This window comes from Pongo abelii, chromosome 8 (assembly GCF_028885655.2).
Source record: "Pongo abelii isolate AG06213 chromosome 8, NHGRI_mPonAbe1-v2.0_pri, whole genome shotgun sequence".
Taxonomy (NCBI): Eukaryota; Metazoa; Chordata; class Mammalia; order Primates; family Hominidae; genus Pongo; species Pongo abelii.
In genome coordinates this window covers 52,053,675-52,121,704 of record NC_071993.2, presented here as the reverse complement: position 1 = coordinate 52,121,704, position 68,030 = coordinate 52,053,675, and the positions used below count along the sequence as shown (strand labels likewise).

Here is a 68,030-nt window from a genome sequence, read left to right as displayed (position 1 = left end):
TCCCCTGACAGCATGAGACTTCTGTAACCCTGTCCTAGGGACCCTGTGAAGGATAGGGGCAGGGAGCAGGGCTGAGGCTGGACAGGAGAGATCTGGACATGCCTCTTCCTTGAGGCAGAGGGCCTGAGTGCCAGCACCCCTGAGACTCAAGCTTCCCAAGCCTGGGCACTGATATGTACCCGGAGACAAGACCTAGGATTCCAAGTCTGCTGCTCAAGGTCCCCAGTGTGGCCCAGTCAGGGGTTTGGGGGTTCTATGGGCCTGGAGACCTGGGCAGTCCTTTGGGTCACAAACACAAGTGGAGTGAGGGTGACTGCCCTCCTCATTCCCGGAGACCCTGGCGCTGCAGAGCAGTTTGTGGCCTCCATGGGACGGGGGGGTGTTCAGGGTGGTGCCTTGACCGAGGCAGAGCGGGGCATAGCACTGAGCAGAAGCATAGTCACCTGGCTGCACTCAGCTGATGCTCACTCACCCAAGAGGCTCTGTGAGGCCAGCGGTGCCCTCCTATCCCCTGGCAGTCCTGGAGGAGTAGACAGAGGCCTCCACCACCACTCAGGGAGATGCTTCTGGCTCCAGCTAGAATCCCCTAGAAAGCAGCTTCCCTGGCTCCTGGCGCATCACATGAGGAGTGGCAGGGCTGCTCCCTAGTTACTCATGATGGACAGACATGCCTCAAGCCACCTGCCACATGCTGCTTCCCTTAGTCACCAGCCCAACCTGAGCCTCCGTTTCCTCATCTGTGAACTGGGGATAGCGTGTCTTCCCGGCTGTGTCCCTAATCGTCCCTGAGACAAAGCATGCAAGCTCCTGGTAAACACCTGTTCCCTCCACTCATCACTGAGGTGCTGGGAGGTGCGGTTTGGCAGTGAGCTCTGACCAACCAGTGGGGTGGGCCAAGGAGTGACTGGGACATGAGGCTGCCTTGGAGCCAGAGGGCTGGGGAACTTCCGTTGGCCAGGAGCCAAGGAGAGGTCTTCCCATGCTCCTACTTCTGGGGTGCAGGCCTGGGGCAGGGGTCTGAGGCCCTCTCCCCAATGCAGGCTCCGGAGGTGCTCTCCGGGGTGTGTCGGGGCCTGATTAGTTTACTGGACTGTGGGCCCTTCCAGCCTGGGACTCGGGAGCTGAGACCCTCTTGCATTCCTGCATGGTGTTTGGGGGCTCCAGGGCTATGGCCAGTCCCCCCAGGGTGGGCAGTGGGTACCATGGGCAGCAGGACCTCTGGGTCTCAAGGCCACGGCCCCACACATGCCATTGCTATCTCCTTTGGGCAGGGGTTAATCGGGGCTTCAACAATTTAGAGGGGTCCTCTTTATGAAAAAGAATACAATAATATGATTCTTGCACATTTTTCATTTATATACGTATGAACCTGTGGACCCAGAAGGGGCTGTGAAAGTGGGGGGCCTGGAGTTCAGGCGGGTCCAGATGACCCTGTCCTCCTCTTGTAACAGCCAGAGTCCAGGATGTTTTGCCCAGGGCATTAAGCTGGCACTGCAGAGGGTTGGGTGCTGGGGGAGGGACACCTGGGACATGGCTGGTTGGAATTGAGCTAAGAAACCTCAGGGATGCTCCCTGGATCTGTCAAAGCCCCTTCCCTGTTTCTTTTGAGGCTCCATGTCCCCCACCCCCACAGGGGTCCTCTCTATGCCTGTTCCCCTGACAAGTGTCATCTGCCTGCTCTAGAATGGCTTCCAGACCCCACGGACTCCCTCCTCATGAGCTCCCACCCTAGGGTACTCTGCACCAGTCCCCTCTCTCAGGAGCTCACCAGCCCCAGACAGCCTGTTGTCAGAGCTCAGCCACACAGCAGGACACTGGCCCACTGCCCAGCCCAGAGCCAGGCCCACCACAGCCTCTGGGGACAACTGCCCTTCCCTTCACCCCCTCCACATGGTCCCCTGCCCATGAGACCCTGCCCTGCTTTAATGCACTGCCTTGGTGTGAGCACTGTGATTCTAATGACAACACACCATGGCCTTCTGGGTCCAGACACAGATCCCAAATGCCTGCTGGGCAGAAGGCAAGAGGCCTGGGGAGGCCCAGGACCAGACATGGGCCCCAGGCCCTGGTGCCTTCCCACTTGGCCTTCTAGCTGCTGCTGTGACCAGATCCCCGTCCACCCAGCCCAGGCCATGGGCCCCAGTAGGCCCTCTGTGCCCCACCTCTGGGGCAGACCCCTAAGAGCGGGACCCCTTTCTAGCCAAAGAACCTGAGACAGCCCAAAATCCTCCTTACCATAATGGATCCTAATCTGAGGGACTGGGCTCAGGTGACTCCTGCAGGGAACTTCACCTGCCTGGATGAGGTCAAGGGTGAATCAGGTGGGGCCTGCCCTCCACCACCCCATCATGGAAGAGGTCCAGCCCACAATGGGCCCAAGAGGGACGCCCTTGGACCTAGGGACCCAAGTCAAAATATCCTGAGTCAGAAGGTCAAGTCCAGCCTCCCCTCAAGCAGGGAGAATCTGGCTTTGACAGGAGCAGATAAATTCTCAAGGTGGAATTTGCCCAACAAACTAGTTTGGCAAGGGACTAGCTGGCTGAATCATTGAGTCAAGGAGAGCCAATGTTTCCAATAGCAATTTGCCAACTTAGCAATTACCAGTTCTGAAAAACAACTTGTTTATTTGAAATACTTAAATACTTAGGCTGTCTCATGTCTGAAGCATGATGATGCCTTGCGTGATTTAAAGGACAGATGTCACGAATGCCAAGAGTTTTGTGGCACTCCATCCTGCCAGTGTCTTCTCCCACTTTTGTTCTGTGGATTTGAGCTCACAGTTTGTGCTGTGCCCACCGCCTGCCCACCTAACGAGACTCCTGGAGACTTGGCTGGCCAGTCACCAGAGGAAGAGGGGCCCAGCAGCACGCCAGCATTCACCCACCTGTGGGTATCAGTCAGGCTCCTGGTGGAAGCCAGAGGACATATTCGAATGGGTACTTGAGGAAAGGGGCTGTTCACAGAAGTGTGGACAGAGTTAAGGGAACCAATAAGAGATGAGGAATGCCCTGGACCAGCAAGAGTGGGAGCTGTTATCTCCCTGGGTCTAGAGGGACAGGAAAGGTGTCCACAGATCCCAAAGAGAGCTGTGGCTGCAGAGGAGGATCATCAGGAGCTGCAGCCATCAGTAGAAAGATGTGGCCACTGCCAAACCAGCAAGGAAGAATCTGAGCGAATAACCACCTCTCCTCTCTCTCTCCCACCTCCTATGACATCCTCCACTGTCTGAATTCCACTAGGGACAGACAGTGAGGCACCCTGGTGATGCAGTCCAAGAGGGAGCGGGCAGAGAGGAGCCAGTGGGTATGGAGGGGAAACGAGAAACAGAGAATTCCAGCTCACTCTGCGGGATTTCTGGGTCTGATAGAAACATGGCAGCAGCTTTCTTCTTCTCCTTCTTCTTCTTCTTCTTCCTCTTCCTCTTCCTCTTCTTCTTCTTCTTCTTTCTTCTTCTTTCTTCTTGTTCTTCTTTTCTTCTTTCTTCCTTCTTCTTCTTCTTCTTTCTTCTTGTCTTCTTCTTCTTCTTCTTCCTTCTTCTCCTTCCTTCTTCTTCTTCCTTCTTCTTCTTCTTCTTTTCTTCTTTCTTCTTCTTCTTCTTCTTCTTCCTTTCTTCTTCTTCTTCTTCTTCTTCTTCTTCTTCTTCTTCTCTTCTTCTCCTTCTTCTTCTTCTTCTTTTCTTCTTCTTCTTCTTCATCATTATTATTATTATTATTATTATTATTATTAAGATGGAGTTTCACTCTTGTTACCCAGGCTGAAGTGCAGTAGCATGAACTCAGCTCACTGCAACTTCTGCCTCCAAGGTTCAAGAGATCCTCCTGCCTCAGCCTCCCGAGTAGCTGGGATTACTGGCACATGCCACCACACCTTGCTAATTTTTGTATTTTTGGTAGAGATGGGGTTTCACCATGTTGGCCAGGCTGGTCTCAAACTCCTGACCTCAGGTGATCCACTCGCCTCGGCCTCACAAAGGGCTGGGATTACAGGCGTGAGCCACTGTGCCTGGCCTGCAGCAGCTTAATTTTACAGTGTCCCTTTTCTCCTTCTGGAAACTATATGGAGCAACAACAAGAGTGAGGAGGGGGAGGAGGAGGAGGAAGAAAAAGCCCATCATCAACACACACATCAAACTCAACTTCAGAGAAATTAGGAAGCTGGGAAGCCATGTAAACCAAAAAGCAGGTGACACCAGCAGAACCAATGCAGGAAGCCAGAGAGGTGCAGAAGAACAGGGCATGGGGGGCCACCCGGGGGGAATCTTCACTGTTGCCAGCAACACACACTCCCAAGAGAGGACCCTCAGAGTGAGAATGCAGAGCTGGAGAAGTGAAGAATGAAGGAGCAGGTGGTGCCCGGGGAAGTGCAGGGGTGTGGGATCTGAGAGCACCCCTTCCCAAGAAAGGAGGGAACACTTGGGAAGGCAGGGCTGAGTCCCTGGAGGCTGTATCCAGGAAAGGAGGCTGGCAGTAGAACCTTCCTGAAGCCGAGTGGGTTCTGAGAGGCAGAGGGGCAGTGGTACAGGTGAGGCCGACGCGTCTGTGCAGGAAGGGCAGGCTCCTGAGGAAGGGAACCGCTGAATGCTCTCCACTAGATTCCCAGGGAGCTGCACTCCCTCCACAGGGACCTCGCGCTGACATCTGGGAAATGCCATTCATACTGGAACCTCTGACACACTGCCATGAATGTGAGGGTTTCGTGACTGATGGGGTAGGTTTCTCTCTTCCAACTCAATAGTATAATTTCCATTTATTCCTCCCCCCAGCCTCCCTGAACGTTCACCTCTTAGATAGCCACAGTACGGTGATCAGAACCAGGAAATCCACATTCTCATATTTAACTATGTTAAAATTATTTCACAAAATAACCAATTTTGTTAATTTAAATATATTTAAATGACGTTTAAATATATTTAAATTATTTAACTATTTTAAAATGAACATATTAGCTAAACTAAAGACCTTATTGGAGTTTTGCCACTTTTTCCACTAATGTCCTTTTTCTGTTCCCAAATTCCACCCAGGATCACACTGCATTTAGTTATTTCTTAGTCTCTCGCCGTTTTGTAGGACTGCAATAACGGTTCCTCAGTCTTTCCTTATCTTTCATAACCATGATACTTTGAACCAGTACTGATAAGTATTTGTCAAATGTTCCTCGATTTGGGTTTGTCTGATGTATTTCCATGATTGGACTGAAGTTACGCACTTTTGGCAATCACAGCACAAAAGTGATGTGGAATCCTTCCCAGTGCATTCCATCAAAGTTATGGCATTGATAGTTCTTCTTACTGATGATGTTGAACTTGTTCATTTGGTTCAGGTTTCTGCTGGGTTTCTCCATCGTAAAGTTACTATCTTTCCCCCTCATGGGGGAAAGATCTTAGGAGAAATACTTGGAGACTATGAAAATTTTGCATTTTCTCAAACTTTAAAATTTTTTTTCAGGCCGGGCACACTGGCTCACGCCTATAATCCTAGCACTCTGGGAAGCTGAGGTGGGTGGATCACCTGAGGTCAGGAGTTCAAACCCAGCCTGATCAATATGGAGAAACCCCATCCCTACTAAAAATACAAAATTAGCCAGGTGTGGTGGTGTATGCCTGTAATCCCAGCTACTCAGGAGGCTGAGGCAGGAGAATCATTTGAACCCAGGAGGAGAGGCTGCAGTGAGCTGAAATCATGCCATTGCACTCCAGCCTGGGCAACAAGAGTGAAACTCCATCACAAAAAAAAAAAAAAAAAAGGCCAGGTGCGGTGGCTCACGCCTGTAATCCCAGCACTTTGGGAGGCCGAGGCGGGTGGATCACCTGAGGTCAGGAGTTGGAGACCAGCCTGGCCAACATGGAGAAACCCCATCTCTACTAAAATAAAATACAAAATCAGCTGGGCATGGTGGTTCATGCCTGTAATCCCAGCTACTCGGGAGGCTGAGGCAGTAGAATTGCTTGAATGCGGGAGGTAGAAGTTGCCGTGAGCCGAGATCATGCCATTGCACTCCAGCCTGGCCAACAAAAGTGAAACTCCGTCTCAAAAAAAAAACAAAAAAAAAAAACAAAAAACAAAACTCTATTTTGACAGCCGGGCACAGTGGCTCACACCTGTAATCCCAGCACTTTGGGAGGCCAAGGCATGTGGATCACCTGAGGTTAGGAGTTTGAGACCAGCCTGGCGAACATGGTGAAATCCTGTCTCTACTAAACATACAAAAATTAGTTGGGCATGGTGGCATGTGCCTGTAAGTTCCAGCTACTTGGGAGGTTGAGGCAGGAGAATCGCTTGAACCCAGAAGGCGGAGGTTGCAGTGAGCCGAGATGGCGCCATTGTACTCCAGCCTGGGAACAGAGTGAGGGATCTCAAAAAATTATAATAAAAATAATAATAATAATTCTATTTTGAATTGTGGTAAAATATACATAAAATATACTACCTTAACCACTTTTAAGTGACAGTTGGAACAGGGGTCAAGGAGAGCCCTTGGGTTGGGTAACGTAGAGTATATTCACACTGCCATGCAACCAATCTCCAGAACTTTTTCATCTGACAAAACTGAAACCCTATATCCACTAAGCAACTTCCCATTTTCTCCCTTCCCCATGTCCCTGGCAACCCCTGTTCTACTTTCTGTTTCTATTAGTTTGCTTACTCAGTCTAGACGCTTCACATAAGTGAAAGAACACAGTATTTGTCTTTTTCTAACTGGCTTATTTCACTTAGCATAATGTCCTCAATGTTCATCGCTGTTGTAGCATGTGTTAGAATTCCCTTCCTTGTTGAGGCTGAAGAATATTTTATTGTACGTATACACCACATTTTATCAATTCATCTGCCTATGGACAATTAGGCTGCATCCATCTTTTGACGAGTGTGAATACCACTGCTATAAGTATCAGTGCACAAATATTTCTATGAGACCTTGCTTTCAATTATTTTGGCTATATACCCAGAAGTGGTATTGCTGGATCATTTGGTAATTCTATTTTTAATTTTTTGAGAAACTGCCTGTTCTGTGCTGAGCAGGTCTATATAAACCTACCCCCAAAGGCCAAGGAACCTAAGATACCAAAGAAAGAGGTGACAAATCCAGTTTCTCAGAAAGAAACATTTAATAGGCATTTATGAACAGAAGCCAAGTCAGGGATGGCACCAAGATAAGATAGTGGATCCTTGTGCCATTACCCCCACCTCCCCGACCCAGAGCTTATATAGCATAGGGAAAGGGTAATGAGTGCTTCAGTAGGGATGTGTATGGCCAGGCACGGTGGCTCACGCCTGTAATCCCAGCACTCTGGGAGGCCGAAGTAGGCAGATCACCTGAGGTTAGGAGTTCGAGGCCAGCCTGGCCAACACGGTAAAACCTCGTCTCTACTAAAAATACAAAAATTAGCCAGGCATGGTGGCAGGTGCCTGTAATCCCAGTTTCTAGGGAAGCTGAGGCAGGAGAATCACTTGAACCCAGGAGGTGGAGTTTGCAGTGAGCTGAGATTATGCTGCTGCAGTCCAACCTAGGAGACAGAGTGAAACTCCTTCTCAAAAAATAAAAAATAAAAAAAATTTTTTTAAAAAGATAAAATAGAAATCATAGATGAATTCTTGGAACTGGGATTAATCAGAACAAGGCAGATTAGCATCCAAGATGGAATTGCTTTATTCTCATTCAAGGTTTCCCTCATTCTTCACTCTCACCATGCTGGTCACCTTGCTCTTCATTCCTCAAACACACATGAAATACGTTTCTGTCTGTTTTGGCAGTCATCCTGCTACCTGTAATGTCAGCACTGCTTTCTGTTGTCCCTTCAGTCAGGTCACTGTTCAAATAGCTCTCTAGATAGGCTCTTCCTTATCATTCTACTTAAAATAGCGCCCAATCACTCTGTGTCCCTTTAGCCTGCTTCATCTTCCTGCTATTTCATACTACCTGAAAAAATACTTAAGTTTGAACTTCCTAGAACATAAGCTCATAAAAGCAAGAACTGTGCTCCATCTCTCCTCTCCTCTATCCCAGCACTTGGAAGAGCAACAGAGTCAGCATCCAGTGAGTGTTCACGAATCAAGTCACTGCTTGGCAGCATTCAGCACTGTGACCACAGCCTCGCCTATCTTCAACTCTTTCTCCTTTTGTTAAACTCTTCTGCTTTTCCTCCTCCCACTCTAGTAGCCACTCCTCTGGGGGCTTGTCCCTTAAATGATTAGTCCTTACCAACCTATTTTCTGTCCACTTTATCTGTTTTTGAGACAGGGTCTCACTCTGTTGCCCAGGCTGGAGTGCAGTGGCATGAATACGGGTCACTGCAGCCTCCACCTCCTGGGCTCAAGTGATCTTCCTGCCTCAGCCTGCCATGCCATGTAACTGGGGCCACAAGCATGTGCCACCGTGTCCAGCTAATTTCTTGATTTTTTTTTTTTGGTAGAAATGGGTCTCACTTTATTGCCCAGTCTGGTCTTGAACTCCTACACTCGAGCAATCCTCTCAACTTGGCCTCCCAAAGTGCTGGGATTACAGGCATGAGATACTGTACCTGGTCTTATTTTTTCTTTTCTTAAGATACAGGGTCTCACCATCTGGCCCAGGCTGGACTCAAACTGCTGAGCTCAAGTAATTCCCCTACCTCAGCCTCCCAAGTAGCTAGGACTAAAGGCATGAAACCACCATGCCTGGCTCATCCAATTTCATTCTACACACTTTCTTGGTATTTAAACAGCTGCTGTTGCTCTTCATTCTGTAGCTCTACATCAGATTCATGCTCTAGTCCTTTATATCCAAATGATGACTAGAGGCTGCTGGCTCTGCTCTTTCAAAGGCACAATGAGCGTAGCCCATCTACAAAACTCTCCCTTTTCCAATCCAGCTTTCCCTCCTGCATCAGCTATCTCTATACATCTGGAACCATTAGAGCTGCCTTCATAAGGAACCTCAGTCTGGCATTCAGAAAACCACCCTGTCTTGCCAGAGCCGCTTGGTCTTGGGTAGCAAAAGCTGTATGCAATCTAAATCAAGCTTTCAATCATGAGAAATCACATTCCTTCTTTTCCCTTTTTAATATACTCCAGTGTGGTTTTTTTTTTCCTTTCTCAATAAGCAAATTGTACCACCATCTTATTCTGAGATGTTCCTTTTTAAAAGCTGTAGATCACATTAATGGAAGTGTTTACTGCTGGGAATATTTTCCATGTGCAATGATCCACAACCCTCTTTTTCTTTTCTTTTCTTTTTTTTTGAGATGGAATCTCGCTCTGTTGCTCAGGCTGGAGTGCGGTGGCACAATCTCTGCTCACTGCAAGCTTTACCTCCCGAGTTCATGCCATTCTCCTGCCTCAGCCTCCCAAGTAGCTGGGACTACAGGTGCCCACCACCACCAAGCCCAGCTAATTTTTTTTTTTGAGATGGAGTCTCGCTCGGTCGCCCAGGCTGGAGTGCGGTGGCACAATCTCGGCTCACTGCAAGCTCCACCTCCTGGGTTCATACCAGTCTCCTGCCTCAGCCTCCTGAGTAGCTGGGACTACAGGTGCCCACCACCATGCCTGGCTAATTTTTTTTTTTTTTTGTATTTTTAGTAGAGACGGGGTTTCACCATGTTAGCCAGGATGGTCTTGATCTCCTGACCTCCTGATCCACCTGCCTCAGCCTCCCAAAGTGCTGGGATTACAGGTGTGAGCTACCACGCCCAGCTAATTTTTTGTATTTTTTAGTAGAGATGGGGTTTCATCATGTTAGCCAGAATGGTCTCAATCTCCTGACCTGGTGATCAGCCCGCCTAGGCCTCTCAAAGTGCTAGGATTACAGGTGTGAGCCGCTGGGCCCAGCCAATCTGTAACCCTCTTATCTCAATTAACTGACATTATTAGTTCACATGCAGTTCAATTTATAAATTAAGAGAGGTGCCATGGGCCGGGCACGGTGGCTTATGCCTGTAATCCCAGCACTTTGGGAGGTGAAGGCAGGTGGGTCACGAGGTCAGGAGTTCGAGACCATCCTGGCTAACATGGTGAAACCACGTCTCTACTAAAAATACAAAAAATTAGCCGGGTGTGGTGGCAGGCACCTGTAGTCCCAGCTACTTGAGAGGCTGAGGCAGGAGAATGGCATGAATCTGGGAGGCAGAGCTTGCAGTGAGCCGATATCACGCCACTGCACTCCAGCCTGGGTAACAGAATGAAACACCATAAAAAAAAAAAAGAGTTGCCATGTGTACAAAAATCAATGGATATTTATGAACTTTTTTCAAATATATTTTCACACATCTTATCTAAATACATAATACAGAAGCCTGTGTGACTTGGGCAATGTGGCCCAGGAGGGCCTAAGACTAACACATCCACCTCAGCAAAACGACATAAAATATCTCTTACGGTCAGAAAAATCAACATTTTGTGTATTTACTTAGTTTATGAAAAGTATTGAAAATGCTATTATTAGCTGAATTTGTGATTTCCTTTTGAAATTCTGAGTTATTCTTATTTTTCCCATTTTGTTTTTGCACCAAGGAGACTGTAGTCAAATAAAACAGATACTACACACACTCGTCGGGGCAGCCGTACTGCAGCAGCACGTCGATGCACTCCTGGCTGGAGGCCTGCCGGGTGTAGGCCAGTGCTGTGTTCCCGTGGGCATCTCGGGCCATGACGTCCACCCCGTACCAGATCAGGAGCTGCGCCAGGACCACATTCCCCTTGCGGCAGGCCAGATGGAGTGCCGTGAAGCCATCTCCCTCCCCACAGGTCTCGTTCACCTCCTCCCGGGAGCCATGTGCCAGTAGCAGGATGACTGTCCACAGGTCCTCATCAGCAGTGACCCACAGCAGGTGCTGGCCCAGGGACAGCTCCGTGCAGGGTAGTGGGGCCAGAAAGAGCTTCTGCTCATATTTGGAACAGATCCACCATTCCTTCTCTTCCCTTGTGGACTCTACTGAGGGTTTCGTCCGCCCCTGGCTGCTTCCTTCCCAGATGCTGTTGGCTAGGTCATTGCCAATAGATAACATAACCTTCATGAGCTCAACTGGCCAGTCATCCAGGTCCAGAGATCACACTCGGGAAAGGTGGGTGCCAAGATTCTGGTGGATCCCTGAGCATTCAATACACATGAGGACTCCCAAGTTCAAACTGGCCCACTTAGGATTCTGGGTCTCACAGTCCACACAGTGGGAGTTCCCACACATGTTTTGGTTCGACTGCAGGGCCACGGCCTCGCTCTGGCTTGTCAGCTGGGACTTGCTCTTACTGCTCTCGCATGACTGCAGGCTGGCCAGGATCTGGCTCTCGATAGCTTGGTCCCAGGCATCCCGCTCCTCATACGTTGTGGCTTCAAAGTGCCACGTTTGGCCAGTGACGGACACAATGATAAAGTTTTCTTCTTGTTCCTCAGCAGTGCTGGATAGGCCATCATCTTTTAAGTTGTTGGTGCTTTTCTTCTTTAGGTGTTTCTTTTTATTGGCATGAGGAGAGGGGGGCGGGTGGAGCTTGGGGCTGGTGGTGCTGGAGATACTGGGGCTGAAGCATATGGAGTCACCCAGCCCGGTGTCTGAATTGGCTGAGATACGTAGACTGTTCATGTCCTTGGATAGGCCATTGCTTTTAGAGCTGGAGATGGGTGTGCAGGCTGATGTGGTTAGGGGTAGCCACTTTCCTGAGACTTTGATGGTAGATGTCTGAAGGTCAATCTCTTTTTCTGTTGGGGATTATACTATATAAATAATAACAGATTTTACTGTTATATGCTTTTCTACCCATAAAACCTTTCATCCCATGTGATTTATTTTACGTATTTATTTATTTTTTGACCCAGAGTCTGTCTCTGTTGCTCAGACTGGACTGCAGTGGTGCGATCTTGACTCCCCGCAACCTCCACCACCCAGGTTCAAGCAATTCTCATGCCTCAGCCTCCCAAGAAGCTGGGACTACAAGTTTGTGCCACTATGCCCAGGTAATTGTTTTTTTTGGGGGGGATGGAGTTTCACTCTTGTTGCCCAGGCTGGAGTGCAATGGTGCGATCTTGGCTCACCACAACCTCTGCCTCCCAGGTTCAAGAGATTCTCCTGCCTCAGCCTCCCAAGTGGCTGGGATTACAGGCATGTGCCACCACGCCCAGCTAATTTTGTAGAGTGAGGCTCAAAACAACTGAGGGAAGGGAAATCTCAATTTTAGTAATAGGTCTACACAATATTAGCACTTTTTAAAAAGCCTGCAACATTAGCATGTAAGATGAATATGTATATAGTGCTTCAAGTAGTTTTCATCTCTGAAATAATTTTAAAATCACAGAATTTAAAGTTACATGCTGGAAAGGACCAACGACATTTAATGTGACATTTAATTCAACACTCATTTTACAGATCAGGGAAACAAACCTTAAAACTGACTTGCCCAAGGTCCCACCAAATAGGAGCAGTTTCTTGTCCTAAACTCAAATTAAGCAGTGGCTCTCACACTTTGCTGCACATTAAAATCATCTGAGAAGCTTTAATATCTGCCTCATCTTCAACGTGAGACATTTTAATTTAATTAGTATTGGGTATGACTTTGGGCATCAAGGTTGTCGGTAAAAGTTTCCCAGGTGATTTCAATGTGCAGCAAAGTTTGGAATGATTGAGCTGGGGTGAAAATCAGAATCTTCTGGGATGCTTTTCTTCACAGAAAGATGCCTCACATCCATCCCAATTTTCCTAAAAGGTTTCTCAGTGCCTAGAGATAGAGGGAAAGTGGAGATGGGAAGATACATGTGTTTGAAGACCTGTATTTTGAAAAATACCTTGCATAAGTGATCTCAGTGAGTTCCACCTATCCCACTGACAACAGTGCACTACTGATTCATGATAAAACATTTTTCAAAATATTTTCTTGAAGCCAATTTGCCCTATTAATTTGCTCAATAAACCTTTATTTCACCAATAGTGAATACACCAAATGATTATTTCTCAAATTTGCTGATGGCAAATTAAAACTTACTTTACTTTCAAAAGTAGACTTCTAAAAAGTAGAATAATGAGGAAAAAAAGCACAAAATTTGTTTGAGCAAAATTAATCTTCAAAGCTGCTTTTGAATTGTATGCTAACATATCAAAATCTTTGAAACTCAAAAGAAGCCAGGGACTCTAGTCAAAGTAGTTTTTGTGTATGTGTGCTCAAAGATTTAAGGGACTTGGCTGACTACAGACATTTAGTGATTACTCAATAGGTCCCAAAGCTCAGGACTTGAGACAGAGTTTGAGTCCAGTTTTTGTTTGAAACACAATTTCCTCTCAATTATTGTTAAAAGGGAGGGAGGAAAGTGACATTATGTGTAAACTTGCCACTTTTAATTGAAGTAAAAGTTATTGACAATTGAATTAGCTAAAAAGGCTAATGCATTTGAAACAAAATTGTTTATAAGCTAGTTATGTTTACAGAATGAAAAGTAAAATTAAAGATAAAGACATTAACATTCTAAATTAGCACTTTCCAAACTGTGTTCTAAAAATCAAGACTAATAACCCAAGGAGATGAGAATAATGTACACTGGACAGCCCCTATGGAGCTGGTGGTGGTGTTGGCTGTTGTTCCTTTTAAAATAAATTTCATCTCAGTGTGCTCTCAAAGCCCATCTTTGTGGCCCATGAGGTGCTCATGCACAATGGGAGAGAAATTCAAATGCAGATACACTGTGGTGCCAGAAGAAGAAAACCTGTTCCTTCTTCCAAGGCTAATGTCCAAAGTAGTGCACGCTGATTTAGGCCTATAATGCACTGAAAAACTAAGTTTTCACAAAAAACATTCAATAAAGGGAACCTATCCTTCTCACTGTGTTCAACATTGTCTTAAGGCATAAAGGCATCAAAAAAATACACTGTTTCTGGGATTGCTTCTTTGCTGATTTTTCCTTCCACTACGATGTCTAAGATTAAAAGAGAAACTGATACTTAATATGTAGAATCTGGATATCAATATATGGTTGACTCCAGTTTCTTAAACTGATCACTGAAGAGGACAACCAAATGGCTGAAATAATTTTAGAATAAAGGAATCTGTCCCTCGGCAGTATACTTGTACTCACGATATTATTGTCATTGTAAGATAAGGCTGGCTGGCTGTGCTGTCATCAAGGAATATTTTTGAACATGAGCTGTATTGTTGACTGAAACACTCAGTAGATACCTGAAAGGGAAGGGAAGTATAAGTCAAACTTATCAAAGTGTATTTTTTTCTCAGTTAAAATGTCAAATGACAAAGCACTAAGATATGTCTTACACTCCATGAACTGCCTGAGTGGTATCATGTGCACTCTATAGAAAACCTATTGGAGGCTCTCAACTTCCAGAGATGATGTTTAAGATATGGGTTATAAAATGCTGCCCTTAATATGTTACCTGTCATCAAACCTAACAAGGATTTTATGAATTACCGTTAAAAATGAGAAAAGTCGGCTTCGCCGGGCGCGGTGGCTCACACCTGTAATCCCAGCACTTTGGGAGGCCGAGGTGGGTGGATCACGAGGTCAGGAGATCGAGACCATCCTGGCTAACATGCTGAAACCCCGTCTCTACTAAAAATACAAAAAATTAGCTGGGCATGGTAGCAGGCCCCTGTAGTCCCAGCTACTCGGGAGGCTGAAACAGGAGAATGGGGTGAACCCAGGAGGAGGAGCTTGCAGTGAGCCGAGTTTGCGCCACTGCACTCCAGCCCAGGTGACAAAGTGAGACTCCGTCTCAAAAAAAAGAAGAAAAGTTTAAAATAAGATTTCATTTTTTTCTACAGTTATATAAAGCAGCCGAGGATTTCTATTATTTTATTTATTTATTTATTTATTTATTTATATTTATTTATGAGACGGAGTCTCGCTCTGTATCCCAGGCTGGAGTGCAGTGTCATGATCTGGGCTCACTGCAAGCTCCGCCTCCCGGGTTCACGCCATTCTCCTAACTCAGCCTCCTGAGTAGCTGGGACTACAGGCGCCTGCCACCACACTTAGCTAATTTTTTGTATTTTTAATAGAGATGGAGTTTCATCGTGTTATCCAGGACGGTCTCGAGCCTCGGTCTCCCAAAGTACTGGGATTACAGGCGTGAGCCACCGTGCCCGGCCCTTCTATTATTTATTTACTATGATAAAATGTAATGTATTAAATAATACTGGTACAAGAGCATTTTATTGCAGTGAATACAAGACTAATGCATTTACTAAATTGCTAATCCTAAATGTATTATTTCAGGTGATATTGTTACAAAAGAAGTGTTTCGGATTCAGAGACTCTGTGTGCCAGGGCTGCTAGGCCACCAACAAGTGAGGAAGCCATAGGTTTCTCTAGTCCTAGTTTCTTATGTGGAGGATAAAAAGAGTATCACTTAAATATTCTCTCACACCCTGAAAACAAATAACAACTTAAACAATCTAACTTTCACTTCATGTTTAAATAAGACTGCAAAGACATGACTCAAATGAGACTCTCAGAGAATACTTTGCATTCATTTCAAAACTTGATCAATTTCATTCTATAAATCATCTGACCTGCACCTAGCCATTTTCCTGCTCTACCCCTGCTCTCTGCCTAGAATACTGCTTTTCTCTTTCCTTGCTTCAGCGAGCTCAACTCCATCTACCCTCTTGGATCTCTTGGTCAGCAGCCACACCAAAAAATGTATTTTTGTACACTAATTAGTTGAATTCACCACTGCTTACGAGATGCTAATTCTTGCAGAGTATTCCCCTCATGAGAAAGCATTCCTCACCATAAGAGTAAGGGAGGGCCCTTACTCTTCCTACCTCCAGCTGCTGAGCATAGAATTTTGAGTAAATCCAAAACTTCGACAAGTGTTTGACAATTCAGTTATCATTTGGAAGATAAGTCTTACTATATTTAATTACAGCAAAAACACTACTAACAGTTTACTGTTTATAGGTATTATTTAAGGTAGTCACAAAATAGAAACAAATAATCTAACGTCAGTCAGCGTAAATCAGAGTATGAAATTTTACTATATTTAACAAGAAATGGAAGGGGTTACTTAGTAGTTTTAAGGTTTAATGACAAAAACTAGAAAATAATCATACCTAGTAATTTAGTAAGTCAAAACCAAAGCCTTACCATCAAAGGTCTGGTACCCGTTGGACGCCGATGCCCACCCACTGACTTCTTCTGCTGTACCTGCTGCCTCTCATTTTAACCCATTAAAAATACTAAAGTTGTTTTCCTTGTAGAGGTCTTTCACCTCCTTGGTTAGGTCTATTCCTAAGTATTTTATTTTAGTTTAGTTTATTTTTGCAGCTATCAAAAAAAGGGGTTGAGTTCTTGGTTTGATTCTAAGCTTGGTCGCTGTTGGGGTATAACAGAGCTACTGATTTGTGTACATTAATTTTGTCTCCTGAAACTTTGCTGAATTCATTTATCAGTTCTAGGAGCTTTTTGGAGGAGTCTTTAGGGTTTCCTAGGTATATGATCATATCATCATCAAACAGCAACAGTTTGACTTCCTCTTTACTGATCTGGATGCCTTTTATTGCTTTCTCTTGTGTGATTGCTCTGGCTAGGCCTTCCAGTAGTATGTTGAATACAAGTGGTGAGAGTGGGCATCCTTGTCTTGTTCCAGTTCTCAGGGGGAATGCTTTCAACTTTTCCCCCTTTCAGTATTAGGTTGGCTGTGGGTTTGTCATAGATGGCTTTTATTACATTGAGCTATGACCCTTGTATGCCGATTTTGCTGAGGGTTTTAATCATAAAAGGATGCTGCATTTTGTCAAATGCTTTTTCTGCATCTGTTAAGATGATCATGTGATTTTTTTGTTTTTAATTCTGTTTATGTGGTGTATCACATTTATTGACTTGTGTATGTTAATCCATCCCTGCATCCCTGGTATGAAACCCATTTGATCAGGGTGGATTATCTTTTTTTTTTTTTTTTTTGAGATGGAGTCTCGCTCTGTTGCCCAGGCTGGAGTATGCAGTGGGGTGATCTTGGCTCACTACAACCTCCGCCTCCCAGGTTCAAGCGATTCTCCTGCCTCAGCCTCCTGAGTAGATGGGATTACAGATGAGTGCCACCACGCCCGGCTAACTTTTGTATTTTTAGTAGAGATGGGGTTTCACCATGTTGGCCAGGCTGGTCTCAAACTCCTGACCTCATGATCCACTTGCCTCAGCCTCCCAAAGTGCTGGGATTACAGGTGTGAGCCACTGCACCTGGCCAGATTATCTTTTTGATATGCCATTGGGAACTACAAAACATTGCTGAATGAAGTCATGGACACAAACAAATGGAAAGACATCCCATGCTCATGAATGGGTAGAATGAATATTGTGAAAATGACCATACTGCCAAAAGCAATCTACAAATTCAATGCAACTCCCATCCAAATACCACCATCCCTCTTCGCAGAACTAGAAAAAACAATCCTAAAATTTATATGGACCAAACAAGAACCCGCATAGCCAAAACAAAACTAAGCAAAAACAACAAATCTGGAGGCATGACATTACCTGATTTCAAACTATACTATAAGGCCATAGTCACCAAAATAGCATCGTACTGGTATAAAAACAGGCACAGACACCAATGGAACAGAATAGAGAACCCAGAAATAAACTCTACCTATAGCCAACTGATTTTCAACAAAGCCAGCTAAAACATAAAGTGAAGAAAGTAAACCCTATTCAACAAATGGTGCTGGGATAATTGGGCAAGTCACATGCAGGAGAATGAAACTGGATCCTCAACTCTCACCTTACACAAAAATCAACTCAAGATGGATCAAGGACATAAATCTATGACCTGAAACCATAAAAGTTCTAGAAGATAACATTGGAAAAACCCATCTAGACACTGGCTTAGGCAAAGACTTCATGACCAAGAACACAAAAGCAAATGGGACAGAAACAAACAGGTGAGACTTAACTAAAGAGCTTCTGCACAGGAAAAGGAACAATCAGCAGAGAAAACAGACAACCACAGAGTGAGAGGAAATCTTCACAGTCTATACATCTGACAAAGGGCTATTACCCAGAATCTATGAGGAACTCGAACAAATTACAATTACAAAAATACAGAACCAGCCCAAATGCCCATCAATCAATGAGTGGATAAAGAAACTGTGATAGGGGGAGGAGCCAAGATGGCCGAATAGGAACACCTCCAGTCTACAGCTCCCAGCGTGAGCGATGCAGAAGATGGGTGATTTCTGCATTTCCATCTGAGGTACCATGTTCATCTCACTAGGGAGTGCCAGACAGTGGGCGCAGGTCAGTGGGTGAGCGCACCGTGTGCCAGCCGAAGCAGGGGCGAGGAATTGCCTCACTCGGGAAGTGCAAGGGGTCAGGGAGTTCCCTTTCCAGAGGTGACAGATGGCACCTGGAAAATCGGGCCACTCCCACCCGAATACTGTGCTTTTCCGATGGGCTTAGGAAATGGTGCACCAGGAGATTATAGCCCGCACCTGGCTCAGAGGGTCCTACGCCCATGGAGTCTCACTGATTGCTAGCACAGCAGTCTGAGATCAAACAGCAAGGTGGCCGTGAGGCTGGGAGAGGGGCGCCCGCCATTGCCCAGGCTCGCTTAGGTAAACAAAGTAGCCGGGAAGCTTGAACTGGGTGGAGCCCACCACAGCTCAAGGAGGCCTGCCTGCCTCTGTAGGCTCCACCTCTGGGGGCAGGGCACAGACAAACAAAAAGACAGCAGAAACCTCTGCAGACTTAAATGTCCCTGTCTGACAGCTTTGAGGAGAGCAGTGGTTCTCCCAGCACGCAGCTGGAGATCTGAGAATGGGCAGACTGCCTCCTCAAGTGGGTCCCTGACCCCTGACCCCCCGAGCAGCCTAACTGGGTGGCACCCCCCAGCAGGGGCAGACTGACACCTCACACGGCCGGCCAGGTACTCCAACAGACCTGCAGCTGAGGGTCCTGTCTGTTAGAAGGAAAACTAACACACAGAAAGGACATCCACACCAAAAACCCATCTATACATCACCATCATCAAAGACCAAAAGTAGATAAAACCACAAAGATGGGGAAAAAGCAGAGCAGAAAAACTGGAAACTCTAAAAAGCAGAGTGCCTCTCCTCCTCCAAAGGAATGCAGTTCCTCACCAGCAATGGAACAAAGCTGGATGGAGAATGACTTTGACGAGCTGAGAGAAGAAGGCTTCAGACGATCAAATTACTCTGAGCTACAGGAGGATATTCAAACCAAAGGCAAAGAAGTTGAAAACTTTGAAAAAAATTTAGAAGAATGTATAACTAGAATAACCAATACAGAGAAGTGCGTAAAGGAGCTGATGGAGCTGAAAACCAAGGCTCGAGAACTATGTGAAGAATGCAGAAGCCTCAGGAGCCGATGCGATCAAATGGAAGAAAGGGTATCAGCCATGGAAGATGAAATGAATGAAATGAAGCGAGAAGGGAAGTTTAGAGAAAAAAGAATAAAAACAAATGAGCAAAGCCTCCATGAAATGTGGGACTATGTGAAAAGACCAAATCTACGTCTGATTGGTGTACCTGAAAGTGACGGGGAGAATGGAAACAAGTTGGAAAACACTCTGCAGGATATTATCCAGGAGAACTTCCCCAATCTAGCAAGGCAGGCCAACATTCAGATTCAGGAAATACAGAGAATGCCACAAAGATACTCCTCGAGAAGAGCAACTCCAAGACACGTAATTGTCAGATTCACCAAAGTTGAAATGAAGGAAAAAATGTTAAGGGCAGCCAGACAGAAAGATCGGTTTACCCTCAAAGGGAAGCCCATCAGACTAACAGCGGATCTCTCGGCAGAAACCCTACAAGCCAGAAGAGAGTGGGGGGCCAATATTCAACATTCTTAAAGAAAACAATTTTCAACCCAGAATTTCATATCCAGCCAAACTAAGCTTCATAAGTGAAGGAGAAATAAAATACTTTACAGACAAGCAAATGCTGACAGATTTTGTCACCACCAGGCCTGCCCTAAAAGAGCTCCTGAAGGAAGCACTAAACATGGAAAGGCACAACTGGTACCAGCCACTGCAAAATCATGCCAAAATGTAAAGACCATCGAGACTAGGAAGAGACCGCATCAACTAACGAGCAAAATAACCAGCTAACATCATTATGACAGGATCAAATTCACACATAACAATATTAACTTTAAATGTAAATGGACTAAATGCTCCAATTAAAAGACACAGACTGGCAAATTGGATAAAGACTCAAGACCCATCAGTGTGCTGTATTCAGGAAACACATCTCACATGCAGAGACACACATAGGCTCAAAATAAAAGGATGGAGGAAGATCTACCAAGCAAATGGAAAACAAAAAAAGGCAGGGGTTGCAATCCTAGTCTCGGATAAAACAGACTTTAAACCAACAAAGATCAAAAGAGACAAAGAAGGCCATTACATAATGGTAAAGGGATTAATTCAACAAGAAGAGCTAACTATCCTAAATATATATGCACCCAATACAGGAGCAGCCAGATTCATAAAGCAAGTCCTGAGTGACCTACAAAGAGACCTAGACTCCCACACATTAATAATGGGAGACTTTAACACCCCACTGTCAACATTAGATAGATAATGAGACAGAAAGTCAACAAGGATACCCAGGAATTGAACTCAGCTCTGCACCAAGCGGACCTAATAGACATCTACAGAACTCTCCACCCCAAATCAACAGAATATACATTTTTTTCAGCACCACACCACACCTATTCCAAAATTGACCACATACTTGGAAGTAAAGCTCTCCTCAGTAAATGTAAAAGAACAGAAATTATAACAAACTATCTCTCAGATCACAGTGCAATCAAGGTAGAACTCAGGATTAAGAATCTCACTCAAAACCGCTCAACTACATGGAAACTGAACAACCTGCTCCTGAATGACTATTGGGTACATAACGAAATGAAGGCAGAGATAAAGATGTTCTTTGAAACCAACGAGAACCAAGACACAACATACCAGAATCTCTGGGACGCATTCAAAGCAGTGTGTAGAGGGAACTTTATAGCACTAAATGCCCATAAGAGAAAGCAAGAAAGATCCAAAATTGACACCCTAACATCACAATTAAAAGAACTAGAAAAGCAAGAGCAAACACATTCAAAAGCTAGCAGAAGGCAAGAAATAACCAAAATCAGAGCAGAACTGAAGGAAATAGAGACACAAAAAACCCTTCAAAAAATTAATGAATCCAGGAGCTGGTTTTTTGAAAGGATCAACAAAATTGATAGACTGCTAGCAAGATTAATAAAGAAAAAAAGAGAGAAGAATCAAATAGATGCAATAAAAAATGATAAAGGGGATATCACCACCAATCCCACAGAAATACAAACTACCATCAGAGAATACTACAAACACCTCTATGCAAATAAACTAGAAAATCTAGAAGAAATGGATAATTCCTGGACACATACACCCTCCCAAGACTAAACCAGGAAGAAGTTGAATCTCTGAATAGACCAATAACAGGAGCTGAAATTGTGGCAATAATCAATAGCTTACCAACCAAAAAAAGTCCAGGACCAGATGGGTTCACAGCCGAATTCTACCAGAGGTACAAGGAGGAACTGGTACCATTCCTTCTGAAACTATTCCAATCAATAGAAAAAGAGGGAATCCTCCCTAACTCATTTTATGAGGCCAGCATCATCCTGATACCAAAGCCGGGCAGAAACACAACCAAAAAAGGAATTTTAGACCAATATCCTTGATGAACATTGATGCAAAAATCCTCAATAAAATACTGGCAAACTGAATCCAGCAGCACATCAAAAAGCTTATCCACCATAATCAAGTGGGCTTCATCCCTGGGATGCAAGGCTGGTTCAATATAAACAAATCAATAAATGTAATCCAGCATATAAACAGAACCAAAGACAAAAACCACATGATTATCTCAATAGATGCAGAAAAGGCCTTTGACAAAATTCAACAACCCTTCATGCTAAAAACTCTCAATAAATTAGGTATTGATTGGACGTATCTCAAAATAATAAGAGCTATCTATGACAAACCCACAGCCAATATCATACTGAATGTGCAAAAACTGGAAACATTCCCTTTGAACACTGGCACAAGACAGGGATGCCCTCTCTCACCACTTCTATTCAACATAGTGTTGGAAGTTCTGGCCAGGGCAATCAGGCAGGAGAAGGAAATAAAGGGTATTCAATTAGGAAAAGAGGAAGTCAAATTGTCCCTGTTTGCAGAGGACATGATTGTGTATCTAGAAAACCCCATTGTCTCAGCCCAAAATCTCCTTAACCTGATAAGCAACTTCAGCACAGTCTCAGGATACAAAATCAATGTACAAAAATCACAAGCATTCTTATACACCAGTAACAGACAAACAGAGAGCCAAATCATGAGTGAAGTCCCATTCACAATTGCTTCAAAGAGAATAAAATACCTAGGAATCCAACTTACAAGGGATGTGAAGGACCTCTTCAAGGAGAACTACAAACCACTACTCAAGGAAATAAAAGAGGATACAAACAAATGGAAGAACATTCCATGCTCATGGGTAGGAAGAATCAATATCGTGAAAATGGCCATACTGCCCAAGGTAATTTACAGATTCAATGCCATCCCCATCAAGCTACCAATGACTTTCTTCACAGAATTGGAAAAAACTACTTTAAAGTTCATATGGAACCAAAAAAGAGCCCACATCACCAAGTCAATCCTAAGCCAAAAGAGCAAAGCTGGAGGCATCACGCTACCTGACTTCAAACTATACTACAAGGCTACAGTAACCAAAACAGCATGGTACTGGTACCAAAACAGAGATATAGATCAATGGAACAGAACAGAGCCCTCAGAAATAATGCCGCATATCTACAACTATCTGATCTTTGACAAACCTGAGAAAAACAAGAAATGGGGAAAGGATTCCCTATTTAATAAATGGTGCTGGGAAAACTGGCTAGCCATATGTAGAAAGCTGAAACTGGATCCCTTCCTTACACCTTATACAAAAATTAATTCAAGATGGATTAAAGACTTAAACGTTGGACCTAAAACCATAAAAACCCTAGAAGAAAACCTAGGCATTACCATTCAGGACATAGGCATGGGCAAGGACTTCATGTCTAAAACACCAAAAGCAATGGCAACAAAAGCCAAAATTGACAAATGGGATCTAATTAAACTAAAGAGCTTCTGCACAGAAAAGAAACCACCATCAGAGTGAACAGGCAACCTACAAAATGGGAGAAAATTTTTGTAACCTACTCATCTGACAAAGGGCTAATATCCAGAATCTACAATGAACTCCAACAAATGTTCAAGAAAAAAACAAACAACCCCATCAAAAAGTGGGCAAAGGACATGAACAGACACTTCTCAAAAGAAGACATTTATGCAGCCAAAAAACACATGAAAAAATGCTCACCATCACTGGCCATCAGAGAAATGCAAATCAAAACCACAATGAGATACCATCTCACACCAGTTAGAATGGCAATCATTAAAAAGTCAGGAAACAACAGGTGCTGGAGAGGATGTGGAGAAATAGGAACACTTTTACACTGTTGGTGGGACTGTAAACTAGTTCAACCCTGTGGAAGTCAGCATGGCGATTCCTCAGGGATCTAGAGGTGGAAATACCATTTGACCCAGCCATCCCATTACTGGGTATATACCCAAAGGACTATAAATCATGCTGCTATAAAGACACATGCACATGTATGTTTATTGTGGCATTATTGACAATAGCAAAGACTTGGAAACAACCCAAATGTCCAACAACGATAGACTGGATTAAGAAAATGTGGCACATATACACCATGGAATACTATGCAGCCATAAAAATTGATGAGTTCATATCCTTTGTAGGGACATGGATGAAATTGGAAATCATCATTCTCAGTAAACTATCACAAGAACAAAAAACCAAACACTGCATATTCTCACTCATAGGTGGGAATTGAACAATGAGAACACATGGACACAGGAAGGGGAACATCACACTCTGGGGACTGTTGTGGGGTGGGGGGAGGGGGGAGGGATAGCACTGGGAGATATACCTAATGCTAGATGACAAGTTAGTGGGTGCAGCACACCAGCATGGCACATGTATACATATGTAACTAACCTGCACATTGTGCACATGTACCATAAAACCTAAAGTATAGTAATAATAATAATAATAATAATAATAAAAATAAAAAAAGAATAAATATAATATTGTATTTAAATTTTATAAAGCAGTTGCAGAAATAGTAGACTAATTTGTAGCAATATGATAGACTAGAAAGCCTGAATTCCTCCCTCCACCAAACATGTAAAGTACTAGATTCTGTATAATATATATCCTTTAACATGAACGGATGAGCCCATTAAGAAAATAAGGGAAACTTTCTGGGGCTAGAAACAAAACGAGTATAATATATGCTGTGAGATAAGCAGGTGCTGAAGTCATTGAATACTTTGGGGGCATCCATGGATTTCTGTTGGCATTGAAGCTTTGTGTAAGGAGCAGGATGAGGACTAGAGAAAAAGATCCCTGGGTCCCATATAAAGGTAAGAAGCCTGATCAGAGACCATCTTGCAAAGATATTCAGTTCTGGGTAGACTTAAAATATTCCCTAATAATTCTTGGTTATCAGCTCACATTCACTTGAATTTGGGGCCTTAATTTACACAATTTTTATAGTTTCTAAAACTCCACAAGTGGAGGATTTTAATTTAAATTGGACCTCAGTCTGTAATACTCTCAGGTACCTTGTAAGAACGATAAAAAATCCTCCATGGAGGAATGTACGATCAATGAAAAAAAAAAAAAAAAGAAACTGTGATATACATACACATATATATGAAGAATACCACTCAGCCACAATAAGGAATAAATTCACGGTATTCCCAGCAACCTGGATGGAAGTAAGACTATTGTTCTAAGTGAAGTAACTCAGCATGGAAAACCAAATATCATGTTCTCTTTCATACGTGAGAGCTAAGCTATGAGGATGCAAAGCCATAAGAATGATATAATGGACTTTGGGGACTTGGGGGAAAGGCTGGGAGGAGGGTGAGGGATAAAAGACTACAAATCATGTTCAGTGGATACTGCTCAGGTGATGGGAGCACCAAAATCTCACAAATCCTCACTAAAGAACTTAGTCATGTAACCAAATACCACCTGTTCCTCCGAAAACCTACGGAAATAATAAATAAATAAATAAAGTACAGCATTTTTCTCAGCAAACATAAATAAAATAAAACAAAGACTAAAGTTTACATTTTTCACTCTCCTTTTGGGCAGGACAAATTTTAGATATGTTTTTAAAGAATTAGTAACTTTTTTCCTTTTTCCGAGACAGGGTCTCCCTTTGTTGCCCAGGCTGGAGTGCAGTGGTGCAATTATTGTTAACTGCAGCCTCAAACTCTTGAGCTCAAGCGATCCTCTGCCTCAGCCTCCCGAGTAGGTAAAATGAAAGGCGCATGCCACCAGGCCTGGCTAATTTGTTATTTAACCTTTTTGTAGACATGAGGTCTTGCTATGTTGACCAGGCTAAAAATGAACAAATCTTAATTAACTTAAATATTTCTAACACTTTGGGCATTCATGAAAACAGCTCCATCTATGTTGTGAAGTAATGGGAAGTATATGGCAGTGGATAAAGTTTGAATGAAAATATTAAACAAGGCCTTAGGAGAAAAGTGTAATGTGCTTATTATAGATACATTAATTTAAAAAATTCTCTGGCTTAATATCATTAATTATACTCAAATTAGACTTTGATTTAAACATAGGTCCTAAATTTGGATTAAATATAATAGATTGACCACAAATTTATTTCCTCTCTCTCCGGAAGTCTCATTAGTCATAAAATAAAGGTTACACACATGAGCAGCAGAGAAGGTTGACAGAGGTAATTTTTAATAAATGCTGAGACATAAAAGGTAGATAAAGGAGTGGTAAATAACACGGAAGCACAACTTTGGTGCTTACAGAAAGTGACTGGAACAGAAGCGAGTCAGTTTGTCTTGCAGAACTAAAGGCAGGTTGTGAACTTACAGGCAAATGGCACTTTGGAAAGTAGGGTAAAATGTAAAAAAAAAAAAAAAGCCAGCAAGGTCAGTTGAAAATCTCTAACTAGAGCCCCAAGTCCACCTGTCCTTCCATCTGACAAGAAACTTAGATGTGCATTCTCTGCGTATATCAAACCTGAGAATTTCTGGCTCAGAGATACCATGGCTTAAACCTGAGATATAAAGGAAACTGTAACACCAAAAATGGAACTCCAAATTTCTTTGCTAACTCTGCTTTTGTATAGCAAGTGGCCATGCTTTTACTTTCCAGGCAGAAAATTGGGAGATCCTTCTCAGAAGAAACTGAAATGTCTTGAGTAAAGATCCCCAGATAATACACTGAGGTCCCCCAAGTGAAAAGCTAGTTAGGCTTCTAAGGCCTCACACTGAGTGCTATCAGTTAACAGAAATCCTGCTTCCAAATTAAGCAGGCCAGAGACCACCACACATTGGAGGGAAGCCTCCAAGAAAAGAGATCAAAACAATAGAAGAAAGGAATTCATGGAACCAGTCAAAATCAGGAGAAAAACTTAAAAAAAAAATCTTAAAACACTCTCAAAAATATAAAATTCAATAGGAATAGTAGAGGATAAAATCACAGAATATCCCAGAAGCAGAATAAAAACACAAACTGAAAAAAATAGAGGGGAAAAATTAAAAATCAATGCAGGTATACTGGTCTAAGCAGCCTAGCATCTGAATAACAAGACTATCAGTAAAAAAGTAACAGAGAAAATAAAAAAAATATTCTCAAGAAGAGATAGTCTGCAGGTTTAGTAGCCTCAATAAAATGAAAAGATCCCCAACAAGCTGTTATAAATTTTCAGAACCTCAGAGAGAGAGATCCTAAAAAGCTTCCGCAGATACCTAAAACCTGATTGTAAATAATGTATCACACACTGGCAGTAGATTCAAGAACAACACTGTAATGAGAGCACAACTGCAAAATGTCTTCAGAACCATAAAATTTAGATTCAACCTAGAGTTGTACTCTCTATCAAAGAGGAGGGATTTTAAGACTGGCCCGCTCTCTAAACATCTCCACTCAGGAAAATGTGTTCAAGTACAACTAGACAGGATAACAGGACAGAAGGAAACACAGAATCTAGGACTCAGGTGATCCCACACAAGACAGCAGTTATGTGAGATCCCAAAAGACTTTAAGGAGACAGCACAGAAAAGCAGACATTGGGCATATCTAGGGAAACCCATGCTATATTGAACTAGGATGACAAAAGGCCAAAGAAAGTTGCCCCACCACACACACATAAAAAGGAACAGATGTGTTTTCGCAGATGGAAAATATCTTTGAAAGGCATGTGATAAATGCTACAATACTTGGGGGGAAAACAGCTATTAGAAAATAGGCAAACGAATATAGTCAGAAAATTAGCTTCATGCCAAAAAATAATGGATGTAAAAGCAAACAGACCACCCAGAGGCTACTTATGATATTTGGATGGATAAACTAATGTAGGCTAGGAAAAAGAGAAGATCCAGGAGAATTGCAGAAGTGCTCAGATTTCAGAACTGTTTCAGAGACAGGATGAAGGATATGTAATGTAGAGGCACAGTGAAAACACCATATGACTTAGCAGTGAATAATATTTGCAGAGTCATAATCATGTAAATATTACTGATTTAATTAAAAAATATGCTACAATTGGAAGAAACAGAGGGAGAAACATAAGATCATGTTGTAGCAAGGAAGGTATGCTTTCACCTGCTGTGATAGAAAGTCAATAGACGGTGCTGGCAATTAACTTAGCTACTCTATTTTTGTTCTTTCATTAAAAATAAGATTAAATATTTAAGGCACTTTTTTTTTTTTTTTTTTTTTTGAGACAGAGTTTCACCCTGTCACCCAGGCTGGAGTGCAATGGTGCGATCTCAGCTCACTGCAACCTCCGCCTCCCGGGTTCAAGTGATTCTCCTGCCTCAGCCTCCTGAGTAGCTGAGATTGCAGGCATGTGCCACCATGCCCGGCTAATTTTGTATTTTTAGTAGAGACAGAATTTCACCATGTTGGTCAGGGTTGTCTCACACTCCTGACCTCAGATGATCTGCCCGCCTCGGCCTCCTAAAGTGCTGTGATTACAGATGTTAGCCACCATGCCCAGCCTTAAGGCAGATCTTTTGAACCAGACTATTGAAATTTAACTTAAATGTCAGAAATCTTTAAAAGGTGGACACACTAAGCTAAAGACTTTTCTGGATAAATTTAATACTTAGGAAAATAGAAGAGATTTAGCAAATCCACAAAAAGAGGTCCATGCTACCACCACTAGGTCTATATTGTAATTTAAAGAAATCAAGAGAGACATCCTTTCATGTCAAACTATCAATTTCTTAACTATTTGAGTGTTTACTTACATGGTTTGTACAGTTGCTTCTTATTTCTACAACTAAGAATAAAAAAAAAAAACTGGTCACTTCTGATACAAATACCATAAAACAAAAGTAGTTGTTAACATCTTACTGATTACTCCTATGTAAAATGAGACAAAATTCCATTTAAAAAAAAATTTTCAATAATTTATAGTTTAAATTATCTGGCATGATTAATTTCATAAAGTCAAATCTAAAAACTTAGATTTTCATTTAGTTTACTTTTTGTTTCTATTACATACAAATGAAAGAATCCTCATGTACAAAAGAAAAGAGCAAAAAAATTAGGCCAGATAAAAAATGTAGCTAATGAAACATTTAACTGTTGCATATATGAGCCATGATCCATTAGTATTCTCTCATTCTGCATTTACACATAGCTTACTTTAATTATCAGACTCTAACAGCTAACAGCTCTAAGAACTACTTCCTGACCAGGCACCTATCTCTAGATGCAACAGAATCCCTGTAAGCATCTTGAACCACACTTAGTGGTTATCTACTAATATGTCACTAAAAACAAAACAAAATTAAAAAACGGTCTTTACAGAACTGGAAAGTAACCTATCTTAAATTTTTTTTTTTTTTTTTTTGAGATGGAGTCTCACTCTGTCACCTAGGCTCGAGTGCAGTGGCAGGATCTCAGCTCACTGCAACCTCTGCCTCCCAGGTTCAAGCGATTCTCCAGCCTTAGCCTCCTGACTAGCTGGGACTACAGGCATGTGCCACCATGCCTAGCTAATTTTTTTTGTATTTTTAGTAGAGATGGGGTTACACTGTGTTAGCCAGTATGGTCTTGATCTCCTAACCTCGTGATCCACCCACCTCAGCCTCCCAAAGAGCTGGGATTACAGGTGTAAGCCACAGAGCCTGGCCTAAATTTTAATGTTAAAATGAGTATACAAACCTAATTGGACATGGTGTCTGCAGCACAAAAAATCATTTTTTTTTCCTAAAAAAAGGCCAGAATAATAAAAGCCCCAAGAGGGACTTGGGCCATGCTTTGTTTCCTACACTGCCTCTGCCTTTGATGCTGGAAGGGCCTTGTAGGCAAAAGTTCCTACCACTGAAGAGTGAGGGACATGGAATAACTTTTCTTTTACTGCTTCCATGCTCTCCAGGTGTGAGAAGCCCATGGCTCCGAAAGGAACTGGGAAATACAATTCTGATATGTTTTGGATATGTTGCCCCTCCAAGTCTCATGTTAACATGTGACCCTTAATGTTGGAGATAGGGCCTAGTGGGAGGTGTTTGGGTAATGGCATTGGATTCCTTATGAATGGCTTGGTCCCATCCCCATGGTAATAAGCAAATTCTCATTATGGTAATTTAAAAGACTGTGGTACTGGCCAGATGTGGTGGTGCAAACCTGTAATCCCAGCACTTTGGGAGGCTGAAGTGGGCAGATCACTTGAGGTCAGGAGTTTCAGACCAGCCTGGTCAACATGGTGAAACCCCATCTCTACCAAAAATACAAAAACTAGCCAGGTGTTATGGTGCCCACCTATAGTCCCAACTACTCAGGAGGCTGAGGCAGGAGAGTTGCTTGAACCTGGGAGGCGGAGGTTGTAGTGAGCCGAGATCGTGCCATTGTACTCCAGCCTGGGCAACAGAGTGAGACTCCATTTCAACAAAAAGAAAAAAAAAGAGTGTGGTACCTTCCCCCTTCCCCTCTCTCCTCCCTCTTTCACCATGTGGAATCACCTGCTTCCCCTTTGCCTTCTATCATGATTGTAAGCTTGCTGAGGCCCTCACCAGAAGCAGATGTTGAAGTCATGTTTGTACAGCCTGAAAATCTTTAAGCCAATTAAACCTCTTTTTGTTATAAATTACCCAGCCTTAGGTATCTCTTCAGAGTAATGTAAAAAATGAAAACAAATTCTAACCAGAAATAACTGACTCAAGATGGGCAAAGTCTACTCAAACTATAAAAACAAAGGACAAAGGTTACAAACTCTCGTGTTTTACTGTGCTGCTTTACTTCGCATATTATCATAGAACCCTCACTTGTATTCTTGCTGTTTAAGTCAACTGGAAAACTTGGCTCTGTATGGCTTTTTGGCAAATAAATGAGGATTTAACATAACATTAAGGGAAATAAGCAGGAGTAGGGCATGTTTAAATTTACATTACATCAAATGAAAAGGTTAATAAACTAAAAGTTTTGAGTAGCATAAACTTGGATGTGGTAAATGAATGTGGTCAGAGGACTGTGTAAGAGGAGGCCCAAATCACAGATTCAATCCCTGATAATAAACAACTATGTTTTTTAATTTGTTTAAATGAAAACGAAGCTGAAGCCTAAGTTCTATCATTCATCTTTAAAATGTACTCTTTGGAGCATGGGAAAAGGGATTATAAATAGAGATGAATCCATTAATTATAAATAAAGATAAATCCAAGAATTATAAAGAGAAATCCATGACTCCTCCATCACATGACAAATTAATTGTGTCGATAAAAAGATGGCAAAATCTATAAACAAAAAGGTTACATGTTTTCATTAACATCATAACAACTAAAGGAAAGTATATCACACATTAAAATAAGACAAGTGAACATGTGAAAAGGTGAAAAATTTAAACCAATATGAGTTTTTCTAAATACTTTCTATAACCTGATCAAACAAGAGTTTTTATTCTTTCTCTTGGCAGAAAAAACAATGTTGTCTCACCATCTGTTTGAGAGTTCCTCTGGAATACTGTGATTGCCTCTGGATTGGCAGAAGGGTTAAACTCCAAAGCTATATGCATAGAGGAAGAAAAGAAAAAAAGATGTAATCATTGATAAAAATTTATCAACTCATTTATTTGACTGCTGCATTTAGGCTATTTTACTATCTCTACTTTTATTCTTATCCATTGAAATGAATGTATAGACATAAGATAGAGCCAGGCAAGATGGCACATGCTTGTAGTCCCAGCTACTCAGGAGGCTGAGATGGAAAAATCACTTGAACCCAGGTCAGGAATTTGAGGCCAGCATGAGTAACATAATGACACCCTCCTTTATTAAAAAAAAATAAAATGAAGAGGTAAATGTTGGCTTTGAGTTGTGTAAAATCAACTTTGCATAAAATAAATCAAGATGGCCATAAGTTTTAAAAGACAGGTCTATTTTATAGGCAAAATATAAGATGTATTCTAGAGTTTTTAAAATTTTTAAGAAGTAAATTCAGCATATCTGTCACTTCCATGTCATTCTGAGGACATAGAACCTTAGTTCTCTTGAGTAGCTGTCTTCCATAGTCATCTGATATCTCTAAGTCTTCATTTCTTCATTAGCAATACATAGGGAGAACATACACAGGCCTTATTTGTATTGGAAAGGGCCAAGTGAGACATACAGAAACTGTGTTGTAATCCTAAAGAATGACAATAAAGAGCCATTTTTGGGCTGTCATCCAACACTACCCATCTACTAACTGGTGCGTAACATCAATCAGGCTTTCCTAACATCACCAAGCAGAGTACAAGTTTACACAAGTACTTACATGCTTTGTGTATAAAGGTATAATCAATTAATTCACATAATATATTGGTTTATTCTAAAGCAATCCTTAAATATCTTGAAAAGTGAGGATAGTACGTCCAAGTTACAAAACCACACTCATAATGAGTCTTAATTATCCTACCTCTTTAAAAATTAAGAGCTCAACCAAAGTTTAAATAGAAGAGCTATAAGACATTCCCTCTACAGTAATGAAATCTCTGGCATTTAAATGAAACCAGTAAGCCAACTGGATTTAATATGTTTATGATGCAATGTTTTCTATTTTGAAAATTTTAGTTTTTATTCAAGAACCATATTATTACCCAGAATTACTTTTACTTAGATTCATCTCTTTGCAAAATTTTAGAGGCAAACCAACTAATTGTTTCTCTTTTCTACTGCCTCCCATCCCTCACCTCTCCCAGCAGTGTAGAGACTAAAAAACTCCAACTTCCTTTCCTTTTTTTTTTTTTTTTTTTGTGAGATGGAGTCTCGCTCTGTCGCCCAGGCTGGAGTGCATTGGTGCGATCTCTGCTCACTGCAACCTCCACCTCTCAGGTTCAAGCAATTCTCCTGCCACAGCCTTGTGAGTAGCTAGAACTACAGGCATGCGCCACCACACCCAGCTAATTTTTGTATTTTTTTTTTTTTAGTAGAGACAGCTTTTCACCATGTTGGCCAGGCTGGTCTCAAACTTCTGATCTCAGGTGATCTGCCCGCCTCAGCCTCCCAAAGTGCTGGGATTACAGGCGTGAGTCACCAAGCCCGGCCAAAACTCTAACTTTCTTATCTTTGAACAAGATGCTATTGTCAGGAGGGGAAAGGACAAACGGGGAGCCATGGCAACAAACACTCTTACAGGGAAGGTCTGATATTTTAACCTGAAATCTTTATGTTACACATTAAAAGTCTACATTGACGTTTCATGTCTTTTGAAAGTTTTGACCATGAACCAATTCCCACCTCTCTTTTAGAACAAGGAGGTAAATAAAGTCTGTTAAGTCACCAGAATAAATCTGGAGCACATTTTCTGTTAAAGTAAGAATTTTAAAGTAATCAGAGCCTCATAGGTAAACTCCTTTGAGAAACCCCAAACACACACACACAACCATTTTTCTGCAACCCTGACTGTGACATTTCACACCTTTCACAATTATTTTAAGCACTCTCCTTTTTTCTTTTCCCTTCTGTGTTCAAATCAGTTAGAAGAAACTAAGCAGCTTCTATCAAGGTGACTTAAAGCAGCCCATTAAGAATACCATATAGCCTCTCCCACGGCAACCTCCGTTCTGATTTTAAATAAGAAATCTCCAAATATTTGAATATGAACTGTCCTTAGATTTAGCTACTTTAACAAAGGAAACAATTAGGCACTTACCTGGTTCCTTCACTTAGGTACCATCTGGATAGGTACAAAGAAAAAATAAGATGGGTACTGAAAAGTTGGGATATTTGAGTTTTTATTGAGAAAAGGAAGAGAATAGTCCAAAGAAGCCTTAACAAAGTCCCACGGGATAATAAATAGAGCTACAGATAATGTTGTCTCACCATTTGTTTGAGAGTTCCTCTGGATTGGCAGAAAGGTTAAACTCCAAAGCTATATGTATAGAGAGAGAAAAGAAAAAAGATGTAATCATTTATAAAAATTTATCAACTCATTTATTCAACTGCTGCTTATTCGACAAGAGCCATAAATAAATGGTCCCATGCCAGCCTGGGAGAATGAGATGAGAGAGCAAGAACTGAGCGATTGGGAGGGGAGGTGAAAAGAAACTGACTGGACTCAGTGGGGAAAGACTAAGGGGTAGGAATGCAAGGCGGAGCCAGCTTTTCTTCCTGGCCAGCCCCTGGGAAAGCTGGCTACAGGCAAAAAGGAGCTCGAAGTGGGGGATGCCTCAAAGGGAACCTTGGGGACAGCAGCAGGAAGAGGCAAGCCGAGGGCAGATGGCACCCGTCACCTCCTTACCTTCAGGTGTCTCCCGGTCACAGATGTGGTGCATGTGAAGGTCCTCACCAACTTCAATAGTCACCTCAGTAGGCTGTACAGCAGCAGCCATGGGCTAGCCTGCCATCCTGTCCCCAGCTCCTGCCTCATAGATTTCAGATTCAGATGGACACACCGACCCCTGTTGCTATTCAAACTCGGGGCTGACCCTGGGGTGCACACAACAGGTCAGTATGTTCCCCATGGGGCGCCTCTACTGTCTGCCACCACCTGTGCCTCTGCTCACAGCTTTGGCCATGCACTCCCGCTGTCCTAGGCCAAGGCTGTGCTGCACTTGCAGAGATGGTCTTCCTGCTCCTCGCCTGCCCACCTCACAGCCCGGCCCCGGGCACCGGCCCTGGCCCTGGCCCTGGCCCTGGCTAGGGCTGCGGGCCAAGGCCTGCACCCTGCTGCCTCCCCTGAGTTGACTTGTCTGGGAGGGTGAAGACCAGCCGGCTTATTTAATAGGTTGTGAACCCAACAAGCGCTGAGAGACACAACAACTGCCTGAAGAGAGAACAGACGGAGCTCCTCCTCCTTCTGTAGTCACCTACAGACTGAAGCCCACTGGCCCAGTTGGGAGCCCAGGCTTGTGGCTCACAATGCCCCGCCCCACACTTCACAATGCCCTCCCCGACAGCTCACAGTGCCCCACCCTGGCTGCCACCCCTCCCCCACAGCTCAGAATGTCCCTGCCTGGACTGCCCCACCCTGTGGCTTATGATGCTGCTGCTCTCCTGGCCCCTGCAGGCCCACTGCAGTGCCAGTGGGACTAAGGTTTTCACTTATCACCAGCTTCCTGAGCTTTTTAGTCCTAAGAAAAGCACAGGGTAGTTCGTTACTTGAAGCCATCTTCCTCTATGAGTTCTATACAAAGCCTCAGTAGAGTGGGTCCCATTAGCAACCAAGTTGAACAACTTTTATTTTCTGACTGAATGTAGATACACTTGAATTGTTGACTGCTTTTGTAACTAAACACTCCTCTCCTGTCTTCCAATGAGTGGTCGTTTTTGTCTGCAACTTGACCACAGCAATCCCTGGGGCCCTAGCTCTACTTTCAATAAAGAGTTATGGCTGTGTGTCTTGAATGACACCTTAGGACCCATCCTGCCTCCACCTCCTTCTCCATAAAATAGAAACCTAACTTGTCCCTCCAAGCTCTGAAATGCTGAAACTTACCAACTCCCTTTTCTCCCCACTATTTCTTCCTTCCATGGCAGGGACTTTCAGATTTTCTTTCTTTCACTAACAAGGCACTAAGCATGATTTCGTCATACAAAATCGAGAGCCATAAAGTGGGTTATCACACTCCTATTTCAGTAAAGATGAACACTCGACATCTGGCAAGTAGTGTGTGCCTGACAGTGTCCCCACTGTGCTATGGTCATGAAACCCTCAGAAACAATCTGATGTTACAGATTTTACAGAAGTTGTCGAGACGGAGAAGGTAAGTTACCTCCCCAAGGTCACATGGCTGCTAAGGGTGGGGCCACACTTTGATCCCAGGTAGTCTGAATTCCCCAATTCCTGAAGCATGATTATCAGAAAGTATAGTAGTCTGTTTTCACACTGATATAAAGAAATACCTGAGGTTGGGTAATTTTTAAAGGAAAGAAGTTTAATTGACTCAGAGTTTCACATGGCTGGGGAGGCCTCAGGAAACTTACAATCATGGCAGAAGGGGAAGTCCTTCAGGAAACTTACAATCGTGGCAGAAGGGCAGGTCCGACTTACATGGTGGCCGCACAGAGAGTGGGAACACGTGAAGGAGCAACTGTCAAACATGTATAAAACCATCAGATCTCAGCTGGGCACGGTGGCTCACACTTGTAACCCTAGTACTTTGGGAGGCCAAGGCAGGTGGATCAACTGAGGTCAGGAGTTTGAGACCAGCCTAGCTAATGTAGTGAAATCCTGTCTCTACCAAAAATACAAAAATTAGCTGGGTGTGGTGGTGCATGCCTGTAATCCCAGCTACTCAGGAGGCTGAGGCAAGAGAATCACTGGAACACAGGAGGCAGAGGCTGCAGTGAGCCAAGATCATGCCATGGCCCTCCTGCCTGGACAACAGAGCAAGACTCCATCCCAAAAAACAAAACAAAACAAAACAAAACAAAACAAAACAAAACAAAACAAAACTCTATAAGATCTCATGAGGACTTACTGAATATCACAATAACAGCATGAGGAAAACTGCCTCTATGATCCAATCACCTCCCCCTAGGCCCCTCCCTCCACACATCAGGATTATGGGGATTATAATTCATGATGAGATTTGGGGGCGGACATGGCAAAACCATATCAGAAAGTAAAGGTAGAAGTCAAGCTTGGACGGCAAATGACATTGTAGATTATTATTATTATTAGTATTTTGAGATGAAGTTTTACTCTTGTTGCCCAATTAAATTGTTTCTCTAATTTCATTTTCAGATGGTGTCTTGTAGATGTATAGAAATACAGTTGATAAATGATTCTGGCTATTAACCTTTTATGCTTCAACCTTGCTGAACACTATTTTTTTTCTTTTTTTTTTTTGAGATGGAGTTTCGCTCTTGTTGCCCAGGCTGGAGTGCAATGGTGCGATCTTGGCTCACTGCAACCTCCGCCTCCCTGGATCAAGTGATTCTCCTGCCTCAGCCTCCCAAGTAGCTGGGATTACAGGCATGCGCCACCACGCCTGGTTAATTTTGTATTTTTAGTAGAGACGGAGTTTCTCCCTGTTGGTCAGGCCCGCCTCAGCCTCCCAAAGTGCTAGGACTACAGGCATGAGCCACCGTGCCCAGCCAGATTAGTATATTTTTAAAAGAATTTTTAATATATTTATTATTATTATTATTATTTTGAGACAGAGTCTCACTCTGTTGCCCAGGCAGTGGCACAATCATTGCTCACTGCAACCTCCACCTCCTGGGTTCAAGTGATTCTCATTCAAGTGCCTAAGCCTCCCAAGTAGCTGGGATTACAGGAGCCCACCCCCCTGCTCAGCTAATGTTTGTATTTTTAGTAGAGATGGAGTTTCACCATGTTGTTCAGGCTGATCTCAAACTCCTGACCTCAGGTGATCCACCTGCCTTGGCCTCCCAAAGTGCTGGGATTACAGGTGTGAGCCATCACTCCCGAACAGAACAGTATTTTTTTGATGTGGATTTTAAAATGCCTCCCCTTCTTTCAACATCGAAAAGTCCCTTCTACATGCCAGGCACTGTATGTGTGAAATAGTCCCAACTCTCAATGAGTGTAGGCAGATACACAAACAAAGGCTTAAGGAGGTCAGTTTTCTGAGACCATACTGCTGGACAGTATATGAACCTGGGATACAAACCCACCTCTATTTGACCTCAAATTTGATGCTGGGGTGGTTTTAATTTTATTCTGGGAATTTCAGTCATTGAACCATAAAAAGGTGAAAAGTTTCTGTCAGATTTGCGTAGTGGTCTGTATAATAAGGAAGAACTGAAGGAAGCAACCAAACCAATTAAGAGACTTCCTCTAAAGGCAGAGTAATGCTAAAGGCAGTGGCAGTCACAAAAGTGGAGGAAAAAGTTTGTGATCATTGGGAGACAGAATAGGAAGTGCTTGGTCATGAGACCCGAAAGAAGAGGAGAAGTAGAGGGAAAACAGAGCTGCTCAGCCTCTGCTGGGGAAGACTGGGTATGTAGCAGTGCCTTCCTCCTGGCAGAGAATGTAGGAAGAGAAATGGGTAAGGAGGAAAAGATAGTTTTTTACTCTCAGTGTCACATTAAAATGGAACTCTCTGGTCAAAAGTTGAATATAAATCTCTGTAGGCTAAGTCCATTTGTGACATCCCAACATATGTTTTCAAAAATAACACACATACTAAATCAAGCCATTAAGAGTAACTGGGGAAATTTCCTAAAATTTACATGCTAAGAATATCACCATTTTTCATTTGTTACTTTCATGGAGCAACTTTGAATCTATGGTTACAGTAAGTGAGGCATCTTGTATAAAATAAAGCTAATACATGAAAAAAAAGCATTTAAAATTCTACTGTTCTCAGAGAATGGAGAAAACAATTGAAGCCATGGGTGTGGAGGTGACTACCTTGAGAAGTTGTGTATAGTAAGGAGAACTGGGAAGAAAGAAGACCCGGAGAATAGGGTGATTTACACGGCATTAAGTGAAGCTTGCAAAAGAGAGCAATGGGAGTCAAGAGACCTGTGTATGAATCAGGAATGGCTGCTCCTGTGAGTTGTTAGAAAGGAGATGATGCCTTCTTTTCATATCTATAACAGCAGCACAGTGCCTGTTCAATAGGTACTCAACCTGTGTTATCCCAATGCAGAGTCAAATTTTGCCAGGAGGGCAGGAAAGCTACAAATCAGCTATGGCAACTTAGTGATTGGGCTTGTGTGTGTGTGTGAGCGAGCTGGATGTCAGGCAGTGGGTAAAGTAGTGAACTGGAGGTGAGGAAACAATGAGACAAAATCAGGGCTTCTCTTCCCAAGTATTTGGCTGAGAAGAGAGATGTAGTATTAAACGGAGATATGTGGTAAAGGAAGCCTTTTATTCCAAGATGCAACAAAAGCATGAGTATACTTCTTTGTTAAAGGGAAAGAGCCAACAGAGAAAAACATTTTTGAGGTTAGAAGAGAAGGAAGAACGAATGCAGAAGGGCCCCAAAAGGCACAAGTGCATGCAATCTGGATCAGGGACAGATTAGCTTTGGACTCCTACAAAAGCAAGAAGGGAGAAAGGACTATGTGACTCTACAGATATTTCTGGTAAAGGAAAGGTTTAGGAAAAGATCTTTTGATGACCTTTATTTTAACAGACTTTTTTTTTTTTTTTTGAGATGGAGTCTTGCCCTGTCGCCCAGGCTGGAGTGCAGTGGCACGATCTCGGCTCACTGCAACCTCTGCCTCCTGGGTTCACGTCATTCTCCTGCCTCAGCCTCCTGAGTAGCTGGGATTACAGGCATCTTTTACCATGTCCGGCTAATTTTTTGTATTTTCAGTAGAGATTGGGTTTCACCGTGTAAGCCAGCATGGTCTCGATCTCTTGACCTTGTGATCCACCCGCCTTGGCCTCCCAAAGTGCTGGGATTACAGGCGTGAGCCACTGCGCCCTGCTATAGACTTCTTTTTTAAAAAAAAAAAAACTACTGTGGGGAAAAGGATATTATGTATAGAAAAGTCTACACTTCTTGATACAACTAACTAAAAAAAAGCCTGATACACTAAACAAAACCCAAATAATGTCTTCCCTAAAAGTGGGTAACTTGAAAAGCAATTCAAGCAAAAATCAAGGAGTTCAATTATAAATAAGTATATCAACAAAGTGAAAGATGGGTTTAATTTTTCCCACAAAAAGTTAAAAGAAATAATTTAGAGGAAGAGGAAAAAATAATAAAATTATATGCAGTTGCAAAATGTGTGAATATTTACAAACTCTAACATATAACTACAAAATGGACCAGAAGAATGATTATCATAGGAAGCAAAGGGTCACTTCAAAAATCAGAGGAGGGATGACTCATATTTAATTTAATTCTGTGGAAAAAATTTAAGTAACATTTGAGGACAAAAATAGGTGATATGTTGAAATGCGGGAAACCACAGTGGAAGGAAAAAGAATTCAAGAAAGCTCAGTTTCAGTAACCAGTATCTAGTAAAATCTTCAGGACCTAGAGGCTACAATCTGCATTAATAGTGTCTGAAGACCTAGAAATGTCATTAAATGCCATTTTGGATAATTCTTGTAGACTTGAGATGATGTCTATTTAAAGTTACAAAATAGTGCCTGTATTTCTGTATTCATTACAGAAAACAATTGGATATGGAAAAGAAACTAACATGCTATGCCACAATCTCTAAAGAAAGATTAGGGAAGTTTCAGCTTAAAGCAAGAATAATCACAATAAAGTTTTACAACCCTTTGCAACCATATATGAAAAACATACAAAAAGTTTGTAATGATCTTTTCTTAAGCTAAGAGAACAGAAAAAATGAGAAAAATTAAATTATAAAATGAAACTTTGGTTTAGAGGTAAGAAACATTTGATGACAGTCAAGAGATCAGGGTTGTACCGTGTATTATGTGAATGTTGTGACTCATTGGTTTCATCTTGGATATCATAACTTGACATTTTGTAAAAGTGATTTTTCATGGAAATTTTTTCAGGTGCCCTGTAAAGTCCTGTCCCATGAGAAGCGAATAATAGTCTTCCCTTTTCTTGAGATATCTTAATGAATGGCATCTTCTACAGTCTTCCATTGTTTAGTCCTTGGAGATACACTCATTAGTGACTGTTAAGGTACCTGAGTTATTAGGTGCCTGTAGACTATGCCCAGTGATATGGGCATTAGGTACACGCTCCCTAGCTGCGCTGACACTGACTGAAGCTGTGAGGTTTCACAATGACGTGTCAGCCAAATACATATGCTCAGATTTACCATTTATCAAGAGGTCTTCACACTATCAATTATGCAATTATCATTCTACACACAGGCAGTGATATAGGGAGTAAAAAACCACAGCCATGGCTCGGGAGACCAATGTACCTCCAGAAGAGTCCAGTGGGTCCAGAAGCCTTTTGGATGCTGGTCAGAGGCTCCTCTTGGGCAGAGATCACAGCAGCAGCCAACAGGTCTGGAGAAATCCTTAGAGTTCTCACGGACAAAGCTTGTGAAGGCATCTTAGACAACACCTTGTCTTTGCTGGTTTTATGATCCTCTGCAGATGGGTCTATTCTCATTATCTCAGCCACCTTTCACTTCCTATCAGTTCAGTTCAGGTCTCTCATGATCCCAGGCAGCAGTAGTTGTTATCACATGAGTTCATTCATATATGTTTATCTCTTTGGGGATGGGGGGACAACTTCACTGTGGACTTAATTCTACTGGAGATGAGTGACCCCATTTTAAGACAACAGGATCACAAATTATTATCACATATCATCAGGACAGACAACAGCTACCACCCGGGGCTGAAAGCAGGTAACTCCATTTATTCTGCAAACATTCTGTCTTGATTATGGTGCCAGTTGCTGCGAGGGATTTGCTTTCCACCACCTGTTTTTCACAAGGTTTGAGTCTGACCTGCTAACATTCTACGGATTTCTGGGTGAAGGGACTGACTGCACCATCCTAGCCTGTCAGAGCACTTGCCCCAATACATCCACTTTAAGAATTTTCCACCTTGTCCAGAACTACAGTCCATTAATTCCCTCATTTTCTCTCTTAAGAGAATAAACAGGCCAGGCGTGGTGGCTCACACCTGTAATCCCAGCACTTTGGGAGGCCGAGGCAGGCGGATCATCTGAGGTCAGGAGTTCGAGACCAGCTTCACTTACATAGTGAAACCTTGTCTCTACTAAAAAAAAATCACAAAAATTAGCCGGGCGTGGTGGCAGGTGCCTGTAATCCCAGCTACTTGGGAGGCTGAGGCAGGAGAATCCCTTGAAACTGGGAGGTGGAGGTTGCAGTGAGCCAAGACTGTGCCACAGCACTCCAGCCTGGGTGACAGAGCGACTCCCTCTCAAAAAAAAAAAAAAAAAAAAGAGAGAGAGAGAGAGAATAAACAACACATCTCACATACACACCCACATCCCTCTTACCCCAAATACCAAACACACAAAAATCCAATCTGTCTGCTTCTACCTAAGCAATTTTAGATAGTCACGTTCTCATAATTACCTTAAGCTCCCTGACTTGCTGCTCATCCTTTCTCTGGCAAAATCTCATCCCTGGATGAGCCCCACTTTGTGTTGCTCAATGACACCACTCAGCTGAACCAGAAAAAATATCAAAAAGTGGTCAGAGATATCATCATAAATTCAAATTACTTACATAAAAAAAGGCCCTAAATGTTTCCAGAAATCAATAAAAGTTTTGTTTCTCCAATGACATCATTTCTCCAGAAACCCAACGTGTATAACCTATTTTTTCTATGTTCTTCTAACATTTATTCAACTTCTCTCATCTGATATCTTGCCAAATCATTCAAAGAGAAAATATATCCCATTAGGCAAGAGCCGACCATATTCCCATCACCTGAGAAAATAATATGCACAGGATGTGCCCACCTCACCTTTCTCAGCCTCATCATGTCAGAAAAAGTACCCCTCCTTTTGTCACAAGGCAAATCTGAGATAAAAGATTTAGATGGCCTGTAATTCCAGCACTTGGGGAGACCAATGCAGGCAGATTATTTGAGTCAAAGAGCTCGAAAGGAGCCTAAGCAACTTAGGGAAACTGCATCTCTCAAACAAATACAAACCATTAGCCTAGCATGGTGGTGTGGTGGCACATGCCTGTAGTCCCAGCTACTCAGCGTGGGGAGCACTGAGGTGGGAGGATCACCTGAGCTGGAAGGTTGAGGCTGCAGTGAGCCATCATCACGTCACTGCACTCCAGGTGGGACAACAAATATTTTTAAAAGGATCTTCTCTGTTAAAAATAATCAAATAAACAGGTGGCCATGAGGCTGAGGTGGCTGCAGTGCTCTCAATTCCTCCTTAAATAAACCAAAACTTGACTCAGTGTAAATAATAAAAGGAAACTTAAGCTTAACCAATCAGAAACCACCAACTAACATCTAACTAGAAACTTTCCACTGTAATGTTCCAAATGAGGCCACTGCTCCACTTTACCAAATCAAGTATTTTCTTTTTCTTCCACATTTACCATATAAAATTCTTCCCCCACCCTCCCTAAGCCTCTCTGTTGGACCTCTGAGCTGCTTGCAGTCTGGGGCTGCCTAGTTTATAAATTTCTGAATGCTCAAATATATTTTCTAATGTTTCAAAGTGTCTCTGGTGTAGGAGGTTGTTGGTGGAGTGACCTGAGAATGTACAGGAATTGAGGGCATATGAGATCTCTGGACTCTGCACTCCATTTTGGTGTACACTCAAAACTACTCTAAAATAATAATATATCTTTAAAAATCTATAACTATCATGTAGCCCTTTTCAAGTCTCCAAATGGTTGGAGCCAGTTCGATTAAAGCTCAGAAAACACTGGTTAATAAGTTAGTTCTGACCCAACTGGCAAGAAGAGGCAGGAAAGAGCCAGGCCAGGGGAGTATATTGCACATGCAGGCACCAGGAAACTGGAGGCAGCTTGGAGGCCCTTTAGCCTGGTCCTGAGCCCGCTGAAACTGCAGTTACAGGCACAGATGCCTGGGGCACCAATCTGCATCTGCCAACATCCAAGGCCGCATGAACACAAATGTGCAGAGTCTCCTCTGCGATCGGTAGCTAAGGATGGTAGGCCATGATTGGACTAGGATGGGAGATGAACTGAGAACTATAGATTCTGTAGGCTTTTGTTGTCTCTTCCCACCCCCAAGCAACAAGTGATGAACACACACACACACACCCCATAGTGACTAACAGGAACTTCCTCCAGGGGATTTGCAGAGAGGGGAGCAGAAAACATCTCAGGGGCCTTTCACAGCTACTTCCTTAAGCCCCCTTTCAGACAGTGCTGTCTAGACCTGTCAGCCCAAGCATCACCACCCTGATATGCAGAAGCTGGCATCCTTACCTGAAATTTAACATCAAGAAATGATCTCTTCTACTCAACACTGATAGAAATATCTCTAAGCAATGTCCTCATTGGCAGGGGTGGAGTGGGGGAGTTTCTTAAAAAGTGAGGCCTCTGCCTACCACCTAGAGAACCTGGAAATTTCCATCTGTGCCACAAAGTCCAAATCACTGGCCACTGCCCCAGTGTATGGCAGATTAGAACATCTCTCCATTAGATCTGGGTTTCTATTCCATTGAGTGAAATGGTTTTTCTATTACAGGAACAGAATAAGGGATCAAAAGGGTCTTACAACTGAACTCCAGTGTACAGCCTGCAGAGACACTAGGCTTGTGCAAATATGACACAGCGAGGCCCCAGGACCCTTAAGCCAGCTGAATGTACTGAGTTTCAGGAAACAGTGAGATACATTCAGCAAAACAGTGGGCTTCATGCTGAAAGAAGTCAATCCAAGTAAACACACATCACACACACACACACACACACAGAAGCACACACCCTAGTGGCCAATAGGTCCTCTCACCAAAAACCTGCAATCAGGAGAGCAGAAAGCCTCCCAGGGGTCCACCACTGCCCTTTCTGGAGCCCCTTATCAGACGGCCAGCCCCAGGACAGCACTGTCTGATCCTGGTCCAGCCCAAACTGCCATCACCCTGTGATGTGGGAGCTGGCCACTTCACCACAACCTCTGTGTCAGAAAAATTTCTCTTCCTTCTAAAATGATGAGGGGGAACCTTCAGACAGTGTCCAGATTAGGGTGGGTGGAGATGGGGGTTTCCTAGAAAGTCAGGCAGGGCAGGGCTGAAGCCCTCTGGGTTAACTGTGTGCTTTTGATATGAAGGCAGGTAAGACTGGACAGGTGGGGGTGTTAGTGAGGGGATGGACTAGGGTGTGCTGAAGAACTCCACTTGGGCTCTGCACACCAGGGAAAATGACCATAAAACATCCCATCTTCACTGCTCAGAGAAGGCTAGATCTGCTGTGAGCTAGAAAGCCATGTGGGGGCAGCTGATGAGTCATCAAATGGGAGAAATCTGAGAGCCATGTGTTCCACAGGCCTCTGGTCCTTGTTCAGGCAGCAGGGCACTGTGACATGTGGCTCCTTGGCCCTTTCCAGCCACCACCTTGATTGCCTGCTTCAGGGAAAGAGACTGAAGCCCAAGAATGGGGTCTTGCTCACCATAGGATGATGGCTCAGTGTGCAGAGCTGAGCTATGGCCCAAGAGGCAGAAGGTGGGGATGACCCAGGCTGAGCTGGGGGATCCAACTGAACATGCACTTGCTAAGAAGCTGTGGGCTAAGATGCCTTGGGACCCCAGTCTGAGTCTAGAATTGTAGCAAAACAGGCTACTGGTAAAAGTTCTTCAGAAGCCAACTCACTTTTGCTATCAACCATGGGCAAACAAACCAACCCCCACCACTTCCCACTCCCTCTGAAAGCCACCTGGCCCTCTGATCGACCACATCACAATGGTGTCACTCTGTAAGGCACAGGTAGACAAGGCATCCAGCCATGCACACTCCAGGGCCCACACATGTCCAGAATACACTTGTTCTTGTTGAGACTCCACTCTTCCAACTCAGACAAAAGCTCCCCAATCTCCTCAGCCACTCCCAAAAACTGGAGGCCTGAAAACTTTCATGCATGCCGCTATGGTCTAAACCACTTGTGGCAGTTTTGATTTTCATTTTCCTGATAATCAGTGATGTTAAGCACCTTTCTATATGACTTTTCACCAACTGGATGTCTTCTTTGGCTAAATGTCTATTCAAATCCACTGCCCATTTACAAATCTGCTTTTTGTGAGCTTCTTGATGCTTTTCTTTTTTTTTTTTCCTATTTATTTATACAAGTTCCTTAGGTATTTTGGATATTTTTAAAAATGATTTTCAATTCCACTGCCCAGTTATAAATCTGTCTCTTTTTTTTCTTTTTGAGACGGAGTTTTGCTGTTGTTGCCCAGGCTGGAGTGCAATGGTGTGATCTTGGTTCACAGCAACCTCCACCTCCCAGAGTCAAGCAATTCTCCTGCCTCAGCCTCCTGAGTAGCTAGGACTACAGGCATGTGCCACCATGCCCATCTAATTTTTGCATTTTTAGTAGAGGTGGGGTTTCTCCATGTTGGTCAGGCTGGTCTCGAACTCCCGGTCTCAGGTGATCCGTCCGCCTCAGCCTCCCAAAGTGCTGGGATTACAGGTGTGAGCCACCGTGCCCGGCCAATTATCCCTTTTTGTGGTTTTTTTTGGAGTCGGGGGAAGAACAGAGTCTCGCTTTGTTACCCAGGCTGGAGTGCACTGGTGTGATCTCAGCTCACTACAGCCTCCGCCTCCCAGGTTCCAGCGATTCTCCTGACTCAGTCTCCCGGGTAGCTAACATTACAGGCGCGCAACACATGCCCAGCTAATTTTTGTATTTTTAGTAGAGACGGGGTTTCACCATGTTGGCCAGGCTGATCTCAAACTCCTGACCTCAGGTGATCCACCCACCTCGGTCTCCCAAAGTGTTGGGATTACAGGCAGGAGCCACCACTCCCGGCCCTATTTTATGTTTTAACATCAGTCAACACTCATATTTAAAAATAAAAATAATAACAATGAATGGCGGTACCTTAGAACAAGGGAATTACATATCTTTCTCTTGTTCTAGTGCAGACATTTTGTCTACAAAATGTTATTCACAGATGAATTCATGAGAACATTACTGTGAATTTTAAACCCATATACAAGTGTATGCTCATTCATGAATATTTCAATAAAATAAAACTAATAGCAAAAAAGAATTCCAGAGTTGAAGCAGTTTCAGGAAAAAGGAGTTGGCAGTATGAAGTAAAATAGCAAAAAAAATTTTTTTTTAAATGGGTATATTTGTGCCTACAACTTTTTTTTAATTATAGCATTAGACAATGTGTGTGTATATATATATAGAAAGCAATGGAAGTGGCATTGTTTTCATACTAGTCTAGAACATTAAAATATATGTAATATGTGGTCAGTAAAATAATGGCCCCCCAAAGATGTCCACAGATTCCTAGAATCTTACATGAAAACGGTACATCATGCATGTGATTCAGGTAAAGACCTTGACATGAGGAGACTACCCTGGTGCTATGGAATGAACGTTGTGTTCCGTCAATGTTCATGTGTTAAAATCCTAACCCTCAAAGTGATGGTATTAGGAGGTTAAGCCTTACGAGAGACTCTGCCCTCATGACTGGGATTAGCACCTTATTAAAGGCACAAGGGAGCTTGTTTGTTCCTCTCACCATGTGAAGACACAGCAAGAAGGAAGCCTCTGTGAGAAAGCAGGCCTTCACCAGACACCAAAACTGCCGGCACCTTGATCTTGCACTTCTCAGCCTCCAGGACTGTGAGAAACAAAGTTCTGTTATTTATAAGCTACCCGGTCTAATGCATTTCCTTGCAGCAGCCTGTATGGATTAGGACAGTGGGCTCATGTGGATGATGACGGTGTCTCCATTCAGGACTAAGTAAGCACATGAGTCCTTAACAGTGGAAGAGAAGGGGAAGGAAAGAGCCACAGAGACATGTGGCCATAGAAGAAGGGTCCATGGGATGCAAGGTTGCTAATGGTGAGAGTGGAGAAAAGCCCAAAGCCAAAAAATGCAGGCAGACTCCAGAATGTGGAAAAGGTGAGAAAAAAGATCCCCTAGAGCCTCTAGAGATGAAGGTAGCCTTTCCAACACCTAGATTTTAGCCCAGTGAGATCCACATCACACTCTGACATACAGGAGTATAATAAATTTGTTTTATGCCCTGACATAGTGGTAATTTGTTGTAGCAGCAATGGACTAGTAATATATAAATATATATACACACACACACACACACACACACACAAACACTACCCCCTCACCACACACACACACACATAACTATATATATCCTGCCCTTCAAAATTGAAGCAGATAAACTACACATTAGCATTAACTTAGCTGGGTGTGGTGGCCCATGCCTGTAGTCCCAGCTACTCAGGAGGCTGAGAGGGAGGATCACTTGGGCCCAGGAGTTTAAAATCAGCCTGGGCAAACACACTGAGGCCACATTTCAAAAACAAACAAACAAAAAACACAACAAATCTTTGATTAAGCTCATTTCCCACATTTGAAGAGGAGACAATTATTAGATAAAGAGGAGAAAAGAGAAAGAGCTGCTGACTTCTGTGGTGGAAGCACAGGCACAGGCCCAAACATACTCCTGTCCTCCTGGCTTTCCTGTCCCTTCTCATAAGGGACACAGGAACCTCTCAAACTGAACCATGGATCACAGACCCATACTCAGAACTCAATACAGTTTTGTTCTATGATTTTTTATATATCTGTGTCCCTGTTTCTGCCTCCCATTCCCAACTCCCTTACTCTAGTTAGAAAAAAATGGCTATTATCAAATATGAGTACATCCTCATATACTAATGCCAACTGATCACCAGCTGGTTTTCTTCTTTTGCGAAGTCATAAATCTTTAGGCTTTAACACATCTTCCAAGCAATAGAATGTTATTTTCCAGTTCATTAACACAAATTCTATATTTAAAATGAAGACTTCACAAGTTGATTTAAATAACATATTAATGAAAATAGACTGGCCATGGTTCAAACTGACATTTTAATTAAATGTGATGATAGGTTGGGTAACCTAGCAGTACTCTAAAATGACTTTTGGTTATGGCTTTTTCCATATTATGTTTAGGCTGAGGCATCCCTAAATGATTCAATTGTAATTCCCCTTCTTAAACATGAGATTTATCTTTACAAAATAATTTATTTTCTTAAAATTACAAGTTAATTCTATAGTTCATGCATACATAATCTCAGGAGATATCAGCTGTATGTGTACACACATACATATAGGTATTTGTATATACAAACATTACATAATTAAAAAAAAACTTATTAGTAGGGTACAACCACGAAGACAAAGAGGCTTTGTGTAATGTGATGGAAACACAATTGCAGGACAAACAACAGGCTGCCGTGAGGGCTGGATTTACCCTTTCCACTGTAAGACCTGGAAAAACATGGATAGTAGATATTTAATCCCCATAACAGAAAATTTAGGGTGCAGAAAACATCCCACAATTTTTACAGACAATGTCAATAGAAAGGCATTCAAGGCAGGGAATACACAGTGTGACAGTATACAAAAATAAGCAGGTTGATGGTTTAGATTTATGAGACAAGAGAAAGAAATAGTAGATGATGTCATAATTCTCCTTTTATGGAGTTATGAAAATTCTTCATTTTATATATGGTCAGGTGCTTTCAAATGTCAATGAGAAAAATATTTAAAGGAAGAATCAAATCTAAGACGTAGAGAGATCTTTATAAAAGTGACCTTCAGGCTAGGCACGGTGGCTCACACCTGAAATCTCAGCATTTTGGGAGGCCCAGGTGGGCAGATCATGAGGTCAGGGGATCAAGACCATCCTGGCCCACATGGTGAAACCCTGTCTCTACTAAAATACAAAAAATTAGCCAGGAGTGGTGGTGTGTGCCTGTAGTCCCAGCTACTCGGGAGGCTGAGGCAGGAGAATCACTTGAACCTGGGAGGCAGAGGTTGCAGTGAGCCGAGATAGTGCCACTGCACTCCAGTCTGGTGACAGAGCAAGACTCCATCTCAAAAAAAAAAAAAATTTTTTTTTTTCATTCTGAGAAGGTATAATCATCAACACATTCTTGAGCACAACTATGCACACAGGCACTTCCGCATTCACAAGCCATGCTGTGCGCACACACTGATGCCCCTAGATTCCTTTTTTGAAGAGATGGTGTCTTGGTGTGTCACCCAGGCTGGAGAGCAGTGTTAGGATCATAGCTCACTGCAGCCTCAAACTCCTGGGTTCAAGTGATCCTCCTACCTCAGGCTCCTGAGTAGCCTGAACTACAGGAATGAGCCACCATGCCCAGCCAATGTTTTCATTTTTTTGTAGAGATGAAATCTTGCTATGTTGCCCAGGCTGGTCTTGAACTCCTGGCTTCAAGGAATCCTCCTGCCTTGCCCTCCCAACATGCTGAGATTACAGGTGTGAACCATTGTGCCCAGCCACCGGATTCTTTATTAAGAAGAAAACTTATTTGCTGACATGTAGGCAATGAATTGATACATAGTAGTTCATAAATTACTAATTTACAAGTCAATATAAATGAGTTAACACAAAATAACAGCATAAATTAATAAACAGTTTACGACTTCAAGTTTCTTTTTTTTCTTTAAAACATAGCTCTGACAGAGACTACTACTTATCCATTCCATGGAAAAGTCAGAGGTGGTTAAAATGTCAGAGGTACACTTATTAACACCTTGCTGCCTTTTGTGTAGCCTCCTCTCAGTACTTCATCAGTTGGGATTGACACACCTCTCCAGCTGGGTTCAGGAGCCAGACAGGAGCACACAGAACAGGGAATCCAAAGCCATCTCTGACACTAGAAGCAATGAAAACATAAATAACCAAACATATTATCAAGAAATGAACAAGAGATCGATATCAAGCCCAGCAAGAAGAGAAGAAAGCATTTAATCTGCCAGGCTCTCATTCTAACAAAATAATTTACGACACGCATGTCTCTATCTGACATATGTGAATAGAAAAAGAAGAGGTGACAATAGAGTAGAGAATTCCTCTTCCAATTGTCTCTGATCTATCCAACCTTTGTTACAGGTCAGAGAGTTCTCCAATTTATAATTAAACAAGAGAGATAATGTGGCAACCAGGACACAGAGATGTACTGAGAGTACTGCTCAGCTCTCTGCCTAGGCCTGATTCTGATGATCCCTGACAATGAGCGCTGTGAAATTTACAGCAGATCAATACACATACACACAAACACACAAAAGAGATACTTCATGGGCAAAAAGCACCAAAGATATAAAATAAAATGCCTGAAAGACCATAAAACAACTTCTGATGAAATGCTGTTTTCATTTTGCAGTAGTGAAATATTCACCACCAAACCTACAATTAGCTTAAAAATTACAATAGGTACAGTACTTTTGGATCCCATCTCCAATTCACACCTTATCAACATGTAATAATCACACTGCATCTACAACAAAGCTGGATGGACTTTATATGCTGAATACAACTTGTACAGTAAGAAGGAAACTTTTTGAAATAATGAGAATACAACATTTGTATGCCATGCTCTACTTCACAAAAGAAAATACAATCGTTTCTATTTTTAAAATGTATTGAAATAAAATACAGAAAAGAGTATTCTAATACCAGTTAACACTAAGAGAATATATCTCTAAACCAAAGATCTTGGATCTTCTAGAAAGACAAAATCAACCAGTATATATTTGGGTAAGAAAAAAAAATAAAGAGATCAAGAAAGGAGAGAAGACGTTAGCACAGAATCATCTCCAAAAATGGCTTTCCGACGCGTTTGACCAGTTTTCAAGTCCATTTGTTTTTCCTCCTTTGGCATCAACAGCCTATATTACCAAGGATATGCAAAATAATTCAATTTGTACATTAATCAGCTAATCTAGAAGTGGCAATATAGTCAATGAAAATACAAAGAAACAGAAAATGTCAATGAATTGCTTAAGATGTTTAAGATGACACAGCGTAGGGAAAAAATGATCTGATAAACACTGGAAGAGATAATAAGCAAACTCAGGCAGGTTCCCTAACACCACACTTCAAAAGAACTTATAGAAAGAATAAAGGAATAACCCTTAAAAAACAAAAAAATCTAATTTTAGAAAAAAATTGCTTAAAAGGGAAGTTAGTGTTTTGTAGATCTTCTGGAAAGCTGATTAATTTCTAAGCTAAAAACACATGATCCTTAAGAGAAATGGCTGAGTCCAGCCCCAAGGCAGGAAGAGGACAAAATGAGCCTGGATCCTCTTGTTCTGTCAGAAAGTAAGAAATGGTCAAAGACTAACAGAGACAGTTGAAAGGACACAGGAGACAGGCTGAAGGCTCCCGCAGCCGAATCTGGGACAGCACAGGCATCAGAAAGAACAATGACAGTGATGGAAAATAACCCATGGAATAAAACACAAGTGCATTAGTCAGCAGTGATACCGAAACAAAGAGGAGAAGAGAAAGCTCTTTGTTAAAAATGCCAGGTAACAAACGTAGAAGGAATGACAGAGGAAGAACATCCATTTTAAGTCACCAGTGCCATAACTGATAGAGAAGATCATCAGGGGGCTAAAATCACTGGATGAAAGAAAACTATACGAAGCTTTTTAACGTAGCACAATAGATAAAAGTATGAAAACATAAATTAGAAAAAACTAAAAATCATACCATAAGAGATGGATAAGTTAGAATACAGGAATAACAGGCCAGGCATAGTGGCTCACATATGTAATGCCAGGATTTTGGGAGGCCAGGTCGGGAGGATTGCTTGAGCCCAGGAGTTTGAGACCAGCCTAGGCAACATAGTGAGAACTCGTCCCTAGAACAAAACAAAAAAAATTAGCTGGGAGTGGTGGTGCACTCCTGTAGTCCCAGCTACCTGCGGGGCTGAAGCCGGAGGATCACTTGAGCCTGGGAGTTCAAGGCCGCAGTGAGCCAAGATCACGCCACTGCACTCCAGCCTGGGAGACAGTGAGACCTTATCTCAAAACAAAAACAAAGAAACCACAATAACAAAAAAACACTGGTAACAACAAAATCATGACTACATAAAGACTGTATAGAAAAAAATGCTCAGAATATAGAAATAAAATTATGTATTTTACCTGTAACTATATTAGAAGAGAGTATTCTTGTAGACAAGAATGACTAGAAGGATATGCAAAAATGAAAATAGCTAACAACACTCATTATGTCAGGCACTGTGGTAGGTAGTTTATGCACATCGTAACAAATTACATACTACGTTATCTCAAAATTTTCAGGTAAATTTTAATGGGAGTCATAAATCAATACAACAAAATCAACGTTTTGCAAACATCAACTAAGCATAAAGGTATACAAATTCCCAACCCAGGCTGAAAAATAATTCACATAAGCCACACATCAGTGGAAACCTACCCATGGGAGATAATACAACATAATCTAAATAAAACTTTCAGAGACAAGGCATGTGGCTTCTGGACAGCCACAAACTCCCTGACTTTGCTTTAGTGTTTTGGCCACCAAAAGAAAGCCAAGTGGCCTCAGGTCTCTTAAAAACCAAAAAAGTAACCTATGGAAGATGGCGTGGTATTTGAGGAATATTTGAGGTCTGTTGAAAAATGCATCCTGTATTTTTTTTTCAAGATAAGACTCCCTTGTAATGTCAGGTAGTGAAGAGCCCTCAAGAGACACATGCACACACAAAGAAAAACAAAACAACATAGAATGAATCCCACCAAAATGTGTTATGATGTCAGAATTATGGGTGATATGATCTTCTGTAATATATCTTTTTATTAAAAATAGAAAAAAAAGCAGACTTACCCTTGATTATCTATAGCCTCTGACCCAAGTGGTTTGGAATCGGAAAACAGCATCACTCGACTTGAAGCCATCTTGGCATCCATGGTGGAGTAGGTGGAGATGAGACTCTGGACCAGCTCATGGGTGGGCCCCACCTTGTCCTGTCAAGGCCACCAAGAAAGGGCACGTGAGGAAAGCACAAAGATCCTGGAGAGACACTGGTTTCAGTCAGTTTCTCAAAATTATCTTAGACACATTTCCTGAGAACCTTTCTTAATGCCACAAAAACCAGAGAAGAAAATCCTTATAACAAAGCTTGAAATGGATCCCCATTTCCATTAAACTTTTCCAAAGCTCAGTGAGTATATAAGCTGATAACCTAAACACCTAGCTAGAAAAACCTCAGTTCTAGTGCTATAACAATGCTAGCTTTTCTAACATTTTAAAATAACCCTGCTTTTAACCCAAAAAAATTCAACTACAGAACTAAGAAATAAATATTGGAAATCCACTTTAAAATAATGAGGAGACCACTGTGAATGAGAAAAAGAAAAAGACAAATGAGAGCTGGAAAGCACACTGATTTTGTAGAAACAGAAATAAGCCTTGCAGGTGCCACACTGGCAGCAGTGCCCGCGCTGGGGCCACGGATCAAGGAGGCATGGAGGACAGGACTCTTCTGCTTGGTACAATGAAAAAAAGGTATTCTTTTTATTCTACATATTGGCAATATGCATTTGGGCCTTTATTATAAGTACAAGAGAAAAATCTTCAATAAATAAAAGCTGAGTACATTACTTTTTTGAATTAAAAAATAGATTCGGAAAGAATAATGAGAGTTCAGAGCAATGACTCCCGCCTCACTGAAAACCGTGGCTGCCACCAAGGTCAACATAGACAGTGTCTTTGTCATACAGCACACCCCCAACTCCAGAAAGAGGCGCATAAACCAGCTGCTCCTTAATTAAACAGCGCTTTTGTTGTTCAGGAAGAGCACAAGGGTCTGGGAGGAAACTGACCCTTTGTCACTCATGGCAAAATCTTCTACCCCTGGAAGACAGGACCCAAAAAGCCAGCTTCAACTGACAAGAAGTCAGTAAGTATCTACTGTTGACAGGGGTGTTAAAAACGATGCACAGTCCAAGGGATTAAACCATGACCCTAAAGAAGGGCACTGTGCCACACTGGAACAGTGGCCCTCTAGCCACAAGAGGTCAGAGAAGAGGGGATTCGGTAACACCTTTGCAGGCCTACACATAGCTGGCTTACTTTTAAAACCTCCAGCAAGGCCATCTTCCCTTGTTTGGTCATTTTTCAGTTCTTCTGAGAAATGAAGCCATCCCAAGAATCCCATGTGTAATTCTAGTATGTTCTACGACAAGAGAATACCTGGCATGTGAATTTGGCTTTTATTTTTCAAGTGTGCTCCTCTTAACCATAAAGTGACACCTGCCAGTCACATTTTGTTCGGATATCCTCCGGGTTTGTCAAACCTTCCATCCTAGAAAAATACTCAATCATACAACAGAAATGAATGCCAAAAGTTCCTATACCTCCTTTCATGTGTCAATGATTCATCACACTCTTGTCCACTAAGCACATCATTTAGAGACTAGAAAATGCAGAAATAAGGAAGCACTGTTCACCATCCAGCAGAGGAAAAGGGGCAGGCACACAACGGTGTCTCTAGGCTGAAAGTGACATTCATTCTGTAAGACACCAGACACGGAGATGATGTCCACCTGGGGTCAGGGAACAGTGAAGAACATATTCAGAAAATCCCTTTCTGGAAGAGGGTGAGCCTGTGCTCTGAGATTTGTACTGTGGCTTGGATTCTGGCAGGTGGAAAAAGGGTATTCCAGGCTGAGATAACCACAGCACAAAGAAGAGCACAAAGGAAGGAAACTCAAGGCACACACGAAGGACTCAAGCACCTGGGCACGAAGGCAGCATCACTGAAAACTGAGGCTGAACGTAGGATGGGGCCACATCCTGTAGCCTTAAATGCTTCCAAGTCCTCCCATTTTCCTGAACATCTCACAATTTATTTACTCCCAAAGGCACAGCATCTTTGAGCAATGATATAATTAGACATTTTCCATCAACTACACTTCTACCCGCACTATTCAAATAGGCACAAAATAAATCCTATCACTGTTCTTTTTCTAGCTTTTTTAGCTTTGAAATATATGGCCCAGGAAGAAAAAGTTGACAATCACTTTTTACCTGTCTGCCAGGATATAAGGGTGAGAAGTTTGCCATGTGAGAGGCCTAAACTTCATAACTGCAATAAAATGGCCCAGATTGTGGATTTCTTGGTTTTGATATTCTCCATGCACCATTCCAGAAAGGTAGAACAGCTTGACACCCTAAACATCAAAGGAAAATTTAAAATTAAATTTCAATTAAATTCTCATCAATACTGCAACAAAATAAAAGCTCTAAACAAGAAGCAATCCTAAGAAGGGAGAATTCCAGCAAAGCCACTGTCCTGATGCTTTCAGAGCCTTGCTGGCTTCTTTCAGGACTTACTAGAACCCCACAGAGGCAGACTGCTCTGCAGCCAAGCCGGGGCATCCGTCTAAGTATGGTGAGGGGAGGGAGGTGAGGCCTCTGAGCACAGAAATGGTTCTGTGGCCGATGGACCAGAGCAGTATGGAAAGGAAGGGGCAGTGCCTGGTCCTATAACTGGGAGAAACTTCTGATTTACTCTATTAAGTCCCGACCCCAAAACACCCAGACATTGCCTGGTGCAGCAGGTACAGAGACAAATGAGATACACCAAGAGGCCCAGAATAAGCACTCTCTTGAGGGAAACCTTCCAGAGACTGGGAACACATACACAAAGGGAATACAGGAGGCAAATCCTAGAGAGACGCTTAGTAACGTCTCTTCAGTCTTTTTTGTTTGTTTGTTTGAGACAGAGTCTCACTCTGTCACCCAGGCTGGAGTGCAGTGGACAATCTCAGCTCACTGCACCCTCTGCCTCCCAGCTTCAAGCAATTCTCATGTCTCAGCCTCCCGAGTAGCTGGGATTACAGGCGTGTGCCACCACACCCGACCAATTTTTGCTTGTTTAGTAGAGACGAGGTTTGGCCATATTGCCCTGAGCTTGAAACTCCTGGCCTCAAGTGATCCACCCGCCTCTGCCTCCCAAAGTGCTGGGATTACAGGTGTGAGCTACTGTGCCCGGCCTCTTCAGTCTATTTTAAAAGGATTATACTGTTAGTTTCTAACAATTATTTCTCTTCCTACCAGGTAAACTTCTGTCCAGAACCTGTGTTTTAATCGCTTCTTTGTCTTCTTCAGTTGCCTATCATGCTTGAAGGAGTCGAGGTGAGTGAGAACTCCCATAATTTTAGGAAAGCCATGTACTTGACAGATGTTTAGAAACTCAAATGTTTCCATTTCAAACCCAAAGCTGGCATCTATAAGCATCAGTACCTAAAAGCAGAACATATTATTTCTCAAAGAAACTACCAAAACAGACCACCTACACTAAGGGTTGGCAACTGGCCCACCGGCCAAATGCAGCGCATCACCTATGTTTGTAAATAAAGTTTTATTGGAACACAGCCACATTAATTCATTTACATATTGTCTATGGCTGCCTGTGCACTACAACTGCAGAGCTAAGTAGCTGCAAAAGATATGATCCACAAAGCCAAAAATATTCACTACCTGGCCCTTGACAGAAAAGTCCCACTGCAGACTAAATCAAATGACCACACAGGCATCACCCAGAGAAACCACCACCCTCTGACTTGCTCTAAAAGGCAACTGTAAGACAAGGACCACTAGGATATAAACTTCCATTTTAAGAATTCTAATGCATGAGAAGTAACTCAGAAAAGGCTGGGTCTAACCTGGCCCTTACCTAAGAAATCCTAATGTAAAGAAATGAAGTTTTCTGTAACGTATTTTTAAGCCAAATAACAGGTCTCTGACATCCAAAGAATGGGAAGAAAGTGATAATCAATGAAATATATTAAATAGGTACAGAAAACCAACCTCTTCTTTCAATCTCCTCACAGAAAAAAAAAAAATCTGTTTTTTGCTGGGAAGTATGCAGTGGAAACCTCTATCTTGTATGTTAATTTGTATAACTCAATTGCTCAGAAATTTTTTTAAATAGCTACCAGTTTAGAATTAAGTCAAAATACAGTAAGATTATGATGAATGGTAGTCTATAAGAAAATATAAGCAGATAAGACCAATTTTTAAAATTTAAGACACTTCAAAGATGCAAAATAATTTCAGAACTGATTCCTGGAAACTTCTAGTTTTAATATTAAAGATAGTTCTGTTGTTATCTTTCCAAGGATAACTAAAAATAACACAAAATGGAAACAGAAATGCCCACCTTTGATTAAACTAGGAAACATTCAAAACCCAAAACCACAGAATATATGAAGTTGGGCTTGTAGGAAAGCACAGCTGCCACTGCAGACTGAGGCAGCAAGCAGAGCTCTCCAGCAACACTGGACCAGCTCAAAGAACAGGTGGAATATCCTCACACCACATCTGATGCCACAGAGTGCCAAGGGGCAAGCAGCTAGTTGTAGGGTCAGGAAGAACAGGGAGCTAACAGTCCCTCAGCTGCCAATCTTTGTCATCTAAGCCAGTGTTACTCCCATAATCTACACACGCATGTACACACCCAAATCCATGTATTGTTTGTGCCTTTGCCATACTCAGGAGGCTTTGACAACCCAGAGCAGAGCAATCAACATAAGCTAGGCTAAATAAATTATGGTGCATCCACAGAAGGAATATTATATTAAAAAGAAGGAGGCAGAGCTACAGTACTTACTGATCATATGCCTCCAAGATATATTACACGAAAAAAGCAAAACATAGAACAATGTGTAAAATAAGCTACCATTTCTGTTTTTAAAGGGTGGCATGTGTGTTTATATGTATCTGGAAGGATATCACTCTGCAGGGACCTGAGAGACCAACGGTTAGAGCAAGGAAAAAGAAAATACGCATTGTGTGTACCCTACATTACAGTTAGAGTGCTTTACCAAATGTGTGTGCTCCTTTTGAAAATCTTAAAAAGATTTACATAGGCATCTCTCTCAATGATAGTTAAGAGGCTGGGAAGGGGAGCAGGGAGGGAGGGACAAAGTGGGAAAGGTTAACAGTTACAAAAATACAGTTAGATAGAATAAATTCTAGTGTCCAACAGCATACCAGGGTGACTATAATTTATTATATAATTCAGAATAACTAAAAGAATGAAATTAAAATGTTCCTAACACAAAGAAATGATAAATGTTTGAAGCGACGGATATCTGAATTACCCTGATTTGATCATCACACATTGCATGCTTCTATCAAAATACTACATGTACCCCATAAATATGTACAACTATTATGCATCCATAATAACTAAAAAATAAAAAAAGTAAAGGCATCTCTTAATATGTATGTCTTTAAAATTAGAAACTTGCTACATTTTAAAGAAAAGAGAAACAAATGACTTCTATGAACTATTTCAATCATTTCAAGTATACAAGATTTAGTAATCTTTACACAACTTTACATTAATAACACTTATTTTTACTAATAGTGGCATTACATGTTCAAAATTTGAACGTTATTTAGTTTTCTGACATTACAATGGCATAACTTTAAAATCTGTACTACTTTTTACTTTATATTTTAGGAGTCTCCCTGGGCCAAAGAATAAAATCTGTAGCTCTAGAAAAAACTAAACAAAAATGAAAAAACCAAGGTATCTGTCACCTCACACTTCCTAATCAATATGGCTTATTTTTTTGCTAATTTTTTTTTTTTTTTGAGATGAAATTTCGCTCTTATTGCCCAGGTTGGAGTACAATGGGGTGATCTCGGCTCACCACAACCTCCGCCTCCCAGGCTGAAGGGATTCTCCTGCCTCAGCCTCCTAAGTAGCTGGGATTATAGGCATGTGCCACCTCATCCGGCTAATTTTGTATTTTTAGTAGAGACGGAGTTTTTGCATGTTGGTCAGGCTGGTCTCGAACTCCTGACCTCGGGTGATCTGCCCACTTCAGCCTCCCAAAGTGCTGGGATTACAGGTGTGAGCCACTGCGTCTAGACTTTTTTTTTTTCTTTTTTGCTAATTTGTATTTTATTTTTGCTAATTTAAAAGACAGTTAATAGAATATCAGAAATAGTGAACATTATCATTTCCATAAATGCAAGAGCATGTACATTTTCCATACACTGAGTACTGTCTAAATTTTCTATTGATAAACTCTGACCACTTCTTCAGGCAATTCATGTACTTACTTTAGCATTATCATTAAGGATGAAGGTTCTTGAACCATCAGGAACAAGGGTCCCATCTTCACACAAGTTATTTAACTGCTGGGAGGCTCTATTTCATCTTATGTAAACTACAGATAATACCTACTCACCTCAAGGGTGTATCAAGGGTTTATGTAAGCTAAATTTGTAGAAAGCCATTAGCACAGTGCCAGGAAGGGTCCAAGAAGAAATGGTACTTACTATGATATATTTGTACATATATATGTATGCATGTTAATGAGCTCTTATTAGCTGCGTTCATTAATGGTTTTCTCTATCCTGTGATTTGCTTTTAGAGTTTGGAATACATTTCATTGTGCACATTCCATTTGTATTATTAATATGACAACATTTATTACTATTATTATTATCAATTCAATCACATCTACTATATCCCTGATGATGACGATGATTCCTTTAATAATCACAAAACTCTCTTCCCTTCATCACGGGGTAAATAACCTATCACAATGCTGTAAGTCACCATCAGCACCCCAGGCTGCCCCTGCTGACTTACCAGATCTGCTACTTTACCCAGATCAATCATCATGTTAATGTCACACTGACATTCAGTAATGGTGAATCTGTGCTTTTTACCTATAAGTGAAAAGATGAAAATTTTACTTTAAGAAGACCCTGAAAACACTCTAACCATCAACTCTAATTTTCATTTTTTAATTGCATCCAGTAAAACATCATATACATTTACAGGAGTGTACAAGAAGTTCATTTTTATAGGCAAAAACTGGCAAAATAAAATAAATTCCATCCTGTTTTTCTTGCTGTGTTCTAAATTTAAATAATATCAAGTCTACCCAGATGAATAAAAGTGCTTAAACAGGGAAAATTCTGACTGCACAGGCTCCACGATAACCATGATCCTGCTGTTCAGCTGCAGGCCAATGTCTTCGCCTCTATCAAAACTTCCCGTATTCCCACTATAGCTACAAACATCCTCAAACATAATGCAACAGAATATTCATAACGATAATTATGTCCAAATTAAGGTAATAAGAAAACAGTCAAGAAAATATGGCTGGGCACCATGGCTCACACCTGTAGTCCTGGCACCTTGGGAGGCCAAGGCAGGTGGATCCCTTGAGCCTACGAGTTTTGAGACCAGCCTAGGCCACATGGGGAAACCCCATCTCTACAAAAAAGAAAGAAAAAAAAAGAAAAATTAGCGAGGCATGCTGGCATACACTACTCAAGGTAGGAGGATTGCTTGAGCCTGGGAGGTTGAGGCTGCAGTGAGCTGTAATCACACCACTGCATTCCAGCCTGTGCCACACAGCAAGACTCTGTCTCCAAAAAAAAAAAGAAAATATGGATGCTCCAAAGATAAAGAAAAGCTTCAATCCAACTATGTTATTGCAATAACAAGAGATTTCAGAGTGTACATTGCCATTCTACCACTGGAAGTTTGTTTCATTTTCCCTCAAACTTGGAAAGGTCGCCATCTCCCAAAGCAGACAAATTCTCCCAGGAAAAAGAGAAAACACACACTTCCACCAGCATGTGGCTTCATAAGGGCAAGCACGTGCACCTGGCACATAGGAGGTATGTGCTGTCTGTTAAATGATGTGTTCACAGTGACCAGGCCTGCTAGGCCCTTCCAAGGAACATGCTTGGCAAAGCCACAGAGCAGTCAGGATAAGACACGTATCACATCCTCATCTCTGGGAACTTACCCTTTTCTGAAGTTATAGCTAACTTAGTAAAAGTATAAGAGAGGTAACATGATATGACAAAATTTCACATGTTCCACTCAAGAAAACAACAAACACACGCACGTCCCTCAGATGACAACAGCCACGCCGACTCTGTGTCTGTGGCGGCATGTCCTACCTGACACGATCGTCACAGGGCCTCTGATCTCGGTTAACTTCTGCCAGGTGAAGTTCCGAATGAGGCATTGTATCAAAGTGCTCTTTCCAACTTTGGAGGCCCCGTCACCACTACCACTATTGCTGGGGGCTCTAGTGGAGTTCCATCAACCACTGGAATATGATGCTTTTTTTTCTTCAAATCCTGAGTCCTATTCATTAAAAACAAAAAAAGAATGTAAACTCACTTTCAAAATAGAGTAAAAGTAGACTTTTTAAGTATACTTATAGATATGAGTACTTTAGTATATTTTATAGAGTACAACAGACAATATATAAATATAATTAACTTGTCAATTATTAACTTGTTAACTTCTGACCCCCATCCAAATAACTGCTATTCAATAAAGATGTAACAAGATGACTTCAATAGTACAGAGAGTTGAAATTTAAACACTCCTTAAATCTGACTGTTTTATGAGTGATTTTAATAGTTTTTTAAAAACCAAGAGGTAAATACCGAGGCAGTGCATCATAACGGATAAGAACAGAAGCTCTGGAGTTAAATTTGGCTCTCCTATTTACTGGTTATATGATTGGAGGTAACTTGTTTTCTTGACCTCAGTTTTCTTGTCCATAAAAAGAGGGCAATAATGATTCCTACTCTGATAAGGCTGCTGGAAGGATTTAGTTGAATAATGTTTAAAGTACACTGCTAAGAATATCACAAGGACTCACTAAAGAAAGCTATGTTAGTATTAAATATTGTAATTTTTATATTTTATATTACAACTTTGTGAAACATATCCAGAGGGAAAAAGCACACTTATCACCATAGAAACAGTTTAAAGTTTAGGAACAAATTCTATAAATTGTTGTATCTTGTGCAAGAAACACCAACCAGTGTGCAGATGCTGGAGGCAAGGCAGCTTCTATGGGAAGTCTTCTCACGTTTTAGTAAAAGCCACACAGCATGCATCTCCATGTCCTTTGGAGCTGGACTAGACTTGTGAATCCAAATGTCACTCGTGAGAGGCTCCTACTACTTAAAAAGAATCAATGGAAGAAGCATCAGACTGTAGCTAAACATACCTGTGAAAGGATCGAGCCATCTGCATGGCAGACTGAACTGCAAAAGCTTTGGAATTTCTCTTCCAGGCATTTTCTTCGTCTCCTAGCTGGAGATCCTGCAGATGCTGCTTCTTTTTCTTTCCAGCTTTGGGTCCACTGTTTTTCTTTCTGTGTTTCTTCTGGTCCTTAGTCTCCACAGTGGCTATTTACCAATAACAACTAACTCTAACCTACAAGGAAGAAGGTTGAGGTAAGGAGGTGGGAAAAGCATTTTACTATCCAGGCAATACCCAGGGAAAAACATTAAATTTCATTTATTGCTTTATGAAGACATGATGTATTTGTTCACTGAACAAAGGTAGAAACTGCTTAACCATCCCCAATTTCATTTCTCTCTGTTATGCTATAAATTAGAGGAGTTACCTCTGCTAAGGTTACATTTTATGGTTAAGTTACTTTTTATTCATCTTAAGTGTCAACATCACCAGTATCTATTTCCAAGGATGGAAATATTCTATATCTGTACTTTTCAGCCATTTAGCCATTAGCCACATATGATTACTTAAAATGTTCTTAAAGAAACTGAAAAAATGAATTTTTAATGAATTTCATTCTAACTCTAAATAGTCACATGTGGCTACCATACTGGACAGCTCAGACCTAGATATCGACTGGGCTAATGAAGTGGTTTCCTAACCTAAACTAAAACTTAAATTGTAATAATTCAAAACGTTTTTATGAACTCCCAATAGGATCGCAGTATTACTTTTAGTACCTGTCAACTCTGTAAAACTCCTAAATTATAACTCATCTACATACATTTGAAAAACAGCAATATCTGTATGTGTGAGACATGACTGGTTCTAAATGATGCCTGGAGACCCCATGGACTTACAGAGACCCTTCCAGTGATTTCTGAGGTACCTGGGAATCTGTGGCCAATAAATTGGTAATCACTGAATTAGTGAGTTTTTTAAGAATATCGGGCTGCATAAAATCTGACAGCTTGATTGAAAAAAAGCGGGACAGGGTGCCATTTCATTCAATTAAGGTCTTGTATTAATTCCGTTTAATAAATGTTTGGTCTATCTCTGATGTGCTAGCCACTGTGCCAGTAAATGGATATAGCTATGACCGGACTTCCAGAGGAAATCCAAACTAGTATCTTCCGTGCCATGCAATAAGGGCTACATTGCAAGGCTGCACAGGGTGCTACTGGAGCACAGAAGTGAGTCAAGAGGCTTCCCACAGACATACAACACGAGCGGAAACAGAAAGTCTTTATATATCACCATAACGTCAAGGAACACCGGCCGGGAGTTAGGAGAGCTGGGCACTAGGAACACTTTGAAACTGAATAGCTGTGTGATTTCCGAGGTTACGTTGCTTCTCTACTATATTTTAGTTCCGAAGTTGTACTAATGTTTCTCTTTTGCTCTTGGTGGGAAAAGCACAATTTGGGGTCAACAGATTCGGCTCAGGTCTAAGTCGCCTGCTGGGACCACGTCGCCAGGAAACTACGTCTCCTGGACACCCTCCCTCCCCGTCAGGCTCTCTGCAGGGATTCACCCCGTTCCCTCTCCCAACGACTCCCGGGCACACCTCCGCCAGAGGCGAAATATGCTGCTCCTGGGGAGCAAAGATGACCCGGAGGACCGGGGGAGCATCTTCCCACGCGCACCACTCGCGATCTTTCCAGTGCTCCAGAGCCGGGGACCCCACTGCCGCCTACCCCAGCCCGCGGCACCGAACCTGCTCACAACTGCGACTCCTCAGGTCCGCTTGAACACCGCCGGAAACGGAAATTCGCCATCGCGCCGACTCACGGGGAGGGAAACAAAAAGGCAGAAAAAAGAGATCGGCTCCTGGACGACTTCCACGGGAGAGCTGGAAGACTGGTCAACAGCTGAGTGCGGGCGCCGGCGCCGTCTGCGCAGTGCTTTCCACCAGGTCCGCATCCCTCCCGATTCCGCCCCACCCCGCCCTCGGAACTCGCTGCCTCAACTCCCGCGTTGGGACTCCGGAGCAGCGTACACCGCGCTCGCCTTAGTCCTGCGCGAAGGCCAGGGCAGCTGTGCGGCCTGACGCGGATGAGTTGGTGCGGTGCAAAAATCAGGAGGAGACACATTTGGTCCTGGCCACCCCGGAGTCACCGTGCCCGGGACAAACGGACTATGGCTCGACTGGGAGTCCACTTCCTCCTCTTTCAAGATGACAGATGAGGGAGATCTCGGGTTCTGGGGGTGCCCTAAAGCCCTCTTTTGGCCGGAATTGGTGGCTCATGCCTGTAATCCCAGCCCTTTGGGAGGCCGAGGCGGGAGGATCACTTGAGCCCAGGAGTTCAAGACCAGCCTGGGCAACTTAGGGAGACATCCCCCCGCCGCCGTCCCGTCTCGCGGAAAAAAAAAGAAAGAAAGAAAATTAGCCGGGCACGGTGTCTCACGCCTGTAATCCCAGCACTTTGGGAGTCCAAGGCAGGAGGATTGCTTGAGCCCAGGAGTTCAAGACCAGCCTGGGCAACACAGGGAGGCTACCTCTCTCTCTCTGTCTCTCTCTCAATCAATCAATAAAAGCCGGCGTCGTGGCGGGCGCCTGTGGTCCCTGTGGTCCCAGCTACTCTGGAGGCTGAGGCAGAACGATCGCTTGAGCCTTGGAGGCAGAGGTTGCAGTGAGCTGAGATCGAGTCACTGCACTCCAGCCTGGGCGACAGAGCAAGACACTGTCGCAAAGAAAAATAAATAAAATAAGGCCCTCTTTTTCCAGGAGCAACAGACTCTGATGGCAGGGACAAACTGACGCAGCCTAAACTGCCTCGCCTTCCCTGCTCCCGGGAAAGGGGCTTTCCCTGAGGGAAGGTAGCATCTTGCCATTTTCTTCCTGCACAGCTTTGCCTTCCCAGGGATCCGCCCATTGCCACCTGAGGAAATGCCTTGGAGTCCATCTAACCCCCAGCCCAGGTACTTGGGACGCCTACTGAGCCTACATTGTCAGAGGATGCATCTTCCTGTAGTCTTGGAGGGGTTCCTTTCAATAAGATCCCACCAGTGCACTCAAGGCTCAATTCTACACCAAAAAACTAGGCCCACTCCTGTCACCGAGATCCCCAGGCTTCAGGTCCTGTCACAGGGACCTTGTTTTCACCCCCAGCAGCCTCCAGGTATTCACTCTGCATAGGCTGTATACTGGGTGCTGGACTGGGGAGGCTACCCACGTGGCGCATGCTTCCCTTATCCGTGAAGAGCTTAGGATGTTGTAACTTCTTCACACTAGGCCTCTTACTTCATGGAGATGTCAGTATCCGGGTAGATAATCCTTCCAACATCCTTTTGATCTCATGAAGCCCACTCCTGTCCTCTGCCCCACCTCAGCTTCCCCCTCTCTCCATGATCAGACCTTAGACCTTGTCAGGTCCAAGGACTGCAAACCCCACAGTAACCCACTCTGACCACCACCTCTAGCTATCCAGGTTACTCCCTATACTGCCCTGAAACAAAACTCCTGCAACCTTACCAGTACCTCCAATCCAGGTCTTACTACCTTTTCAGAGTTTCCTCCTTCCTTTATGACTTTTCCCTTTCTAGTGAGCCAGCTTAAACTCCATGGCCAACCATTCTCATTGGTCCCTTGCACACCTTCTCAACTCACCCACCTCCCTGTCACCTCCTATCTGCTTAATAAGATGGGAGCCCTGGATAAACCCAGCTCTCCATGTATTCCATGCCACAACGATGCAACCAAACATGGCTGGAGGAAAACAGGACTGTGCCAGCAGTCCTCACTTTAATCATTCTCTGTCCTGTCTATTCAATCTCCCATTGTTCCAAATGAGTATTTTGCACATCTTCCTCTCTGTTCAATCCTTCCTACTGCCTCCCCCTGCCTTGCCTCCTGAAAAAAGAAGGGAAAAAAGACCTTTTGAAAAAAGAAGGCATAGGTGTCCACAACTCAGTGTGAAGTGTTTAAAAGAGAGGCACACAAGCACGAAGAAAGCCAGAAGTGAGTAACCTGCAGAAAAGTAGGTAAAGGTTCTGATCTGGATCCAGATGAGAAATGGAATGGCAAGTGAAAATCAGGAAATATTTTGAAGAAGATAAATGTTCCTGGATATCTTTGAATACTTGGTAAATTATTGAGTTCTTATGTATAATAAAGCAAGATTGTAGGTTTGTCTTTTTATTCAGGTATTTGAGGAAAATGTGTCTCCAAGGACTATTGAAATCTGAGACATATGTTGTGGGTACATTAAGGAGAAGGTATAGTAGTGTTGAAGAATTTAAAAATATATTTAGATCTTGTCTTGTAAGTCAGCCCTTCTCCTTATATTAACTATATGACTCCTTCATAGTGGATTATTATTCCATCCAAAATTTCCTATTTCAAAAGCCACATTTGGTTCATGCAGATACAAAAAGATGCCATAGTAGGAGAAAAAAAGTTGGGAGATGATGAAGATGCAAACAGGAGTATTTAGTAATACTTTAGTAAGCTTATACGAATATGATAAAATACAGTTTTAATTTGGCTTCTAAGTATACTTTATTCTAGACATTATAAATCACCATCACTTGAGAGAAAAAAAAGAGAGCCAGAGATGAATATATACTTTCCAACATAATGTAAAGGCATAGTAGCATCCTCAACATGACATATACTGTGCTCCTAAATATTAAGGATAAGATGCTAAAATTTGTCTTTATCCCCATGTTTTGGGTTCTAAAATATTAGATGTAGAAAAAAAGTAAAAAGAAACCACTCTAAGGCAAGGAATTTTATTTTCATAAAACATCCATATCCATATAATTTGTAGGCAGTTTCCTAAATGGCTTTCAGTGATCCCCTTTTCTTAATATTCATATCCTGTCCTTTCAGCTTGATAGTTGGCTTGAGATTAATCACACTTGAGCTTAATCACTTCCAAGTCTGGATGACAAAAGCCTTTGACTTTTTTCTTGCACATTCTTTTTTGCCGTCTTATTTGTTATCCCTGTCGGAGCTGCTTCCATGTTGTGAGATGCTTTATGGGTAACATCCATGTGGTAAAATAGTGAAGTAGGTCTCTTGCCAACCACCAATTAAGAATAGCCATGGAGGAAGCGAGTCCCACCAACAGCTACTTGAGTCACTATAAAAGTGGACTCATCACTGGTTGAACCTTGGGATAACGATAGCCCAATTGACACCTTGATTTTAGCCTTGTGAGATATTCAGACACAGAGAATGCAGCTAAGCATTCTCTGAATTTCTGACTCATGGAAACTGTGAGATAATAAATGTTTGCTGCTTTATCCACTAAGATTTTGGATAATTTGTTAAACAAATACATAACTAATACACATATATACACAACTTGCAAGATAAAATATAACTTTAGAGGAAAAAAGAAGAAATCAAGCAAGAACTAGATGCAGTTAACATAAACTAAGCTCAACATATTTCATTACAGCATGTGGAAATTGTAAAGTATCTTTTTCTCATATATGTTAAGTACTCAGTAAAAAATTAGAGTATTGCTGAAATCTGTATACTGAAGTTGAAAAAGACAAAGAGAACTTAGAGGATGTATGGGAGGTAGTGAAAAGATAAAGATTCAAAATCAAAATTTATATAACAGAATCTGTATTTTAAGAAAAATGTAAAGAGTTACAAAAAGTATGTCCCCTTCTCTGACAGTAATTATTACCCTATTTGCTATAATATAATAAATAAGGTTTTGAGTAACAAATTTGTGGCAGATTTAGGCAACAGTCCAGGTAAACAGACACTTCTCTTTCAATAAGGGAGCAGGAAATGACAATTACATTATTCGGCAAAAACATTTTGTCTTTGTTTACAGACTGTGTGTGTGTGTGTGTGTGTGAATGTTTCTCACAAATTGCAAAGGTCCCCAATTTTAACAAAGAATTTATTTGACCATTAACTATATTTCATGCATAACCTTTATTTTATAACATGAAATTATATATTGAATTTAGATTGTTACATTTTGTTAATTACTACTTCACAAGAAGGGGAAAAATAAAAAATCTTCAAAATGCAATTATAGCTTAATGATTTAAATCAATTCACCAGGCTATGGTTGCGGCAGATAATAAAAAATTAAATTC

The 68,030-nt window shown here is 42.3% G+C and overlaps 1 protein-coding gene and 2 pseudogenes across 1 annotated transcript; 1 reads left to right on the top strand and 2 right to left on the bottom strand.

The window, feature by feature from the left end:
• Nucleotides 1-10,210: 10,210 nt before the first annotated feature.
• LOC100459535 (arf-GAP with GTPase, ANK repeat and PH domain-containing protein 5-like) lies at nt 10,211-40,545 on the bottom strand. The gene is given in 8 exon segments (XM_063727230.1): nt 10,211-11,672; nt 14,023-14,123; nt 28,337-28,368; nt 31,026-31,094; nt 33,392-33,440; nt 33,810-33,860; nt 35,532-35,601; nt 40,352-40,545. Coding segments are annotated over 8 exon segments (1,731 nt in total). The 3' UTR covers nt 10,211-10,507.
• A 7,549-nt stretch (nt 40,546-48,094) lies between these two features.
• LOC100440357 (ribosome biogenesis protein BMS1 homolog) lies at nt 48,095-62,132 on the bottom strand (annotated as a pseudogene).
• A 2,676-nt stretch (nt 62,133-64,808) lies between these two features.
• Nucleotides 64,809-68,030, top strand: part of LOC100455164 (geranylgeranyl transferase type-1 subunit beta-like) — an 11,939-nt pseudogene continuing 8,717 nt past the window's right edge.